General features: G+C 36.3%; 12 protein-coding genes across 24 annotated transcripts in view; 4 read left to right on the top strand and 8 right to left on the bottom strand.

The window, feature by feature from the left end:
• LOC108971678 overlaps positions 1-777 on the bottom strand; it is a 1,829-nt gene extending 1,052 nt beyond the window's left edge. Inside the window, exons 1-2 of one of the 2 annotated variants that reach the window (XM_018937924.1) lie at positions 681-777; positions 1-570 (exon numbers count right to left, since the gene is read on the bottom strand). The exon at positions 1-570 is cut by the window's left edge and continues 387 nt beyond it. The gene's annotated coding sequence lies outside the window, so the exon portion shown is untranslated. Of the gene's footprint in view, positions 660-680 lie in introns of those variants that run through there. The other variant, XM_018937925.1, reaches the window with a different exon arrangement.
• Positions 1-7,961, bottom strand: part of LOC108971677 (protein SCAI) — a 19,742-nt gene extending 11,781 nt beyond the window's left edge. For 2 of the 3 annotated variants that reach the window (XM_018937920.1, XM_018937923.1), the window contains exon 1: positions 6,593-7,961. The gene's annotated coding sequence lies outside the window, so the exon portion shown is untranslated. Of the gene's footprint in view, positions 1-5,982; positions 6,097-6,592 lie in introns of those variants that run through there. The other variant, XM_018937922.1, reaches the window with a different exon arrangement.
• A 3,210-nt stretch (positions 7,962-11,171) lies between these two features.
• LOC108971632 lies at positions 11,172-20,901 on the bottom strand. 2 transcript variants are annotated; one of them, XR_001993562.1, is made up of 4 exons: positions 20,077-20,901; positions 15,212-15,574; positions 13,010-15,146; positions 11,172-12,970 (listed from the first exon to the last, which is right to left on the bottom strand). XR_001993562.1 is itself a non-coding variant. In XM_018937835.1 (3 exons), exons 1-3 carry the CDS (start codon positions 20,302-20,304, stop codon positions 13,062-13,064), a joined length of 2,676 nt encoding a protein of 891 aa, XP_018793380.1. In that variant the 5' UTR covers positions 20,305-20,901; the 3' UTR covers positions 11,172-13,061. The 2 variants fall into 2 exon arrangements, 1 of the variants encoding a protein (XP_018793380.1); XM_018937835.1 differs by having other exon boundaries at positions 11,172-15,146.
• Positions 20,902-21,561: 660 nt separating this feature from the next.
• LOC108971637 (U6 snRNA-associated Sm-like protein LSm5) lies at positions 21,562-22,151 on the top strand. Its single transcript, XM_018937840.1, has 3 exons — positions 21,562-21,711; positions 21,777-21,973; positions 22,032-22,151. Exons 1-3 carry the CDS (start codon positions 21,663-21,665, stop codon positions 22,059-22,061), a joined length of 276 nt encoding a protein of 91 aa, XP_018793385.1. The 5' UTR covers positions 21,562-21,662; the 3' UTR covers positions 22,062-22,151.
• On the bottom strand, positions 22,068-23,031 carry LOC108971636. The gene is made up of 2 exons (XM_018937839.1): positions 22,540-23,031; positions 22,068-22,474 (listed from the first exon to the last, which is right to left on the bottom strand). Exons 1-2 carry the CDS (start codon positions 22,870-22,872, stop codon positions 22,166-22,168), a joined length of 642 nt encoding a protein of 213 aa, XP_018793384.1. The 5' UTR covers positions 22,873-23,031; the 3' UTR covers positions 22,068-22,165.
• Positions 23,032-23,229: 198 nt separating this feature from the next.
• LOC108971635 (uncharacterized protein C3orf38 homolog) lies at positions 23,230-24,646 on the top strand. Its single transcript, XM_018937838.1, has 2 exons — positions 23,230-23,426; positions 23,486-24,646. The coding sequence occupies exons 1-2, from the start codon at positions 23,297-23,299 to the stop codon at positions 24,277-24,279; spliced, it is 924 nt and encodes a 307-aa protein (XP_018793383.1). The 5' UTR covers positions 23,230-23,296; the 3' UTR covers positions 24,280-24,646.
• Positions 23,240-30,937, bottom strand: LOC108971631 (serine/threonine-protein kinase PRP4 homolog). 4 transcript variants are annotated; one of them, XR_001993560.1, is made up of 13 exons: positions 30,736-30,937; positions 30,232-30,645; positions 29,062-30,166; positions 28,747-29,004; positions 28,436-28,668; positions 28,277-28,385; positions 27,777-28,209; positions 27,541-27,644; positions 27,182-27,474; positions 26,053-26,151; positions 25,746-25,816; positions 25,562-25,676; positions 23,240-23,256 (listed from the first exon to the last, which is right to left on the bottom strand). XR_001993560.1 is itself a non-coding variant. In XM_018937833.1 (9 exons), exons 1-9 carry the CDS (start codon positions 30,753-30,755, stop codon positions 27,271-27,273), a joined length of 2,880 nt encoding a protein of 959 aa, XP_018793378.1. In that variant the 5' UTR covers positions 30,756-30,937; the 3' UTR covers positions 26,702-27,270. The 4 variants fall into 4 exon arrangements, 1 of the variants encoding a protein (XP_018793378.1); XR_001993561.1 differs by lacking the exon at positions 23,240-23,256 and having other exon boundaries at positions 25,503-25,676; positions 25,895-26,151; XR_001993559.1 differs by lacking the exon at positions 23,240-23,256 and having other exon boundaries at positions 25,504-25,676.
• A 545-nt stretch (positions 30,938-31,482) lies between these two features.
• LOC108971633 (glycerol kinase) lies at positions 31,483-35,833 on the top strand. The gene is made up of 5 exons (XM_018937836.1): positions 31,483-31,889; positions 31,947-32,048; positions 34,286-35,178; positions 35,245-35,482; positions 35,542-35,833. The coding sequence occupies exons 1-5, from the start codon at positions 31,761-31,763 to the stop codon at positions 35,749-35,751; spliced, it is 1,572 nt and encodes a 523-aa protein (XP_018793381.1). The 5' UTR covers positions 31,483-31,760; the 3' UTR covers positions 35,752-35,833.
• Positions 32,216-33,807, bottom strand: LOC108971634 (nitrilase and fragile histidine triad fusion protein NitFhit). The gene has a single exon (XM_018937837.1). It carries the CDS (start codon positions 33,659-33,661, stop codon positions 32,252-32,254), a length of 1,410 nt encoding a protein of 469 aa, XP_018793382.1. The 5' UTR covers positions 33,662-33,807; the 3' UTR covers positions 32,216-32,251.
• Positions 35,834-36,210: 377 nt separating the features above from the next.
• On the bottom strand, positions 36,211-38,709 carry LOC108971640 (BTB/POZ domain-containing protein 10). The gene is made up of 5 exons (XM_018937847.1): positions 37,988-38,709; positions 37,439-37,920; positions 37,001-37,198; positions 36,623-36,940; positions 36,211-36,558 (listed from the first exon to the last, which is right to left on the bottom strand). The coding sequence occupies exons 1-5, from the start codon at positions 38,158-38,160 to the stop codon at positions 36,362-36,364; spliced, it is 1,368 nt and encodes a 455-aa protein (XP_018793392.1). The 5' UTR covers positions 38,161-38,709; the 3' UTR covers positions 36,211-36,361.
• A 520-nt stretch (positions 38,710-39,229) lies between these two features.
• On the top strand, positions 39,230-55,188 carry LOC108971638 (PHD finger protein rhinoceros). 5 transcript variants are annotated; one of them, XM_018937845.1, is made up of 8 exons: positions 39,230-39,388; positions 40,814-41,156; positions 41,221-42,047; positions 42,175-42,369; positions 42,447-42,663; positions 42,764-42,953; positions 43,032-43,588; positions 43,800-55,188. In XM_018937845.1, exons 3-8 carry the CDS (start codon positions 41,572-41,574, stop codon positions 54,339-54,341), a joined length of 12,177 nt encoding a protein of 4,058 aa, XP_018793390.1. In that variant the 5' UTR covers positions 39,230-39,388; positions 40,814-41,156; positions 41,221-41,571; the 3' UTR covers positions 54,342-55,188. The 5 variants fall into 5 exon arrangements, with proteins under 5 accessions (XP_018793390.1, XP_018793389.1, XP_018793387.1 ...); XM_018937844.1 differs by having other exon boundaries at positions 40,599-41,156; XM_018937842.1 differs by having other exon boundaries at positions 40,323-41,156.
• Positions 55,189-63,608: 8,420 nt separating this feature from the next.
• Positions 63,609-68,171, bottom strand: LOC108971582 (JNK-interacting protein 1). Of its 2 annotated transcripts, none has more exons than XM_018937750.1 (5): positions 67,617-68,171; positions 66,812-67,221; positions 64,817-65,598; positions 64,558-64,739; positions 63,609-64,482 (listed from the first exon to the last, which is right to left on the bottom strand). In XM_018937750.1, exons 1-5 carry the CDS (start codon positions 67,724-67,726, stop codon positions 64,410-64,412), a joined length of 1,557 nt encoding a protein of 518 aa, XP_018793295.1. In that variant the 5' UTR covers positions 67,727-68,171; the 3' UTR covers positions 63,609-64,409. The 2 variants fall into 2 exon arrangements, with proteins under 2 accessions (XP_018793295.1, XP_018793296.1); XM_018937751.1 differs by having other exon boundaries at positions 64,817-65,577.
• Between the last annotated feature and the right edge of the window lie 945 nt (positions 68,172-69,116).

Genomic DNA, 69,116 nt, shown 5'->3' with positions numbered 1-69,116 from the left:
TCGAAAAATCGTGATTTACTTACGCTTTTCGCAATTGCATCTTTTTTATAAACCTCGTAAACTTCCTAAGCATAAAACGCTTAGCACCAATTTTCCCATCAACAATGAGTGTATCCCTTTTTCCTGTAGCCTGAGCGCTGATATCTTCACGCAAACAAATTTCTTTCGCCAATTTTAATTTTGTTTCCAATTCTAAGTCACTTTCAAATGTACGAGTATTTTTTCTTTACAATTTGTTGGTTCGATATACTTTTTATGCAGTGCAGCAATGACTTCCGCTTTCTTTGCCAAGTCTCTTGGCAATGCATTTTCAGCTTTCTTTAGGTCTTTSCCCAATGTTTGTTTGCAAGTATAAGTAATATGTTCTTCTCCTTGTCTACTGTAATTTTATTATTTTTTTTTTKTGACGGTATATTTTCAACCTCTCACGTTCTTTTAACAGCTTGTTGTTTTTTGGCAATTTCGATAGTTCTGAGCGGCGTTTTCTCATTCTTTCAACTGCTTTTTCACGATATTTTTTATCTTTTCGGGATCGCTTTTGATTTTGTCTAAGTACACCTGATGTTTGACCTTTTGCGATTTAGCACATTTTTTACCCATTTTTATAAATAAATATAAATATGTGCGTATTAAAATAATAATTAAAATATGTACTTGTTTAGAAACAAATCAATACTTACGGTCGCAAACTTACGAAATTTTGAAAATCGAAATAAAAAAATTTTTGATTACGGATGCTTAACTTGCTTTAATCGTGTTTTTTTAGGCACCTGTTTGCATTCAATGTGAGGTAATAGCAATAAATGACGTTTTTGGTCGCCAACGTACGATTAGATCATAGATAATAAGCAAAATAAAAATGTTACCGTTATTCGATTTTTGTTTGGCCTCTTTGCATTTTTCTCTTCTTATTTGGTATTAATAAAGAGATTTTGTGGAAAAGTACAACCATAACATAAGTTATTCATATAAAATAACTCAAGAGAAAAAATACTTGTAGAGTAGCTCAAAGTAAAAACAAATAAGTTTTCAGGTTTCAGGTCAAATTTTTCATGAAAATACCAGAGAGAGGTTATGAAAACATTATATTCAAAAAATTTCAACATCTTTGTAAAATCTTATTAAAAAAAAATTTTATCTTTATTAACATTTTAATTTTTGGTCCTGGTTGACGATTCTTTGGAAATGTATGTATTGCACACAAACTCAAAAAGTCCACCAACGTTGGTGCTCCATAAATCCGTGAAAAACATTTATTTTTAGATAACTACTCTTCCACACTTTGTTCCTCAAAAATATGGACTAATTTATATTTTATACTCTCGCAAAATGATTCATAGGGTATAATAGTTTTGTTCTCTTAACGGTTGTGTGTCCTTACACTTTATTAGATTTATTTTTGACAATCCGCAATCACTTCAAAGCAATGTTCACATCATTTCTTTCTGACATTTCTTAATACGGTATGAAAACGGCTGAAATAATGCAATTATAAACGTGATTTTTAAATTTCCGTTTGAGTTCGGTTAATGTCTAAAATTAAACTAATGAATTATCTTAGATATACTTGGCAAAGTCTTTCACTCCATTTCATTCCATGAATTAGTACAGCCCGCATATACTACATATATACTAAATAATATTTATCGATATTCCAGGTGATTTTATGCCAAATACGTTATTGTCAATTATCTTAATTACGATTGACACATTTTTGTGAACTGGTGTAAGGGAAGACCTTTCCCTAGCCACAATAGTATAGTGATTTTCGACCCAACAATTGACCTTGAGCGGAATATAATTTTGAATATCTGAGATATTTTATTAGCATAATGTGAGTATGTTATATAATATTCGGTTCCAACCGAACTTACTTGTTCCTTATTTGTTATTTGTATACTTTTTTTTAATTAAGAAACACGCTCTAATTGAGTTCATATTCATTATTCAGGTTATTAATTATATTATTTGTGGATAATGCACGTAGTTCGATAAGAAGCTTTCTATATCAGTTTATACATGCATACCGGTGTATATGTACATATGGGTATCTATATATTGCGCACATCGATCCAAAAATAGGTTAATTTTACGCGCTCAAATGAATTAAATCCTTAAATATACTCATATATATTAAAATCTCTACAGCAGAAAGAGTTGAAAGGACTTGTTACTGTTTATAGTGGTTGTGTCAGCCTTTTCATTATTGAAAAGTGAGAAATTTTTGTCACATGCAAGTTTACACTGACACAATACATATGCATAAAATGCATATAACGGTATAAAGAGAAATTAACCTACATTGAAATTTATTTGTGTGCTAATAAAGGAAAGTTTTTTTCAGTATTATGTTTATGTACATATTAGGGAGTTAGTTTAGAAGCCCTTTATATACATTAATAGTATATAATTTTATTACACAAACAATTTCCATGTTTATCGTGCGCATTTAATGGTTGTCTTAAAGGTAATTATTATAATTATTTGAGCGAATTACTCGGATGTATGTATATATGTATGTACCGCTATACAAAAATTTTTGACACGCAATAAATATATTACATTATTTATTTGCTAATGAAGTCATAACATTTGCAAAACAAAACAAGTAAAGAATGCTAATTTCGGGTGCAACCAACTATTTTATACTTTGGCAACTTTGAAGAACAATGCCAGGGAATGCCTTAAGGTGGAAAATGTCAACCAAAGGATCGGAATCCAAGCAATTTTATATACACATGTATGACTTACACACTGACCGACATATTCGGCATAAGATTTGTTATAAAAATGGAAATCACTATACGTAGTAAATGTTAATGGGGGGTAGTATCGACCCAATTTTATCCACATACTCAAAAAATGTTTCCTGCGTTTCATTAAGGTACCTTACGTATAATCACCAATCATATGGAACAAAGTCAAGTGGATGTTTGAAAACCTTGGTAATAGTTATATGGGACCTAGGTGAAGTTTTCGCCCAATTTTATCTCTTTTAAGTACAATGATATACTGTTATGATTAAAACATGTTATGAAATTTTCATTGGGATAACTAAAATATTGGTCGATATAACCAGCAAAAAGTCACCCGGAAGTGGGGTCTCAGGGAAGCGGTGACCCGATTCAACCCATTCTTTACTATTGTCGGGAAAGGATTCTGTCTGAATTTCAATTGTATGTCTCCCGCATTGATCGATATTTGCAGGCATGGTTGTAGTCCGATTTCTCACATTTTCGCACTGTGACGTAGGAATACAGGTATGAGAAAAATGCAAAGTACCTAATATGATATTATGAATGATGTGTGATATCAACAAAATATGGGCGGTGCCACGCTTATCATCCAATTTTCACAACAGCTCCCATAAAGCCCTCTCATACCATCTCGGAGGTAAAATTTAATGTCTCTGGTGCAATTAGTCATTAGATTTATTGCGTTTTAGTTGTTTTGAACAGGACCGTTATATGGGGGGTAACCGGGGTTATTTTAACACTGTTATTTGGTTCTTATAATATTTGGGCTGAGAAAATTTCGTTGTTCTAGCCTTAGTGGTTTAGGGGATATGTACATTAAACTTATTATCACAGGTGGTCCTTGCTACTGCGATCGCTAGTTTTGCTATATATCCATAGTCTGTGCTAAGCTAAAGCACTTTATATGCTTTCGTTAATGGCGTTTTGTGGGCGTGAACAGAACGGCCAGAAGATTTCCTTTTATGGTAACGGCTAGCGACTAGAGGATTTTATTACGGCTATGTATGCGGAGTAGAGAATTATAGGTTTTCAGGTTATTTTCTAAAATCTTAGTCGGAATTTCAATATCATATCGATTTGATATAAAGATCTACTTATATCATTCTTTCTTTTTTTCTGGTGTTTGCGAGAGTTTTGAGATAAAAAAATTAAACATAAACCTAACCTAATAATTTTGTTCTCGAAATAGTACGAATGATTGCTGACCGCTCAGATATTTCACGATACACTTATTCAGCCCTAGAGAGAGGATCATCGTTGTCCAACACTACTAAGATAGTCCTTTTGGTTTAGGCCATGAACTATCCACGCGTTTATGACGATACTTGATGTTGGAATGGGGTATTCATAAACGGTTTGGTAAACTTTAAGAAATTTTAATGATAAGCAATTTAATAAGAATTTGGATTTATTAAAAATCAATACACAAAATACCGAGCTTTAAGCATTAGTCAGACATTCAATAGACACATTCACGATGACTACATATGGATGGCGGTATAAAACTATAATATCCTAGTTCTTTAAGAAGCATGGGAAATATTAATCTATTGTGAAGCTCAAATTTCAATACTAATAATGAGGGTAATTAAATTAGATTAGATTTTAGACAGAATACAACTTCCACAGTTATTTATGGATTTCCGAACACCTGCTTGGTAATCATGGCTCTCAACAGAATTAATGTTGCATACAAGCGATCAGAAGTTATAAAAGTGCATTCACTTATTGTTACAATCGCTGTTGATGATTACCATATATTTCTAAAGCAAATAAATATTTCAACGTTGCTTTTTCAGAGTGTGTAAGTGGTGTAAGAAACTTTCATTCACTATTAATTCTTTTCCAAGAATACATTTTTTTAATTGCTCAGCATTCGAAAACTGCCAGCAATTAACACATTTCATACACACACACTTACCTTAGTAATGTAACAGGTTTTTAGCTTTCGATTTAATTATAGCTGGTATTTAATTCAATAATAGAAATTAAGTGACGCAATTCAGCGAATACGAAATGAAGAGTTTGCGGTTATACTACACTATAATAATATACCCGACCTTACTGGTAGTAGGACGAGGTATAAAAAAAATAATCTCTAAAAAATAAAATATTCCATAATGAAAAAATATCATTGTCTCATTAAAAAGGGAAAAGGCGATAACTTCGCCCAAACAGGTGTATTTCTTATAGTTAGCATAAGAGGCTATAAAAAGATCTTTATTTTGATTTTGATCGGTCTGTTTGTATAACAGATTTATGTTATAGCGATCTGAATAATATGTCCCGAGATTTTCCCTTTGCCCAGGATAATATCGATGTCAAATTTCGTGAAGATATCTGGTAAAAAAAAGTTTTCCTTGACTTGATTTTCATCGGTTATTTTGTATGGCATCCAGATGTATACATATGTATGTACTTTTCATTTTAATTTTGAAGATACGCTAGATGATTGCCGAATATGTGCATCGACGAATATTCGAGTATAAATAATATGTAAATAAGCTTTTACACTTTCACATACACGCACACAAACATATTTATATATAAATTATTTATAGAGTTGTGTACGTTTAAAGTTATGTATGCGGAAATACAAATGCAGTGGCCTACTTTTAAGGTGCCAAGGCGGTGATTCTGTTTTTTTGTGGTTGTGATGCTGAAAAGGACCTCAATGTGCTCATTTGCATACGTATGTACATACAACGTCATAAATAGTTGATTTTTAAACATTCTTTCTAAATATATAAAGTGTTTAAATTTTATATATTATCTCTTTTTATACATATAGAGATTATATTAGACTATATTTCTGATTTAATTTGTATTAATGTGGAATTAGATCACTCACTCTACACGCGTATTTTGCTTAATTTAATGATTTAGATTTTTTACTTGTGTTACTTTAGAACTTTTGTTTATTTGTCGTTAGTTCCGCCTTTCATTGTGATCTGCATCACTTGTTTAACCCTTTATTACTCGTATTTATTTTCTTTTACCTTTTTACGATTTTTTATATTGCATTAGCAATCAATTCAATTAACACTTTTATTCACTACTCATAAGTAGTTTTATGTACGTAAAGACACACACGCATTCTCATGAACTTACCATGCTTATTGACCTAGCCTAATTTATTAAACATTTATAAATATTTGCTTTTGACACGATTTGACAGCCAACATTTTCGTAAAGCCACTCAAGCAACTACTCTCCACATACGCACCTCGCTCACAACTCATTGGACAACTATACGAATTTCTTGTTTTACTTCCGCATCTGCATTTAGCATCGGCACACGTTCTACTGGCGATAACGGCATTGCTGCGATTCCGATTCGAGCTCGTGAAGGCATCGTAGTGGAAATATGCATATTTACCCCTGCAACACGAACTGATTTTCAGAGCTTCATTCAACGAATTTAACTAAACAGAAATCACACATGCACATATAGCCATATACGTATGTGAGTGGAAGTGACATATTGACCTTTGACAAAGTAATCGAATATGCTGCACGCACTAAACGAGGTAATTATCGCTATTTAATATTAATGGATGCGAAGATGGGTTGATTAAAAATAAAAAGCAGCTAAAACTCATGGAAAATTTACACAAATCTTTTTTTCGCTTCTAAACACAGGCAAACACAAAACTTGATCACTGCAACCACGCACAGAGTCACCGTGCCGTTGCTGGCGCCTACGAGTCCTGCGCGTGCACGCGACAAGCTCACAGACAAACACTCGCACTCCACAAACCACAAGCCGCGTATGTCCAAGCATGTGTGTGTATGTATTGTAGTTAATACGGAAGCATTTCCAAACACGTTTGTACCTTGTTGTGAAACCGCAGCTCATTGTGTTGTCGTTTTTTTGCTCTTCGCCATTATCCTTAGCGCCGCTGCCGCTGAGCAGTTGCCACTCCGCGGCGAGTTGTTGTTGTTGCTGTTTCTGCTGCTGTTGCTGCTGCTGTTTTCGTATTTATCTTTGAATTCAATTCGTCTTCTGCACTTGAATGCCTTTTCGTCGTCGTTGTCTTTTCGCATGAATTCTGCTATTTTCGGATTACTTTGACTTAACGTGACTTCGCTGTTTCACACTTTGCCGCGCTTGTCACTGCTTTGCTTGTGTTTAAGGTCCTTACATGTCCTGCACGCCAGACAGACTCACCTACACATGCTCGCATATCAAATCTGCAGTGTGCTTTTAGGCGTGATACATATATAATTAAAATTTTTTTGCAATGACCATTGTTCACACATACGTCACGATATCACAGCGACATTAAACACCCACATGTTTTACTTCGCTTTGCGGTAAAACAATTTCGGCCCGTTGTTCCATTCCGTTGATGAGAGCACACTTCGAGGCATCGCTTCAAACAATAAATTCATAGCATTTGCCCGATTAATTTGGATTTTTTCCAAACCTAATCGCAGAGTTTTATTCAAAACTGGAAGTAAATCGGCATTCGCGGCATTTTAGTGAGTCTACGAATAGCGTTTTGTCGCGCTTAACGATGGTCGATTTACGGCGACTCCCCTTGTGCCCTGCTGCCGTTCTACTCGCGTTCGCCTGACCAATTTCGCGTTACTGGCTCGGACCCGTCCTCGAACTCGGACTCGAAATGTGTGCCTTTTTAGTCGCAGCTTTTGCTTGTACTGCTGCCGTTCAAATTTTGACATATGTTCGTATGTGCGGATTTGCCGGTTCTGCGGTGCTCTTTCGTTCGGTGTTCGCTTTTTCTTCCTTGTGTAACTGTTGTTGTTGTTGTTGTTGTTGTTGTTGGTAACTCACTATTTCACACTGACTAGCTACTTGGCCTGTCAAATTTTTCATCATCAATATATCAACTTTTCATCGTTATTTTGAATGAAATTTCTATCGTTTTTATTGGCTACACGTTTACACTAAATGATGAATTGGTTTTCATTACTTTAAAACTAGTTTACTAGCAATTATTTGATGATTTTTTCCTATTTAAAATTGTGCTCACTTACGTCTACGTATTGTTTCGATATTGAACTTTTTCGGATTTACATTTTTAACGAAGGGTGGTTTATTGATTTTTTACACACCGTCCACACCACAACGACCTAACTATAAGTATGCGCATGCGCAGTGAGCACTGTGCGCAGGAAGTGCTGAGCATTTCGCCAACAATTTGGTTGCTGAGGGTAATTTCCTAGTTTTTGAGTGGGCGCTGCTTTATCGCTCGCAGTGAGTATTGTACTAAGCTTACGTTTCCCAAAGTAAATGCAGATATTTCAAAATCGTTTATTACTCACCCCATTACAATTACAACAGGGTTCACCAAATGTCATAGAAATATATTTTCAGAGTTCCACTTTTACAAAAATAAACGACGAATGTGTTTAAAGGAAAACTGCTTGTATTTACTTTTTCAACAGTTTATTTAATAGTTAAATAATAATATTAAAAAAAAATATAAAAATATAACTCATTTTGCAAATAAATTCAATATTATTTCTTTTACGAGGGCAAGTGTTGCAACGATTTAATAATTTTTTGCTAACAGCCCTCTAAGTTACTTATTCCTATTAATAATATCTTTTACGTTTTCGGTATCAATCGTGGTACTAAATACTGTAAATTGTATAAATGTACCTTAAACTAAGATCTGTGAACAGTGGCGTTTGCAGTTTACTACTGTGGGAAAAAATTAATAGGACTTTTTAATTTAAATTATGCGCGAAAACCCATTCTTGAAATATAATTTCTAGGTTGGTAAGACTGTCAGTGACATATATGTCAAATGTTTCATCCAAATAACCATTATTGCTAAATATATGCTTGTCTTTCTGAACGGCATGAATTGAATTCGGTGATTTTTACGATAAACGTTATTTTGTGTGCGGAAAGAATTTTCTCGTGCCTGAACATTCGGAATGTTGGAAGAAGCCTTTGGTGATAAGTACTTGTTGCGAGCAAATGTTTTTGATCGGTAAAGATTATTCAAAGAGGGCACGAGAACGCGTTGACAACGAACCACGTCCAGGACGGCCATCAGCATCAACTGACAACACTTCAATAAAATAAAAGAATTGGTGCTTGAAAATCGATGATTAATAGTCAGAGATCTTGCTGGCATTTTTGGAAAATCGGAAGATCAATGAAAACCATTTCGAAAAATCATTTGGGCCTAAGAAAAGTGAAAGCATACTTGGTTCTATAATCACTTAATTTTTTCGAAAAATAGCGTCGCGTTAACGTCTGTGAACGTCTGCTTTATTATTGAAGCTATGCTTACGACCCAATCAACCAATATCGTACTGCATCCACTGTATTCACCTGATTTAGCTCCGAGTGATCTCTAGAAAACTGAAACGACCGCTCCGGCGAAACCATTTTGAGTCAATTTAAGACATTAAACGTGAATCGTTTAATTAAGGGCTATTCCAAAAATTTACTGTAACAACTGTATCGAGAAATGAAAAAAACGTTGGCACAAGTATATTGAAACCAAGGGGTATTACTTTGAGGGGGACGACATATATTTTGAAAAATAAATTAAGAATTTTCAAATTATGAACAAAGTCTTACCATTTTTTCTTATAGTAAACAAGCGAACCTGAAGAGCGTCTTTAGCATTAGATGACAAGAGATTGACTTGTCTAAACCTTGATTTAGTACCAAATGGCTTGAAGAATACTTCCCGATCTGGATTAATTATCTTGCGCTGCTCCTTGGCGAATTCTTATGCTATATATTTATTGCGAAAAGGCACCTACCTTGGCGCAATTTTTCTATTTCATTAGTTAATTCTTAAACTTTGACATAAAAAAATTTCACTTTTTTTCATAATGCTTGAAGGATTCATGAGGGCAACGCTGCGGCCCGACATAGTCGACTGCTTGCTAAATTTTAGCCTCAGGCTCTTGAAGCCAAAAACATTTTTTTTACTTAATATTTATAACCCTAACTACATCCAAGCTTACTTAAAAAATTGAAAATCCAATCGGAAGGACAGCGATTTAAAAAGGGCATTTTTTGACAATGTTTTCAAGTTAAAACAAATAAGAAAGTGCTAAATTCAGGTATAACAGAACTTTTATACTCTTGCAACTCGTGAAAATCAAAGCAGGGAAAATACCTTTTGGTGCAGTAAAAGTAATATTAAATTATATTAAACTCTAAAGAACTTTTACCACAATTACATCGAAGCTCCAATACCTTTTACAGGGCCATTTCTTATAACATAAAGACTTTTAGACGATTTTTATCCTGACTTTGATCGATCAGTTTGTATGACAGATATACGCTAATTTGATTACTTTTCATGAGACCAATGGCGCCTTTGTTTACAGTTCACAACTTTCATTTACTTTTAGTAAAGTCGACAACCTTTGTTTACATTTGGGGTCGATGACCCATTTGTATACATATTATGAGCTGGCATACATATTATCAGTAACCTTTTTGTTTACATTTTTCAGAGGTCAATGAGCTATTTGCATACATTTTATGAGATTAGTGACCCTTTTGTTCACATGTAGGAAAGTTCACAACCTTTGGTATCAATGCGCCTTTTGATACGGTTTATGAAGTCGATGAGGCGTTTGTTTAATTTTTTGTTTAAATTTTATCAAGGTCAATAACTCATTTGTTTACATTTTATAAAGTCAATGACCTTTTTGTGTACATCAGTATCAAGGAAACCAAGTAAAAAGTTGACTTCGGTTGTACCGGAGCTATAATCTTCGCTATAACCTTCACAAAGACAAGATGACATGTAGATCATTTTATTTAAAGGGTGTTCCATATAAGCGTTCGACCGTCATTATTCGACGATATCGTCAATGGATTGCAACCAAATTAAGTTATAATATATCATAGATTACAGACTTATTTTGTTTTATTTCCACATTTTACTTCCAAAAAGGCTAAATTTAATATATTGAGTTGATGTCAAATCTGCATTTATTTTATTAGGGATATGAGGTTTAGAAAGAGGTCTATGGTAAGTCAACCCCACGGTTTGGGGCTCGATAGGTCGTGACCAAAATGTCGTTGATGAAATCCTTTATACGGCTTCTTCCTAGTTATTGCTACAAATGAAATATGAATTTTCCAAGAGTTTATTTATTTTGGGTTTATAACACTTTCCTTACCTCTTCAACTCGTAAATAAATGACTTGAAAAAATATATATTAGCGATATTAAGCTTCCGAACACAAATCAAACTTTTCCTATATTTAACACAGTTTAATTGCAATTTATTCATTTTAAACACATATGTAGGTATTAGTTAATGTGTATATATATGAATGTATGTACTTCATACCTACAGGCACACACCCTCTTAAAAAATACAAAGTATTATGTTGTATGCGCCACAATTATATAATATAACTTACACTTTGTATGTATGAACGTACATATGTATGTGTGTGTATATATTTTTTTTATTCCTCAATATTATTATATTCTTGTGCTTATATTGTTAGACTAAATGCAGAAATTGCTGCTTCACACATAAGATTAAGAAGATCTCGCCTCTATAGACACATAATCATAGAAAGTTTACAAGTATATAATATTTCAGTATGTGCTATGTAATATCACAATTCATTCAAATAAAAACATTTGCTTTTAATTATTCTGTTAAAATCTTGAGAAAGTTGTTGCAACAAAAAAATTTTAAACTTAGTAGTTTTAAGTAGACCTAAAGATGGGCATGCAATTCAGTCTTCAATAAAAAAGATAATAGCTATAATTTATGGGCAAAATATTAAATAAATTGTATATATTTTAAATTTTTGGTTAATACTACTGAAACGTATTCGCAGTTTAGTGCAGGCTTATAAAGTTACTCTTGAACTTCTATGTTAAAATTTTATTTATCTTTGGTTAAATATGAGCACTAGTTGTAACATTTCATACGTAATACATATGTATGTATATACAATAACTATAGTTAAGTTACCGTAATTAAAAAAAAACTATAAAAACTATTTTTTCCCTCACTGTATGAACGAAATCGTTTTGTTGCTGGCATACATTGTATCTTTAAATTGGCTGTTTGAACTTTAAAGTAATTGTTTCGGAACTCTATTATTATTATTATTACTTCGGTTGGCCTAAAAAACTGCCCACAGCTCTACTCTACACAAGCATACATAAACACAATATGCATATAAGTACATATAAACTTCTACAAATTTGTTATTGCATTGTTTACTATTCGAGTCTTTTTTTTTACGTTTTAAAATCTGTTCGAGAGTTTCGCTAAAAAATGCTTAAAACTTGACTCGTGTAACGGTTCGTTTTCTTGTAATATCGTTGTATGTAACGGATGAGTAAAATTTCAGTATATTGTGCAATATAATATTTATGTCAATATATTTGGCTGTACGTTTTATAGTTTCTTTGTCTCATTAATGTTTTATATCTAAGGTTATGCATACATATATATGAACATAGTCATAAGTACGGTTTACTTTTCTTTTAAACCCTTCTTCAATAAAAATTTCCTTCAGTACTTATGCAGAGAACTTTGTACGAAATGGAATTTGGCATTATCTTCATAGACACTCAAGTAAGGCAAAAAAAAATTTAAAAAAAGGACTATTTTCCATATATATATATTTTTTCAAAACTATGATTTGGGATTTCAACGTAACCTAACTAAGTATTAACTGAACTAATGTATTACTGCCTTGTTATAAAAAATTTTTAGCACTTTTTTCCTCTTCAAATTTGTATGGGTTCCTAGAAATGATTCTACACGTTTATTTCATATATTTATTTAGTTCCATTGTATTGCGCTCCTATCGTATATTCCTTAGAGCACACTTATGCCGCAGATTATCAACAGACTTGCAGCAGTTTGAAGTATAAAATTGTTTGGTTCCTTCTGTGTAACTTAGCTTTCATAAATTTTTAATCTATATTCCATATAAGCGCGATGTTAAGCAACAAATAGAAATAAAACGCCGATGATTTTTAAGTCCAGCTTTTACAGACCTATTATCGGAATTAAAAAACTCCAATTGAATAATGCCAGTCACACCAATATATTGTGCTTAAGATTATCTTATTTAAGCCACATAGCTTGTATCTACAAAATTGTGGCGATATTAAGTCCGTAGTCCTGAACTCAACTACAACACCAGAGTTTCATCTGAAAGTCTTCAATAAGCTTCTAAATTTGCCTTGGCCGACCTTAACTAAATTTTTGTTTGCCCTTTTCCACTTTCTACTATCTCATCCTTTGCATCGTAAAAAATTCTTATTTAGACCAACTTTCACTTTCCTATTTGATTGGTCTAAACGAGCGTGGCCTACAATCGTGTCACTTCGGATACTGTCGCCACATCTCCCGAAACACCAGTTGTTGTCGTCTGCACTGTGGAAGTGCCGGCGTCCAATGTCGGACGTGGTAAATGTGAATAGTAGCCCATTTGACAGTTGTTGTGATGCGAAACTTTTGCCGCCTGATTAATTTGATATTGTGCCGCCTTGAGGGCTTGTTGTTGTTGCTTCGTCATACAATCACACGTTGTTTGCGGCACCGGTGCTGCAATCAGTTCTTCCGTTGATTTAGCCATAATCTTCGTTGTAGTCGTTGTCGTAATAAGTTCTTCGACGAATTGGGATGGCGGTGGCGCATAGTTTTCTACATCGGTGTAAGTGGAGTAGCGACCGTAGGGATTTTTACGTGGTATGGAGTGACGTTGTTGTGCGATTTGTAGTTTCATAGCGGGTTTTACGGTCACCGTGTCCAAGTAGCCATAGCCAAAGCCGTAACCGCCCACCGCTTTAGTTGTCAGATTATCCCAAGACTTCGGCTTTTGCACGTATGTGGCTTGTGGATAGATTTGCGAAGGTTGCACTTGTGTGGCAGTAATGTGATAACGTTGTTGATAGACGCCGTGTACGTGCGCCGTTGGCTGTTGATGGTGTTGTGTATGCGGCTGTTGTTGCGACTGTTGTGCATGTTGTTGCGGGTATTGTTGGTAAGACTGGCGAGATTTGGTGGAGTGTTGTCGAGATGCTGAATGCTCACTCTTTGGATCCCAGTACAAGGTGTCCGTACTAAGCGATGTGGTATATGAAGTAGAGTCGGCTGGCGCGAATTCACTCGATGTACAAGAATGTAGACTGCAGTGGCTCATTAGACCGGTGGTCAAATCATAATAACGAGAGCGCATGCTGCCATTTTGAGAATCGCAATTACCGCGTGGCTGGGGCTGTGACTGTTGAAGATGTTGGTGTTGCTGTTGATGTTGTTGTGGTGAAAGATGATGGTGGTGATGATGTTGCTGCTGTTGTTGTTGCTGTGGCTGCTGTTGCAGGATTTCTTGTGGGGTATGATGATGATGATGATGCATGTGATGACGCGTGATACCCGGCGAGGTGTGTGAAGTCTGCGACTTAGGTCTAGATGGATGTTCCTTGGAATCACGCTCGCGATCACGATGTTTATGCTTGTGTGTATGTTCCTTATGACGTGTACGACGTCGCGTTGGCACACAATGTGCATCACAGCACGGGCTTGCCAGATCATAGGCATCTAAACTGATATTGTCGCCATTGCCATTACCATTGCCCCCTGCGATGGTTATTCCGCCAGCAGCACCCATTGTAGCCGCAGCAGTAGCCGCTGCTTTTTCTGCCGATTTCCACCGAAAGTGACCGATACAGGGATTACACGAATGGCCATAACAATGCTTTGAGGACTTGTGTGCCTTTTGTGACATAACTGGCGTTGTGGTTTGTTGATGTTGCTGCTGCTGCAGCTGTTGTTGTTGTTGTTGGTAATGCTGTTGTTCCACTGAGTGCTGTTTATTTGGCGGCTTATGCTTTTCACATGTTCGCGGTGGCGGTACTGGAGCTTGTGCGCTGGCTCCGCTCTGTGCTTGACTCAAGACGCTGCGATGGGAAAGACTCGCCAAGCCTGTGGCCGTGTCAACCGATTCTGTATGACGTAAAATAAAGTGCTGATCACTTGGACTACGCTGTATGCCTTCATTACCACAGCTGGAGGTAGCTAAATGCTCGCCGCTGCTATTGGATGTGACCGGTTTCATTACATAACGATAGGTCGGATCCAAGTAATGATAGGTGAGTGTAAATTGCGCTGGTGGCGGTATGATAGCCTGCTGTTGCGACTGAAATCTTGCCATGCTGGGAACATCTTCGGTGGAAAGTGCCGGTCGATAGTACGGCAAATTTTCACCATCTGTTGGCGATGTACGGCTTTCGGCGTCAGTCGGTGACGTGCTGGCTTTTTTGCGCGCTGGTAAGCTATGTGTCTTCCACTTGCCTTCGAGTAGTTCACGTTCTCGCAGGCAAATTCGCTCCAGTTCATTCATTTTGCTGTGCAATAAGTTTTGTAATTGTATATAGCGCATGTGGAGATCCACCTGTGAGAGACAAGAAAGCGATTACAACAAAATATTACCACAATAAATTATGAATTCATACATACCTTACGCACACAGTCTTCAAAAAGCACAACCATACGCATGCGCGTATCACAGCTCTTTATAAAATCGACAATTGTCTTATGATCAGCTTTCTCCATATCACTACCGTTTATCGAGAGTATAACATCACCTTCACGCATACCGGCCTTATAAGCCGGTCCATCATATTCCACATAATCGACATAAGTGATCATTTCTACTTCTTGATCCTTCTTATAATGAATGCCATAGCTCTGCAGTGTGAAGCCGTACGAGTCATTCTTCTTTTCAATGATAATGGTACGTCTACGACGATCTTCATCGGGTTTCGTTGCTAAAAAACGTTCCGATCTGACACGTCCAATGACATGCGTTGACTGTGACATCTAGAACGGAGCAAGAGAGAAGAGAGTTTAGGTTTTTAGGCGTAATAATTTACTATATTTAAATAAAAGAAATATAAATAAACCGTAACTTGAATAAAGTCAATCTTAACCTACTTTATAGCAAAATTTTACGTTATCAAACAAATATTTTTCATTAACAACTTATTAAATCTTCTAAACTTACGAATCTTGGCGGTAACGAACGTCCTCAAAGCCAGCTAATAGTTCGTGCAAGATAAAAGTCTACGATTTCGTATTAACTGAACGACGATTGAGGGTACGCGAAATTCCTGGGACAATAGGCATATCTAAAGATGGCGTGGATCATAGCTTTCACGAATTATCGAAATCGCTTCGACGCGATGGATGTCACGCAATTAGAAGGAGTTTGTGCGTGACAATCAACGAAATTCGGACCCACTGGTACACAACAGAGACTAGGGAACAAAATGGGGTTTTCATCCGGCGAACTTTCTCCAAAAAAAGCTGGGACAGCCCTGTCGTTCGAAAAGGCAAAAACCACAATTTTTTGGGAGTCAGAAGCTATGATATCCATTGGCTACCTGGAGAGGAACAAATCGGTCACTTGGAAAGAGTTTCAAGCGGAAAAGCCAATACCATTTGGGGAAAAAATGTTGCTCCCCCATAAAAATGCACTGACTCATATGCGGTCCCCAAGGGGAATCTGAAGAGTACCATAGTAATGGAGACTTCTTGCAATGAAATTAGGGATCAAAGATGAGAAATTTTTGTCTGGATTACAGAATCTATTAGTCAGTCAAAATAAGTGGTAATCACTGACCATTTTGATTAATTTTGCCAGTTTGAGAACGAATTATTCCGCTAAGATAGATGCAAAAAAACACAGAGTTCTTTTCTCAATAGTATGAATTGGTAGAACTCTCTTGTTGTAAATACAAAGAAATTATTTGAGAGCCAAACCATTCACGGATTGAGAAATATATAACGTTGTTTTACCATAAATAACTAGAAAACTGGCAAGACTTTTCATGTTACAAGTCCATCAAGAATTCTAATAAACAAAAAGCCGCAGTATAATATCATACTCGCACTCATTTACATTCAGCCTCATACCTTTATTTAGCATACTGGCTACATCATGTGAATGCGCATTGAAATAATTTTCTTTTTGGATGTTGTCACGCCCAGAGGCATTGCTCACCATTTCTAAGCGCATAAAATTCTCGTTAGTTAATGACAACTTTTCCTAAGCCGTCCCCTGGTAACTACATATGTACATAAATACATATTTATTTATATGTTTTGTATGTATAGTTGAGTATTTATAAATTATATGCAACTAGGGAGCATTTTTTCACAAACTGAATCTTTTAAATATGTTACTGTATAGCACTTAGCCACAGGTATATTCATAAGTATGTGCATACAAACTTTCATTAGTGATGCCATAAACCTTCAACTTTTAATGAGTTGAAGGCAAATAGATTTGAAAATTATAATTATATTTTATGTAACCACAGATAAATCTATATTTTTTCTGAAATTACCATCTTATCAAAATTTAAAAAAAGTATCTGATACACTATATACTTTTCTTTCTATTCCCAAAGAGTTCGTGTAGGACAGAGTTGAGGATAACTTTGAGTATCTGTATGAAAAAGCTTCTTGAACTGTTTAAAAGTTCGGCACCTTCTCTTTAACCGACAAATCATGGTACTATATCACGTGATAGTCCACCGACCTCTGTTAACACTAGATATATCAGCGATTGAAATATACGAAACCAGTCAAAATGACTGTTCTTAAAAAGGAAGTGTTTAATGGGGATTAAAGTCTTTATTTACTTTTAAATACATACAGTATACATATATAAAGTAAAACAAACTTTATAAAATTAATTCTTTAGTTATAACTAGAAAAGTCATGACATCATTACGAAAAAAAAAATTATTACTCCTAATAGGAATTTTAAATCGAAATACCGAAAACAGTCATTTTGACTGGTCTGGTGTATCTAGTGTTAATGACAATAACATCGAAAAATTTAAAGAAACAGTGCTTGGAAATCGTCGTGTTGGCATTACAGAGATAGCAGAGATTTTGGTTAATATTTTGGGTCATTACTAATCTCATATGAAAATATCTTAATTTAAAGGAGGTCGCAACAGAGTGGAATTTAAACTCATCAAAAGCATGGATTTATAAATATGACGTCGAAATTATCAAAAAGGTTTACAAAAAATGTGTGGGGAATTGCTTTAAAGGGCCCATACACGGACGCACATGAGCGCGCACCGATCGTAAAAAATCAAACATTTTCGCGAACATGGATCGGTACGCGCACAAGCCCATACACGAGTAAATCGCATGTGAACACATACCGATCGAACGCACTTGTGTGTCGTGTATGCTCATATTAGCCTTGACATGGTTGAGGAGTCTATTTTGATCAGAAGTGTGCAGCATCTGATTAGATGTGCAAATGGATGTTTTGGACATTTTTTGAACTTTTTTCATTTGATTCACTCATCAGTTCTTATTAAATAAGTAAAATATAAAAAGAGAATTTTATAACTGAAAGAGGAAGTCTTTAATATTATTTTCCAGCAGGGCTCTTTTCCAATACTAAACAACCCTAGTGAAAAGCCATTCAACTGAAAAATGTTTACTTGTGCATAGCTTTTCACTCTTGATGACAATACGATTTTTGCTTTATGACTTACATATATTCATCATCAGCAACACGGAAAGTAATACAAATTATTATATATATATATAATATTGCATAAAAAATACCTAAAAGTAACTACTAACCTCATAATGTAAGCATAATTTTCTCCAGTTATTCTTCGACTGGAATCAACTAATATTTTAATAAAACGGTCGATTAGAATGATCATTAGAATATTTGTGGCACAGTTGGCTACATAACTATTTTCAATTACATGCGCCTATACACCCATAATTAATTAAATAACTATGATTACTAATAGGCACTTTGCAAGACGGGTGTCGCCCCGCTACTTCAATCGTGAATATTCAAGCACTAGACCTGTATGGGTATATACATTTGTGCTCACATAATTAAGTCATTCTGTTTGAAACGGGTAAATTAAAATTTTTTCGCCACAATTTACATCAATATTGTTCTTTTTTACTAAATTAAGTTATTTTTAACAAAATTTGTAGTCATCGTCGTCATGGGCAAGAATAAAAGCACAACTTCAAGCGAAAGAAGGGTCATATGGGAATGTTTTCAAAAATATCAAAATATTGACGAAGTTGTAGATGTTTAAGGGTTTTCTCGAGGCAAAATTAATAACGCTATTCAATTTTATAAAAAAAATAGGACTTTTGAAAATTTGCCGCGTACAAAGCCAAGAAAGACCACCCGTTCTGACGACAGGGCCTTAGTAAGGCTAACTCTGATCGATTTTTAACCTCCACAGAAATTAGGGCTCAATTAGAGGAATACCACGGCGTACAAATATCTGCGCAAACTGTACGAAGACGACTACAAGAAAATTCATTGAATGGCCGTTTAGCAAGACGAAAACCTAACGTTYCAAAAAAAAATATTGAAAAGCGAAAAGCGTTTGCTAAGGACCATCTCTGTAAGGACTCTAAATTTTGGAATTTGGTAGTTTGGAGTGACGAATCCAAATTTAATGTATTTGGTAATGAAGGGAAACCACATGTAAGACGACCCCCTTTCCAAGAACTCAATCCCAAATACACTAAAAAAAACCGTGAAACATGGCGGTTCATCGGTGATGGTGTGGGGTTGCTTCACGTCATCAGGCGTTGGCCCGATTGTTAAAATAGACGGGAAAATGACAGGGAAATGTACAAAGGAATACTGGAGAACAATTTAGACGGTGATTATGTGGACAACTTACCGTTAGCTTGGATTTTCCAGCACGATAACCACCCAAAACACTGCTCGCGGGTCGTTAAAACTTGGATACGTAGTCTATCAAAGTCCGGACCTAAGCCCCCTAGAAAACCTATGGGGGATTATAAAAAGAGCCGTAGCTGCACGAAAACCTCGCAACAAAGATTCTTTATGGGAAATAATACAGGCAAAGTGGTACAAAATAAGTCCCGCTCAATGTACTACTTTAGTCTAAACAATGCCTAAGCGATGTACTGAGGTGCTACGTAATAAAGGTTAGGGTAAAGGTTAATTAAGTATTAGTCTTAGGTAAGGTAAAACTGCAAAAAAATGTAGTATACTTCGAATAACTACATTTTTCTTTAGGTGACTTAATTATATGAGCACAACAACATGGATGGGCTAAGCGAACGAACGCAATATTTTTATTATTTTAGAAGTTAAATAAAAAATAAGTATTCTGTTTTGAACTGAATTAAAATTTCTTCCTTTTTTTGTAAAATAGAAGTTGCTTTGCATAAACTTTCGTCCTGTTACTGTCGTGACTTAATTATGTGAGCACAAGTGTATGTAAATATGTGTATAATTGAAAAGAATGAACGTGATACGCTTTTAGCATACAAACCTGCGAATAATCGAGCTCCTCATCACTGGCATCCAGACTCTTGTGTTTATTGTGATACTTAAGACGACCCAAACTGCCAGTACCGTTGACATAGTGGCTTGTTGAACGTTGTTGGGCTGGTGTCGCGCTGCCAATAACAATCGTACCCAAACTGCCAGCACTCGGGCCGCCAGCCGAGGTGATACTTTGGCAACTGCTACTGATAGGATTTGCATTGATCGTGGCCATACTCCCATTCAATTAAGAATTCTTTACTTTATTCTAAATGGGTTAAAATTTGGCAAATGCACTTCAATCGGCTATATAACCGCTACATATGCATTTATTCCCATTTTGTGTACAAAAATTTCGCTTTGGCTAAGCTATGAACTGTACATCGCATATATTCCTGGATACACACTATATACATATGTATGGCTATATGCTATTGATTAGTACTTGCGCTTGTGGTAAAACACATTAGGATATATCCAATTAAATTTCGGGTATTTTTTGTATACTTTATTTAGGTCGCGTCACTAATATTATATAATTGGTATTGAAGTAATTTAATTGTATATAAATATGTATACATATTTTTGTTTGTATCCACCCGCACAACGTACAAAAATGTACAAGTCAGTAGCAATGAGAAACAAAAACTCTTCACGCTTTACTGGGTTTACTCATTCAACATGTAAATGTTAATATTTTCCGTTTTCCCCTTTTTACAATTTTTTCACTATAGTTAATTTAGCTTTTGATAAATATTTCCAATATTATTAAAAATGCTCATAGATTTTTTCTTATTTTAACACAGTTTTTATTGTGTATTCCGCTCGTTGTTCTGCGCAAGCCGAAGTCGTAGACTATACTGTGTTACTTTTAACCATAAAAAGGCGAAATTGGTAATGTCATGCCACCTACAGACATACAGGTTAAATCATATTTACATACTTATTTATGTTTGTCGTTGAATTCATATCACATTATGTTTGGTTTAAAGCAACCACCTCAATATTCAGTTATTAGTACATGTACATATATTTACATCATCAATAATGGAAATCAGTGAGCGGAAGTGCCCCCATCTATAACGGTAATATATGTATACAAACGCATATACATACATTATATGCATTTCAATTTTGTCTGTATGAATGTTTGTATTCTGATTACAATACATTTGAACAACTGATTTTATGGCGCACATGTTGCAATTGAAAAATCTTAGCCTATGTGCAGGCGATATGTATCGGTGTGAGAACAATAAACAAAGCAATCGATAAGCAGCTGTTTATGCTAAATCCATTTATTCAATAATAATTTAAAAAAAAAATAGTATTTGAATGAAATAAGCGCAACATTTTAAATATGCTAAAAAGTTTTAATACCAAAAATCTATTAAATTATCCCTTTACAATTTAATCGTTAACCGATTACTCTCATTCGGAAACAAAAAACTTTAAATGTCTGAATTTGAGTAGGCAAGCCTACGCTACCGGCATAAAATGTGACAACTGTTACAGCTGATAGGACACAAATTTTTCTTTCAGTTTTCGCCAGCAATTTGGTAGAATTTATTTAATAAATAAAATAAGTGAAATATGACTGCCGTACCACCACCTTCAAATGTATCAACTTTATTACCACTTGGTTAGTATCTCATATTACGTTTAACAAATCGTAGCAACCCCAACTAATTTTAACTGCTTATGCAGAACTTGTGGACAAATGTATTGGATCTCGGATTCACATTATAATGAAGAACGATAAAGAGATGGTGGGTACGTTATTGGGATTCGATGATTTCGTAAATATGTTATTGGATGATGTGACAGAATACGAAAACACGTCAGAAGGAAGGCGTATCACTAAACTAGACCAAATTCTGCTCAATGGCAACAACATAACAATGGTAAATACTTTAGCTTTCTCTGCTTTTATTTCTATATATTACATATTTTCTTTTATAGTTAGTGCCCGGCGGCGATATACCGGAATGAATCAACGAGTGATAGAAAATTAACATATATATTTTAGAGATTTAACCTTAGTATTAAGGACTATTGAATACAACTCAAGGTTATACAAGTTTTCTCATTCTTATTCATGGCGGGTAAATTTGTACACAATCTCGGTATAGGTTTCCAAGCTGGCCTTCATAAATTATGTCATTAATTGCTTTCTTAGCGTAAATCTGTTGTTCGGGCGTCATCTTTTGCAGTTCCATAGCCCAAGTTTCGGCCAACTTAAGTTCATACTCCCCTAATGATCGAGTATGAGAAATGTTCCCAGCGCTCGACGGCATTCCATATTCACTTTTATTGAGTTTAATACTTTTGTCGGGAAGTGTAGAAGATTCATCAATGATTTCTATATTTAACGGTTCGCCGTCCTCGTACATAATATGAAAATTCTATTACAATATACATACATATTTATATGTAGTTTTGTTTCATACAGATATTGTTGGTAGCTTACCTCTTCTTTCGTTTCTATATGGTCTATTAGAAATTTCATGTCGTCAAAGTACCATAATTTTGACACATCACGTCTTTCTTGTGAAAGACGTTTTACTTCTTTGCGAAAATTGGTTCGGAGCGTATTAATTTTTTTGGTCACATCTTTCCGATTTATGTTTGCATACTTCTCTCGAAATTTACGAACTAAAATGTCATAAGCTTCATTCTTTTTATCTTTCTTGCGGTATTCTGGAGATTTGGCGTCCCATAACGCTGGAAGAGACTTGTATACTTTAAGACAATCGATGATAAAAGCTCGTTCTTCATTTTTCTCGACTAAACGCATTTTCATTTATTCAAATTTATTGCACAATGATAATCTGAATAAAAAATTATATTCTCAACCAAAAGTTGCACAAACTAAATTGAAGATTGCTTCAATTAAATTGACAGTAACAACTGTCAAACAATAAAATGTTACCGATAGTGATATAAAATATTGCTACGTTTATGTGGTTAATTATAGCAGTTGTTAAAATAAAAGTTTGTTATATATTAACTGTTAACATTTTTAGTTTGTAATATTTAAGTTTTATTTTTCAATTTTAACAGTTATTAGAATTTACGAAAAAATTCATTCGTCTGACATTACGGCGCAAAATATTTTTCTATATTTCATGCAGCCCTGGTTAGTTAGTAAACAGCTGATTCATTTGTTTACATTTTTGCCATAATGCTGTGGATAAAATAAAAATAAATATCAATATTAGAAAGTCATGCCAATCACCGAGCGGGAAAAATTAGGTATTGTGGACTTTTTAGTAAACGAGGAGCAGAATGTACCTGCATTGTTACAAGTGGCGAGATCAGTCACAAAAAATATATGCGACGTTGCAACAGTGCAAGGTATAGTACATAAACAAATTAGTCATAATTTAGTAAATCCCATCACTTTTCATCTACAGAAGCACTTGACTATGTATATATACAAATTGGCGATACTCTAACCTTGCTTAACAAACGAGCCATAACTCGAGAAATGCTATTTAAATATCTACATCACAGAAAAATTCAAGTTAATGCAGACTTCACCAAGGGCGCACTAATTACAAAAATTATAAAATATTGGAATACTTTCCAAACCAAAAATGAACACATAACTAATTATAATGATAGTGTTGATAATCAAACGACTTCATCAGAAGAAAAATATTTTTACAGTCAGGTCGATTCTACAGTTCACGATTGTAATAACAAAGAGGCTCCCTACCCCATTCACTTGCTGGCTCGCAAATTTACAGAATGGTTTTTTAACAATCTTAATATGAGAGAATTGAAAGTCGAAGATTTTTGGACAGATGCAACGCTCAAACTGCGTATAGCAGCTACGGATCAAATTAATGATTACGAATGTGCTGGTGATAGTGAAGTTATCTCAAATCTTCAAAAATCAAAAGAACAATTCGGTTTCTTCTTCAATCCGAATCTTACACATGCTGGCGTTCAAGGACGAATGAATGTGCATGGCTTAGTGTTGGTACTGGCATGTGGTACGCTTCACATTGAACCAAATTGCGTTGGGGTATTTGAGTGTACATTTGGACTGCTCCGTGATCCATTTGCTGAGAACAATTGGAAAGTGAAAACAATGCAATGCATTTTACGCAGTCAGATAGCCGCATCAATGCCTAGATTATGCGAAAGTGAAACACTCAAAGAAGCACTTTGCTTGCCGACACCGGAAGGTGAAATTACGTAGGATATATACATATAACATCACTATTATAATTATTTTTTGGAATTATTAGAAATATTTATTAAAATAGTCTAATTTCATTTGTATTTATTTGTTTATAAAAAAAGTTTTTAAATATTTCGAAAGTTATAGTGTCGGCGGCAAGAAAAGCGAAGACTATATAAAAGTATTGATTGATAAAAAAGAAATAAATGTGTGACAGGAATTATGTGTATAATATAAAAACACTTTTTATCTAAATATTTGCTGATTTCTGGATGCACAACTCAATTATACACGTTTTATACCCTGAGCTGTGTACATTAAGTTTGTCACTAAGGCAAACTCAAAAAGAAGAAACGTTGAAGACCTTATAAAAAAAAAAAAAGAGCGCTGAGAGCACGTAGTTCTAGTTTTATTCGTTGTTGTTGTTGTTGTTGTAACGGCAGAATTCTAGTTTTATTCGTCGCATCGGGTCATGCTATACCTTTTTGGAAAGCTCATTTCACGCGCTAACAGGTGTTTGATTGACTGTTTCTTTTAAGTCGTTCGTGAGTTATAGCGTCGCCAACATGGATATGGAAAAATAAAAAAAAAATACGGCATATTTTACAGTACTACTACGACAAAGGCATGGTTTCAACGTTTTCGTTCTGGGGGGTTCAGAGGTCGAAGAAGCGCCACGCTCCGGAAGACCTGTCGTCGAAAATTGCGATAAAATCGCTGAATTAGTCGAAAGAGACCGGCATAGTAGCAGCCGTAGCATCGGTCAAGAGCTGGGCATGAGTCATCCAAAAAAATTTTATGAACAATTGAAAATCCAATAAAAAATACCGTAAGACTTTTTTGACAACCTAGTATAAATATATATATAAATGATCCTAAGGGATTTAGCCATACCCTTACTTCTGAGATATCTATTTGAAATTTTGCACACATATTTTATTGCCAAGAAGTTACTCATTTTCTGGAACCGGGAATATCGGACACTATAGCATATAGCTGTAATATAAACTGAACCCTCAATATCATGTAAGAAAAACTTTTTTACTTGAAAATCTGGCTTCATGAATTTTTTTTTGGAATATTTTTTAAAGCAATGGTACAGTCTCCGAGAAAATTATTCAAATCGGACCATTTAGCTGTCATACAAACTGATCGATCAAAATTTAGTATATAATCTTATATGGATTTTTTTTATATGTGAAGTTATCTCTTGCTTCAGTGCAGCCGAAGTAAAAGTTTTTTCTTGTTTACATTAAAAATAATAAAATATTTGCATCGCTTTTCTTGTCCAACAAATTACCTTAATTTCTGTACTTTTATCTTGCAGTTTTCATTCAATCCAATTCCTCAGCTCCTCCAAACGTACGAGCTCAGCAGTTAGGTTTTTTGAAAACGGCAATGTATCCTTTCCTTTCCTTAAAAAAATGTAAATAATTTCTTAAAACAATTTGGTTTCGTTTGACCTTACAAAATGCTGAACTTACTGCCGATGAAATAAATTTAATTTTTACACAGACTTTAGTTAAAGCATTTAACATCGCTGTATAACAGCCGTCTGAAAAATTAAGAGAAACAAAATTTGCTTTAGGTAAAAATGCAGTGTACATTTTTTAAAGTTCATAATTTCGTTTACATCTCCATTGCAATCACATGGCGTCGAAAATGATTTGGGATGTGATCCGTGCAAGCAAATCTATTCTCACGCTGCTCCGAAATGGAGATTTTTACGAAATTTAAATTTAGTTTCATCTTATCAAAATAAGTATTGCTTCAATCCCAAATTATTATTACCAGCGCAATTAACACAAAACATGCAGTACTCTCGTTCGTCGCAAAATGTGGTGATAGGCATCAGCACGCCTACGCTTATGCGTTGCACAGCGACCAATTCTGAAATTAAATTAAATACTATAGCATTGTTTGGACATAAATAAATTATAGTACTGGTATTAATACATGCGGGAGAACCTCTATTTATACATGTTTTTAAGTACGATTTTGTTATTTTTGAGAACACTTTCATCCTTTTTTAAGTTAAAATTGAGTATTGCTTTCGAAAGGAAAACAAAATTTAATTTATATACAAATGTATATATTTAGATATCTCTAATAGTACGACAAAGAAAAAAAAAACTAATTTTTTAAAACTCCTCCACTTATGAACATGTTTCAAACTGGAATAGAGTCATTTTACTTTCACGTACATTGTGCACCATCTTTGCACATATGTATTTCGATTATATTTAATTCCATAGATAGTTACCATATGTAAAAATAAACATTTCTTATTACAACTTTCAATTTGCGATTTTTAAAAGAAATGAAGAAATTTGCTGGATTCATAGAAAAGTAAATTAATTGTAATGCATGGTAAATCAAAATATTATAGAAAATTATATGCATAAGTTGATTTTAACAAAAATTAAAACATCTTGCAATATTTGAAATATTAACTAAGACCGTTTAATATGATACTAAAACTCCTGGATTTGCATATTATCATGATGTTTAGACATATTAATCAAATTAAATTATTGATTTCAATTCGATTTACATTCCAATTTATATAACAGTGCAGGTTATTTTATGTAGGTCAAACTTAGAACTCTACTAGTTGACATGAGCTGACAGAATCCATTGGTTTTGTACTTTGGCAAAAAATAATTCTTAATTACTTCTCAAACTAGCAGATATTTCTAAATGAAACTTAATTAATATTAAACCGCAATTCAGTGTGTTCAGTTCTGTCATCCTTCTCTAATACCTGCTTGTACACTACATTTGTGAACATAAAACATTTGTAGAAGATATATTATATAAATTATGTATAAATAATTGTATAATACTTAATTTATAAACACTAAAACTGCCAGCATGTATCATAAAATACATTACTAGCAGCATAGGAGGAAAGAATTACATTGTGTGTATGCCTGGTGTAATGGCGTCCCTTATTATTTCGCATATCGGTTCAAATAGCATCAAAACCATTACTATTTAAAACGCCGCCTACATCTTTTCTTGAATGAAAGGATGCGTGAGTGCTTGATTCAAGGAAATCCGTTTTGATGGATCAAGCGCAAACATATTATCTAATAGATCTTTTAGTTGCGTTACTTTACGTTGTTGCTCATCTGGTAAATTCTGGTCAGCAATAAGTTCTTGTTGCAAATTTCGGGTGGCTTTTATTACAGGCATTACAACGATTTTTTCCTACAAAAAATAATATTTTTAGTAAAGTAAAAAAAATGCATTTACGTTTACGAATAAAATAATTACCCGTTCTGTGATTTTGTCAATTTCATGGTAAAGGAAGTTGCAGCTCTGATCAAAATGTTGTTCTTTGAATTGACCCTTTCGAATAATTCGATTTGGTATTTTTCCTGGAATCAATAATTTTGAAAACATTTATAGTTTTTTTTGACAATTATTTATGGAACGTGTCGCTTGATTTAGAAATTAAATTAATGCATTATTTGCAAACCTGATGGAAACAAATTTCTTAATAGTATTACCTTTTAAGTCCATGAAAAATTTCAGCATTTGGTTGTTACTCTTTCCACTAAAGAGTATTTTACCCGTGTATAACTCATATATTGTACAACCCGCAGACCACATGTCAATGCCATAATCATATGTGATGCCCAATATTATTTCGGGTGCTCGATAAAAGCGCGATATCAAATATGGTGTAATTTCGTTGTCGTTAATAGTTGATGCTGAACCAAAATCACAAAGCTTCAAACACAAATTATTCTCATTCACTAAAATGTTGTCGGGCTTAATATCTGCATGGAGTATGCCCGTCTTTTTGAGCAGCTTAAGAGCCAAAAACAATTGTTGAGTATAGCTCCGCACCGCTTTGATGTGTAAACCTACATTTTTGCCATATTTTTTAAGCACTTCTCGCAGGTTCATAGATAGTGGTTCAAATACCATACATAGATGCTAAATTGAAGGACAAAAATATTAATTCATTTATTTATTTTTTTCAATGTACGCGATTGATTCTAACCTGTTTGTGAAAAAAATGTCGGAAAAGTCGTAAGCAATGGAATCTATCTTCGGGATCAGCATCATTTAACTTCTTCAGAATCTCCAATTCACGCAGACCAGTTTTGTGCCTAAAATAATTGGTTCCATAAAAGAAATTTAAAATTATATATTTTCTTACATTATTTCGTTGTTACGTATAATTTTTACAGCTACGTTGGCATTTCCACGCGCTTGATCACGAGCTCTTACTACGTTACTGAATACACCTTGTCCAGTGTACCCACTAACAACATAACGGTTGTCCAGAATTTCTCCAATGCGCACACGATAGTATCCTTCGGCATCGTCCCAATTGTCAGTCAATGCAGGATTTTCAATTTGCGTTTTATTCAACACTATTGTATTAGGAGACTGAATAAGAAATTTTTTTAAATAAAAATTCCAATTGATTTAAGCTGAAATGAAGACAGTTACAAGCAATCGACTCACATCGAAATTAGAGTCCACATCTTGATCTGCAAACATATCCCACTCGGGTCGTTTTTCTTTTGTAGAATTTTTTATTTTTTTATCTTCGTCCATGTCCTTAACCTCCGCATGGCTGGGCTCTTCAACTGAAATCTTTGTTGGAGTGTTTTGTATCAACGGCGCAGGGTCTTCTAAATCATATTTGATAGGTGGACTGCGATTCCTTTGAGAATGTGTGAAATTTTTTGGTGGTGATGCCTCCTTTTTACCACCAAGTTTCTAATAATACAAAGAAAAATTATCTTTATATGCTTTAATACATTTAATTTATATTACCTTTAACAACTCTTCGCGCTGCTTTCTTCTCATCTCTATAATTTTCTCCTCTTCTTCTTCATCTTCGTTAATGTCAATATCTAAGTTGTCGCCATCATCACTACTTGTGTCTTTGATTTCAGCTTTTTGACCTTCACTGAGCGATCCACGGTAGCGATCCTTGTCACGCTCTCGACCACGATCTTCACCTCTCCAGCTGTCTCGTTCGGATTTTCCATCGCGTTGACGCTCTCGTTCCACCCGTCGCCGATCCGATTCTAATTTACTGCGGCTATGGGAACGCATTCTACGGTCTCGATCACGTTCACGCTCTCGGCCACGAGAGTTACCGTAACAGTCTCCACCACTACGCTCTTGCTGCCTAATTCGATCATCTCGCCCACGGCGATCACGATCACGGCTATTTTCACGTTCGCGTTGTTTATCGCGATTTATTTCAAGTCGAAGATCTTCTTTGTTTCTGTTTTGATCATGTATATCACGCCGAAGCCGGCCACGATTGTGGCTTTCGTCACGACGTCGATGAATATTTGTCTCCGATTCTCTACGCAGCGATCGACTGCGGCTCCGTTTGCCAATATGTGGATGTCGATCTCGTGAACTAGGTACACGCGTTTCCTGCAACTCCTGGTGAGCATGACGATGGTGTTGGTAATGGTCACCTAACGACTTTCTGCGAGGTGATGGTATACGCTCATCCTTACTAGTAACATAAGGACGGGATGACTTGCGCTTAGATTCAGGAGTACGATGTCCTCCGCTAGAATCATCCAATAATATAACATCAGGTTCATTTGAAATATATTTTTTACTGTGTTTACTAATAACATTTTTACTGATTGACGATGAAGCTGACAATGAACGCGTTTTGACTGGCTGTTTGCTGTTAATACTAATTTTTTCATCGCATGTAGTTCCCTCTGCCGTTTCTTTATAAATACCGCGGTTTATGATTGGAACTTCATTGGAGAGACTATCTTCGCTATCGGACTCTGATAAATATGCACCTAAACGAGCTTGAAGTAAAGCCTTCTGTTTCATTAATTCTTCGAGATTGAGTTCGTCTTCTATGATAGCAACATCTGGACTAGCTACATCATTTTGACTGTATTCAGCGAAATAAGAAAGTCAATAACACATATATTTTGACATTAAAGACACATAACTTACATTTCACTTTCACTGCCGGATGATGCTACTTCCATAGTAGGATAAATATTATTTTGAATGGTCTTGGTAATCTCTTCTACCAGACTTCCGGGGTCAGTTGGAAGATTTGTCTTTGTTATGCTGAACCCACCTCCATTTGCTTGCTGATCACCTCGTGGATTGACATCTTTGTTGACTTTGTGCATTATTTCTGTGAACTTTTCATTAAGAGCGCCGCTACGGTGTTTGTCACCGGTATCTTCAGAAACTGATGACTCGCTGTGCTTGTGGTGTCTTTTCTTTGACTTCTTGTGCTTCCTATGGGACTTTTCACTTTTACTTGTTTTCCTATGTTTCTTTTCCTTTTTAGATTTTTTGTGCGAGCCCGAAGCATATTTGAAACGTTTTCCCGTAGTTGAATCACTAGAGTCATAACTGTGAAGACAAAACTTTTATTATACACACTTTTGTTATATTAAACACGGAGGAGTCATAACCTCAAATGTATTTTTCATAGCTATTTACCTTTGATCTTCGCTAGACATGGATATATTTTTATGGGAATCACTCAAGAATTTAGCTAGCCAATTGGCTTTTGTCAATATAAATAATGTCCTTGCACGCTATGTAAATAAATCCTACAATTTCTTGTAAAATATTTTTCCATACCAATATTTGCTAATAAAATATTGCAATGCTTTAAACGAACTTAGCTGCGATTGATACCAGAAATACAGTGTACCATTTTAACAAGAATAAAACTTTTCACAGCAAGCACATTCGCTGCAGTTGCATTATTCAGGAACTTGCTTTCAAGTTTTTCACATGAACTATTTGTAAAAATTTATGGAAATCGAAAGCCGTGATGTGACCTACAAGCAACTTGCTAATCAATAATAGTTTCAAGACGCCGTCATCATGGAAAAAACTTAAAATTCTTGATTTGAATTAATAATATAATTTGAATGAAGAAATTGACATCATCTTGACTTTGTAAGGTACGGGTCTAAAAAATGCAGAATATTGAAGAGTTCATACAAAAGTAAACAAATAAAACTCAATCATATAATTTTTTTTTTTTTATTTATAAAAGCTTATAGAATGTTAATGTTAATAACATATGTACAACCTAAACCATGCAGCGCTAGCTTCAGAGGCTATCATATAATATTATAATACACATATATGTACGTTGAGTAATTTTGCAGTACAATGCTTATAAATGCGACCGTGTTCAATTCTTATCAGTTTCTTGTGTCATAAATTTATATGCAAAACCGGAAAAAGATAAACAACGATAACAGTGATAAATAGCAAATAAATAAATAATAACTTTTTGGTAAAAAGCTTGTTTATACATATGTTTACGCAGATTATACAAATTCTCTTATAGTGGGATATTTGTTGTCAAGAACTTTTCAATAAAAGTAATATTAATCTGCTATTATCGGCGTAAATATCAAAGTTCAAGGGTGGAAACATTAAAAACCACACAGCACGAAAATAAAGAAGTCGCCTTTTTTGTCAACAGAAAAATAAATTTGAATAATATGTCTCTTGGAAAATTAGTGGGATCCATTGATGAAGGAACAACATCAGCCCGTTTCATGATTTTTCGAGCCGGTACCAACAAGGTTGTTTGCTATCACCAAATTCCCGTACCATCTATTTATCCGCAGGTTTGGATTAAAAAACGCTTATTTGCAATATTGGTAAATTATTATTAATTGTTGTAGGAAGGATGGGTGGAACAAGATCCTATTGTTATATATAATGTGGTAATTGAGTGCATTGAGGAGGCCGTAAAGAAACTCCAGAAACTGGGAGGTTCGGTAGAGGTAAATTGTGGAATTTGTAATATACTTACTATATATTTACTATGTACTAAATTCTTTAACACGATATTATTTTTATTATTTAAGGAAAAAAAAAATATTTTTTATTTATTTAGTTATATATATTTACATACATAAATACAAATAAATAACAATTTTTACATTTAACATTTCATAACCCATCCCTATTTTACAAAAATATAAATTTATTGTCTATTCATGAAGCTGCGGTACTTTTGAGCTTCAATTATACGATCCTCGAGTGAGCGATCAGGTTGGTCCAAACATCGGTCGTCCATTCTAGTATAAATATGGTCGTTTTCCTTAAAGTCGCGTGGACGGCGAGGCAGAATGTGGAAATGTACATGCGGTACTGTTTGACCGGCATCGGGACCATCCTGAACGGTGACTGTTGCAGAAGTTGTTTTATAAAAATTCTCAAGCATTCTTTGCACCTTACAAACTGTTGAGAAGAGATCACAAATTTCGTGACACAACAAACTATCCAGACGCTGAGTCACTCGCTTTGTTGAAACCAATACATGGCCCTCTACAACGCAGCGTAGATTAGTAAATGCAAAACAATGCTCGGTTTCGTAAAATATAGTTTCCTTCTTAATAATATTATTGGCAAAATAATGATCTTGAGTAATATCTATTGTTCCCATTCCAAAGGAATTTAGCGAGTAAACATCATTACGCTTATGTTGCATTACTGGCATGCTCTTTTGCACAAAATGATTTTTGGTTAAATCAATTTCTGCTGTTGCGATCGATAAATCGTTTTCCTCACAATTCGCCAACACTTTTCCCCAGGGGTCAACAATTAGAGCATGACCCCAACTGGTACGCTTACTGTTGTGTGCACCAATTTGAGCTGCGGCAATAACATAGCATTGATTTTCAATGGCACGCGCTCGTAATAATACCTCCCAATGAGCTTTACCCGTCGAGTAAGCAAATGCCGATGGATACGTGAGTATTTGGGCTCCAAATTTGCGTAAAATAGAACTAGCTTCACTAAATCGTAGATCATAACATATTTGCATGCCCAATAAACCTATAGGGGTGTTGGCTGGGAATACCAGATGGGAACCTGGTGTCACTACATCTGATTCACGAAAACGCATTTCCTCTGTTTCCACATCGAATAGATGTAACTTTCGATAGACGCTCACAACTTCACCAAAATCATTAACAATTACATGTGTATTATATATTTTATCGGTTTTATCATTGTTTGTGTCGAGTATAGACTCATGAATACCACCCAGTGATACCCACATTTTATTTGTTTTAGCCAATTCTTTATACTGAGCCATAATTGCACCTTCCAAAGGTTCTGACAACTCCAATGTTTGTTTTCGGTGTTCCCCAACGAAGTCACAGCATTCTGGCAGAAATAAAAATGTCGCATTTTGTGTTTTCGCTTTGCAAAATAATTCTTCAACTTGTTTCATATTGTTAGCTTTATTGCTTGTGGCACACATCTGCCCGATAGCAATAACCTTGGATGCTTGGTTGGAGGACATTTTTGATGAAATATTGGCAAAGCCAAAATAGTTTGAAGGAACAGTTCCACCTACAAATCGCGTTAGTCTTTGAAAGAAAAGCATTGATAAGGCCACTTTTCAAAACTTGGTCACAGTATATACTGTGGTTTCTGCTTTTATTGTCTCATTTCGTCTATTTCTATTTGTGCAAAAAAAATCAATTTAATTGAGTGAAAAGTAAGTTACTCACCATCTGTGTTGTTATTTCACCATTGGGCCAGGGTTGATATTTTTATTTCCATAGTCAAAAATAAATTTATTCTGATGAGAATCAGTTTAATTAAAAATAAATATTCGAATTTAATTGTATTTTACTTTAATTGTAATAAGAAAATGTATATTATGCACAAATATTTTAAAGGCAATGATATATGCATGTTTGCCTTTAATAAGATGGATAAGATGATAATGTTTTAATGATGGTAATGTTTTAAAAATGTTTTTCTATAAGAAGTATGTATGTATGTATGTATGCCGCCTCCAAATATACTCTACTAATTTTCTGTCTGCGAACAGTTGTATACACATGTACATATGTATGTATGTATGCATACACATATTTTTTGCAAAACAAATTTTCTTTAAACTCTTTATTACAATTATATGAATTTGTCTTATGTTATAATTTCAAAATGTACATTTAATGCATTAATTTAATAAAAATACTTCCATGCTATATATTTCAAGGACATCGTTGCTATAGGTATTACTAACCAAAGAGAATCAACAATTGTTTGGGATCGGGAGACGGGTAGACCATTACATAATGCCATTATTTGGCTGGATAATCGCACATCTAGTACGGTTGATGAACTAGTTGAGACAATACCAAACAAATCACGTAATATAAATTATTTAAAACCGCTATGTGGTCTCCCCCTTTCCCCGTATTTCTCTGCGTTGAAAATGCGTTGGATGCGCGACCATGTTGGAGAAGTTCAAAGGGCGATGGAAGCCAATACCTGTCAAGTTGGGACAGTTGATACTTGGTTGATTTATAAATTGACAGGAGGTCCTAATGGAGGGGTTCACCTGACTGATGTGACAAATGCTTCTCGTACCATGCTAATGAACATAGAGACGTTAAGATGGGACCCACATCTGTTGCGGTTTTTTGGCTTACCACTTTCTATGTTACCACAGATACGTTCAAGTGCAGAGCATTATGGTGATGTAACGGTTAGCATTTTAAAAGGTGTCCCCATTACGTCATGTTTAGGAGATCAACAGGCGGCACTTGTAGGCCAACAATGTTTGAGCCATGGGCTTGCAAAATCCACGTATGGAACGGGATGTTTTCTTCTCTATAATACGGGAACATCAATAGTGCAATCTAAGCATGGTTTATTAACAACAGTCGGTTATCAATTGGGACCACGAGCACCGCTAATGTATGCATTAGAAGGTAGTGTTGCAATTGCTGGCGCCGCCATAAATTGGATGAAAAATAATTTGGAATTATTCGATTCGGTTAGTCAAGTTGAAGAGATGGCCAGCAAAGTCGATAACTCTTTAGATGTTTATTTTGTTCCGGCATTCAGTGGACTATATGCACCATATTGGAATCAAGAGGCTCGCGGGTAAGTCCTTTACACTCATTCTTGGATGTAATATACTATAAATGCATTGGATACACTTTATTTCAGTGCCATTTGTGGTTTGAGTGAAGAAACAACCAGTGAACATATTGTACGTGCTACTCTTGAAGCTATCTGCTTTCAAGTACGAGACATTTTAGAATCAATGCGTAAAGACTGCGGCATACCAATGACGAAATTAATGGTTGATGGTGGTATGACCGCGAATAATTTATTTTTACAATTGCAAGCCGATCTGGTAGGCATTAGTGTGGTTCGCGCTAAAATGCAAGAAACAACTGCTTTGGTGTGTTTAAGAAAGAAATGTGTTTTATATAGATTTTAAAATGTATTTACTATATTTAGGGTGCGGCTTTGGCATCTTATATGGTTGTAGAACCTAGCTTTGACATCACTGCACCGCTTGCTGGCAGCTCAGGCCAAATGACCACTTTTAAACCAACTATTGGAAGTCACGAAAGAAATATGCGTTACAAAAAGTGGAAAATGGCTGTGGAACGTTGTATGAATTGGGATACTTCAACATTGACCGAAGCTTCGAAACTCGACTTCTAAGTTTCGGATAGTGAATAATTTTTATAACCTGAATAGGGCATATTAACTTTGTCACGAAGTTTGTAACACCCAGAAGAAAGGGTCGGAGACCCTATGAAGTATACTATATATAAATGATCAGTATGTCGAGCTGTCTGTCTGTCCGTCTGTCAGTATATATACGAACTAGTCCGTTAGTTTTTAAAATATTGTTTTGAAACTTTGCAAACGTCATTTTCTCTTCAAGAAGCTGCTCATTTATCGGAACTACCGATATCGAACTACTATAACATATAGCTGCCGTACAAACTGAACGGTCTTCGAAAAATTTGTTCATATCGGATAATTATATAATAGTATATAGCTTCCATACAAACTGAACACATAAATGCACCTGTGAAGGGTATTTAGCTTCGTTAACGTTTTTTCTTGTTTTAGTTTTAAATTGACATGTTTATGAAATGAAAAATAAAAAATAAATCGATTTTTAGTAAATAGAAAACGTATATTAATATCATAGTTGCATTGGTTATACATATGAAGAATCAGTGAGTAAATACAGACGTCTATATAGTATATCATAAATGAGTTCTCACAAATGCTAAGTTTTATGTGTTTAGGACAAGTGAATTTAGATGGACTCTTCGATAGTTCCACCAGAGGCCTGTTCAAGTTCGTTAAGCATTATTACTCCACCTGCCGCTTCGTCAACGGCTACTGCGACAGGTGCACCAATGCATCCACCGCCGGCCACTTCAACTTCAGGAACGAAAGGTACACGTGCCTCAGCATTAATATTCACTTCTGGAGGCCTTATTGGATTGCCACCTAAGTTATATATGAATTGTTTTCTTTTAAATGAGTACATTTTATTAATAATTGTGTATATTACTTGCGTCGAGTTCTAAAGGAGGATCTGCATTAGCCTCGGCCAAATTTGTTACTGATTTTGATTTAACGCATTGAAAGTCAACGTGACGACTTTTGGCTTCCTCCTTCTCCCAAGACATGTGTATAAAAGGACGTTGTACGTAGCTGTAAATTACTTCTGCTCTACCACCTGGTCTTCGACGAATTTTTTCTTTGTGCGTTGGATATCCTTCGATTCCGCAACGTATTTTCTTTAATCCACGATCTTTCATTACTTGCTTGGCAACGTCACGATTCTCAATGTATTTAAAAAATCGATGCATAGCGGTGCTGTGCACAGCTGAAATTATACATATTCTAAGCTGGTAATAGAAATATTAAATATTTCTTAATTACGTACTTTGGCAGTATTCTTCACCCATTTGAGGAGGAAATTCTTCATCCCAGTCTACAACGTCGTCGTCTAATAAAACTACAACATGACACTCTCGGTCACCACGTTGAGCTGACGCAACCATTAAGGGCAGTATTAGATCTTCAAGAAAAACTTCGAATTGTTGGCGGGCACCTTCGTTGCTGAGTTCATGTAGTAAACCTCCTTTTAGACGACAATACATACGTGCGAACATATAAACGTATATGGGGGAAGGGGAAATAAGTACGTATTAAAAAGTCGAAAGAACAACGAGAAAGAGGGAGAGAGAAGAATGCTACTAAAAAACACTAATTTGGTACAGATTTTTATGAGTAATGGTGTTCTAAATCTTATAATAAAATAATATCGTTTCCTTAATCTTTAACTGTTTTGTATATATAGATAGACTTTGAAAAAACTCACGTAAATTCTGGCATCGAACTGTGGTCGCATCAAATGGTATCAGTAAATAATCACACGCCTCTTTTAGTTCTGGTACAGATACAGTTGGAGGACAGCGAATTATTCCAGTTTTATAGTACTCCAAAATAGCACGGAAAACTGTGTGTGAAATCCCTTCAGCTACTTCGTATTCGCCGCGTTCATTAGGATGGACAAATTGAAAGCCTGAACTGAACATTGTTCCTAACATGGTGTTTGGATGTGCAGTTACCAAAGCTTGTTCAATGACGAAACGGACATTGTCCACTAATAATGCGATACGATCCCCGGGACGCATTATAGCTCCACTTCCAGGATTATTAGATAAAACAGCGCCTGTTGTGGCCGTCTTGTCATGTTTCGGAATAGCACCACTTGCCGCATTCATAATGATTCTCTGTTGTGTCAGCTGATGATGGGGCTGTGATTTACTACAAATGTTGCGTTGTAAATACCCGCTGCTCCTACAGGAACCAATAAATAATTCAAGAAATATGTAGAAAAAATATAATTTTTTTTACTATATCTTACCTATTTCTATTTTTCAAAATTCTACGACGTCGTTCCTCAGCTTCAAGATTTTCTTCAATACTACTGCTGTCACTGTATGAGTCGCCGACGTCAAGTTGACTTTGTTTTGTCGCTTTTGTAGAGTTGTTGTTGCTACTACTACTATTTCCAGAATTTGGAGAAGTTGTTGACATCGTTTCCGTTGGACTGATGAAGCTACAATTGCTTCTTAAACTCCAACCCTCTTTTTAATTGTCGATGGTCGCCCTACGTTTGTTGTTTCCACCGCTCTCCTCGCGTCTATCTTCGCCAATTTCTCCAATGTCCCAAGAACACTTTCTTAATATTCCTTTGTTTTTGAGAAATTGGAAAATTACATGAGCCATTCAACCCCACACCCCTTCTACGTTTAATGATATTGGTGACTTTTCTCGCTTGCTTTCTTATCTTGTTGTTTTTATAGTGACTAAGAAACTTTTAATTTTGTTATGTTTTTCTCCAAAATGGTTATTGTTAGAAAGTACTTGATAATTTGGCAGATTATTTTAAGGCTGTAAAAATTTGAGCAGTTTTACCAGAGCGTAATCGAGTATAGTATAAATGTCTAGCAAGCGCTAAAAATTTTAGAAATTTTCACATTACTATTCACCATGGTTTTCATTCTATTCTATTTAACTAATTGTCAAAATCACAATACACCCCACAATATACCTAGAGATGCAATTGGTACTGATGTTTCCAAAATTATAAATTGCTTTACTTAGCTAATAAATTTTCACTACACCATAAGTAGTCAATATAATCAGTTGAATTTATTATTTTAAATGTATTTAAAGACCCAGTCATTCTTTATTTAAATTTTTTTTGTAGTTAATATATAATACTGTGGATATTAATTATTTCTTCATTATCAGAACTTTATCAAATTTTAGGCGAAACTTATCTTCTAATATGTTTTTACCAAATTTAGTATTTTCATCAATTTATTTTAAATTAAGGTTTTTGTGGCAAACATACTTCATAATGTTCATTAAGGGAATATATGTATCGAATCGAAATACCAATATTCTATTTGCGGTTTTAATCTGATAAAAAATTGTTTTCTTGTATATTTCTACTTGCTGTTACGAGAGATGATTGAGACGATAATAACCACATCACTGATTGCTTTCATTCACAATAATGCAATCAGTTTAAGAGTGTCGGATTAGCCATCTGGCGGCTTATTGAAGGAATGACAAGTGCAGCGAAGAAGTGGCTAAGGCGAAGTAAAAATGGAGTGTCGAAAAATTAATAATGGCGACGACGTCTTGTAAATATAAAAGAAATTGAAGAAAAGCAATTTCTACGGTGTGAATTTATCGGATTTCTCGTAAAAAAATATAAACTATAACAAAGATGCGCTTTGCGCATTAAAAAATGGTAAAAGTTGTGTGTGTAGTGAATGAAAATGTGTACGACGAGAAATTGCGGCGGCAAAAGTTAATTTTCTTAGCTTTCGATTGTAGCTATTCGCAAAAAGGGAACAAGTAGGAAGCAGCACCAGCGTAGAAAAAGTATTGTGCTCTTCGCAATATATATTCACAAATAGATGTTGAAGAAAGAATGATTTAATATAAAAATGGTGTTTTTAATCGGTGGCATAATTTAGTGGTGAATATAAGATTTTGTATAAAATAATTTTCATGTCGTGGATATATTGCATGTACTCTATACGAGCAAAAATTTATCATTTAATTTTACCAAAAGACCTTACCGCATATGTGACCATCCCGTTCACTCACACGTGTATATAAATGGGTTCGTGGGCGACAGCTAGTGAGCTTAATGTGGTTTTGCAGTGTATTTAGTTTTGCAATTGCGCGGAATTCGCCGCATATTATTAGTGTCATCTGTTGGTGAAATAATGCAATTTTTAGAATTTCCCGGCGAATTTGAGGAAGGCACAGGCCAACGAATATGTGGAGAAAAAACAAAAACAGTGTAAACTATAAATTTATTCGCATGTAATTAGTTGAATGATATTATGTAAAAAACGATGAACGATGAAAGGGAGGATCAATTTGGTGAGCGTTCTGCTCCACCTTATTGTGATTCTTTTTTGAGGTCTTAGTGTTATTACTTATGTGCAGCGCTTTGAAATCATAGTATATAAAGTGGAAATCGAACGGTGCACCAAGTAATTTGTTTCTGTATGTAAGAGTGAGAAAGTGAATAGGTGAGAGTGAGCAAGAAGTAGTTATCAATCGAAAAGACGAATAGCGAAGAGCATAAACGCAGTGCAAGGCATCAAAGTAAAACGCCGAGATTTCTTAAAAACTTATTTTTAATTTATATTTAACCTTTTCAAAGTCAGGTATATAATGTAAATTTGAAAGGCCAACAAAAAAACTAACATTTTTGAATTATACTATTTGATGGATACAACGTGCTTGAGACTTAGGAAATATGTAAACCCATTAGATATTTCCAAAGTGCAAGGAGATCTTGAAAAACAAAAGAAAATATACACAAAATACACACTGCGAAAACTGATGAACAATAAAGACGGAAACTCATTCTAAAAGAAGGCGATAAATCGGTAAAAAGAACAATTTAGCCAATAACAATAATATATACTTTACCCGATTAGCTGCAATATCCAGTTCAACTGACATCAAATTATTTTAAAGTGTTTATCTCTATAACTTACCGAAAACATAAACGTGATTGTTAATAATATACGCGCAAAAAATAATCATCAAATACTATAATATCTTACATTCACCGTACCAATTCTATGGTCATTAGTCAGCGACATAATTTCCTTGCTGCCAATTGGTAAACACTAACGCTCTTCTTGAATAGTTCAAGTGGGCGGGACGTGTTAAAAACAAAACTGTAGCTTTGTTGGAGCAGTTTTCAAAATTCATCAAAGTGGCGCGTTACGGGCACGGACAAGAAGCAGCGTCTCGCTCCATGTTTTCCCGACGCTTGCGACGACGTGTACGAGACTTAACGCCCCGCCACTATCGTACGTGCATACGTAAAGTGGCTAAAATTCCGAATCCCAACGCAAAAATATTAACACATACATTTTCAATAAAAGTGGGGACCAGTGTACAACCTGTACCACATGCTCATTTCCAACAAAAACTGAAGCAACAACAAAGACAGCATTTGGTTGGCCACTTAAGGATCTAAGCATGTAGTAAGTCTTTTTGCTGATATTAAAAATGATCTCAACAAAATTATAATAATAAATCTAATTTCAGGTCTAATAATACAAATTATTCAAAAGTGCAAAAGAGAACACTTTCAATGTTATAGTAGTGTTTATCCAATCACAATAAAAATCCAGCAACTACACGTTAGTGCATAAAGCAATCAAAAATTAAAAAAAAAAAAAATAAATAAAAACTGCACCATTTACTAAGAGTCACCAAACCAAATAGAAAATCACAACATAATTATTTAATGTTGTGCCTACACACATCAATTAAAGCGGTGTAAAAAGTGACAATTTAACTACTAGATTTATTTTCATAAAATACGTAAACCGTTGAGTAATTTGTTTTTTCTTGAGTTCACTTGAGCGAATAGAAATCAACTGTTACCAATGAAAGATGTCACAAAGAGGTAAACGCGGTAATCATCAACATCATCAAAGACTCGACGTCGAGCCACAACCTCCGCCAACAAAGCGACGCAAAGGTCGGCCGCCCAATGGTGGTGGGGGTAGCAATGGCAGTGGAAGTGGTGGAGGCGGCGGTGGAGGTGTAGTAAGAAGTGGTCTCAATGGCAGCATTGGTGGCGGAAATGGTGGCAGTCATAGTGGTAGCGTTGTAGGTAGTGCACCTCTAAGTTTACCATATACCGCTTCCTCTTCAATAAGCAATAGTAATGCTGAAAATGAGCAAAACAGCGTAGTCGCTTTAATACCAGAAGAAATGGCAGCATTAGCTTCCACAAGTGCTAAAGTAGCAGCCAGCCAAGGTTCTTCATCCTCGGCGGCAGCGTGGCAACCGCGTTCAGTGGCAGATATTAAAATTTCAAGTATTTACAATCGAAGCTCAACGGAGGCACCAGCCGAGCTCTATCGGTATGTATTAAGGATAAATAAATTAACTTTCAAAGTCATATGTTATATTATTTCCAATTAGTAAATAAATTATATGAAATCGCGTTTATGTTGTGTATATGAAACAACTTCATAATTTTACTTACAGCAAGGATCTCATAAGTGCAATGAAATTGCCGGATTCAGAGCCTTTGGCTAATTACGAGTATCTCGTAGTAAACGATCAGTGGAAGCAAGAGTGGGAAAAGGGTGTGCAGGTGCCTGTAAATCCCGATTCTTTACCAGAGCCCACCGTTTACGTGCTGCCAGAACCAATAGTGCCGCCTGCGCATGACTTTAAACTGTAAGTACCTTCAACTTATTAAACATAAACACATGATCAAGTATTGTAATAATAATTTATATACATCTGCTTCTTAGTCCCAAAAATCGCTTCCTGCGCATTACGAAAGACGATACTTACTCCAGTGAGTTACATTGTCTTACAAATGTGGTCACCCAAGCAGAGAATACATGTGCCTACGATATTGATCCGGTCGATGAAGCTTGGCTGCTATTACTTAATTCCGATCGAGCGCAGTACGGTGCTTATTCCATAACGGAAACACAATTTGAACGCGTTATCGAAGAATTAGAGGTGTGTATTAAATAGTTTAGTTGATATTCCAAAAAATATATTTAGATGAATAAAGTTAGAAATAATAATAATATTATAATTCATTCGTTCGTGCGTGCAGATACGATGTTGGGAGCAAATACAAGTAATCCTGAAAAACGAGGAAGGTCTTGGTATCGAATATGATGAAAACGTTATATGTGACGTATGCAGATCTCCCGACTCTGAGGAAGCGAATGAAATGGTATTCTGTGATAATTGCAATATTTGCGTACATCAGGCATGTTATGGTATTACAGCGATTCCATCAGGTTCGTAAACCACCAAAGTTAGAGGAATAGAGAATAATATCGCACTTTCTAATTACATTTTTACATATTTCTGATTAGGACAATGGCTTTGTCGGACGTGTTCGATGGGTATTAAACCGGATTGTGTACTATGTCCGAACAAAGGAGGCGCAATGAAATCTACTAAATCTGGCAAACATTGGGCGCATGTTTCCTGTGCCCTATGGATACCTGAAGTAAGCATTGGTTGTGTAGATCTCGGTGGTCCACGTATCATTAAAAAAAAAATTCCTTCGAGTCGTTGGGCACTTGTTTGCATTTTGTGTCGGGCACGTGTTGGAGCTTGTATACAATGTTCGGTAAAAACCTGTAAAACCGCTTATCACGTGACATGCGCTTTTCAACATGGCCTTGAGATGCGAGCAATTATTGAAGAGGGTAACGCAGAGGATGGTGTTAAATTGCGTTCATATTGCCAAAAGCATAGTGTTAGTAAAGGAAAAAAGGATGGTAGTGGTGCACATAGCAGTAGCACAAATAAACATAACAGTACTCATGGTGCAGCTAATGAAGAGGACGATTGCCGGCGACGCAAAAGTCGAAAATCTGATATGACATCAGAAGAACGCAATCAAGCGCGGGCTCAACGTTTACAGGTGAGTGCAGAGCATTCGCTTTGAAATTAAATGTCTTTTCGAGTAAACATTTGATATGCGATCCAAATTTCCTTAGCAGTTGTTTTTTGTATAAGCTCTCTCAATCAATATTTTTTAGCCAGAAACGGTTATTTTTGTAACTTTGAATATTAATCTATATATTTATTTTCATGTTTTATTCATAATTTTCTTTATAATGTTCTTTTAACAGGAAGTCGAGGCTGAATTCGATAAACATGTCAACATTAAGGACATCAGTTGCCATTTGTTCGATGTGGATGACGATGCCATTGAATCGATTTATAATTACTGGAAGTTGAAACGAAAATCACGGCATAATCGTGCTCTGATTCCACCCAAGTCCGAGGACGTAGAAATGATAGCGCGTAAACAGGAACAACAGGATCTCGAAAATCACAAGTTGGTCGTACATTTACGTCAGGATTTGGAGCGTGTAAGAAATCTTTGTTATATGGTTAGTAGGCGGGAAAAGCTCTCGCGATCGCTTTTCAAGCTGCGCGAACAGGTATTTTACAAGCAAATTTCAGTGCTTAGCGATGATAGTTTGCGGGAAGTTGGTAGTGGTGTTTCCAATGTGCCCAATGCGGCGATTGATGCTAACTTAGATGATAGCTTCAAAAATGCCGTTATTTACGCGAATGACGGCCCAACGCTGTACGATAGGTTTTATTCATCGAATAGCGGTGAAAGTATTCCTGCACAATATCAAAATATTAACTTCATTTTAGAGAAGCTTTTAGGTAATGTGAAGGGAAATAAGGGAACAGGCAGAGGTACAGCTGCGCGCACATCAACATCACCCACAAAACGAAAGAATACGCATAATTCAACGGCAAATACAACTGCAAACACGAGTGCAAACTCGGGCATTTCTAGTGCGAGTGTTCCGGGTGCTGGCAACAATAATAGCAATAGTAATAAAATCTCGCCAAAAAAGAAAGTAAACAATGGTGCAATAACAGTAGCACAAGCGAGTGGTGCGTTAGTTGCGCCGTCGTCTACGTCATCGGCTGCAGGCACAGGAACGGGTAGTGAAAAACAGATTAATTCTAGTCGCCGCAGTTCAACTGGTGCAATTGGTGGTTGTGCCGCAAACTCAATAGTTCCGGAGAAAAATCGACTTTCGGCTTCGAAAAGTAACACAGTTAATAGCAATGTTTCGAATAATCGTACGATGTCAACAGAATCGCGTTCTCGTGGTACGAAAAGCGGAAATGTCGCTGAGAAGAGGTCCACAATTAAAGGCTCGACAAAGCGTAAGCATGACAGCAGCCAGTCGTCTAATAATAATTCGTCAGGGAGTTCATCCTCCGGTGATGATGACTCGTCATCGGAGGAAGAAGGAACGTCAACCGATTCGGGCAGTTCTGGTTCCGATGATGAATCAGACTCAGGTTCATGCACAACTGCATCGACTTCAAGTGCCGGCAGTGGTGCGCAATCCGCTAGAGCAACCGCAAGAAAACTATCACCCGCAAGAACAGGTAGCACAACACATGCCATTGCGACGGCTTCAAATCAAAATAAAAAGAAGCAGAGTTATGTGCGATCCGCGGAATTGCGACAGAAGCAAAGACGAAAAAGTGCCAGCAATAACATCGCCGCCACAGGAACTGGACGAGGGGATACTTCTGCGCCAACAGTGCTGTCCAGTTCTAGTGATGACGAACCAGATAACCGATCAGTACCTGCCAAACATCAACACCAACAACAGCAACAACAATCTAAGTCAACAAAACAAAACCATATTAGTCCGAAGAAATCTACTAGCCTCAGCACAACAACAACGTCGTCATCTACTGCGCCAACAACAGGAGCACCGCCAGTCACTGCGAATCGTGGACGAGATTTCCTATCACAGATGGCCAAACAGTTGCAACAAGAGAAGGGCTCTGAGAGTACATCCAGCGACGAAAGTGAGGAGTTGTTGCCACTAAAAGGGGCTGATAGAAATACAAACGGCACGAGTGGAGCGATATCCACAAATGCTGGCCCAATTTCGTCCCTGATGGGTCGTACGGCGTCTATTGTTCAACAAATATACTCGGATTCCGAGAGCCTCTCTGGCGGCGAACTCGATAAGGACGAACGCGCCATGGAGAGTAATGTAAGCGATTCGCAAAACCAACAAACTATACGTACCAAGGCAGCACTTAAGGAATTCACGTTGCAACAACAACAACAGTCATCCACAGCCTTAAGTAGTCGTGGGAAGAAGGAGTCGGCGTCAAAGACTATAAATACACAAAGAACACTTGAGCGGAAGTCGGATCAAAAACAGTCGTCAGGCGGCTTAAATAAATCCACAGTTGATGCTCAGAGTCGCGGTAAAAAGACTAGCGTGGCGGCAATCGAACGACAAAATAAGATAACGGCGGACTTATTGGTTGTACCACAGCGACAGGCGGCGAAAAAGGCGTCGGAAAATATGCGTTCGACAGGTATTTACACGACTTCTACTGGGGCAGCGGTTGGTACGGTAAATACCTTAAATATATCCGACCGTGAAACAACCGAAAAGGCCAAAGAACAGCGCTCAGACAAAGAAATTGAGAGGGTGAAGGCAAAGGAATCTGGCACGAAGAGCGAGGCTGATAAGGCTGACAAAACGCGTGCCAAAGATAAAACTCTCAGCAGTAGTGTGGGTAAGGCTGCTGAAATCGACTCCAAAGAAAAAGAAAAGGAGAAGGAAAAAAGTAAAGATAAAGAAAGGGAACGAGTAACAGGGAAGCGCGGACGGCCACCGAAGATAAACCGCGAAACTGAATCCGTTATAGTTCCAATATCAGCGCAAAGAGACAATGAACAACCTTCCAAAAACGAGTTCAATTCGCCGAGTCGAGGTCGTAAGGATGAAAAGAATGCCAGTAAAACGGCCGATGTTCACCATGCAAAATCCGCTCCAATAGCAACCGAGAGGATAACACGCCATTCTATCGATCAAACGACGGTTGATGCTGGTAAATCTAGTACTCCAACGACTATTAAAACAAATGAATTGAAGGCGAACAATATTCTCGTAGCTTATGTGCCACAAAGACAAGCTGCTAAAAAGGCTGCTGAGCAACTTAAAAGCAGTGGTAAACTTCCTGCCGTAAATGAAGCTATGCCTGAAGAGAAGGAGCGACAAGAACGTATTGAGAAGGAAAGCAAATTGAGAACACCCGACGGTCGAAGTACCCGCATGCCGCCTATGCGACGAATGTCTATGCGGGATAACACATCTCTCACTTCGAAAGAAGCCGTAGCAACAGTAGCTAAGACTCCTACAAGTAGCAGACGTCGCTCTAAGGATACATCGGTGGAAACATCGTCACAACAACCGCAACAACAAACTCCTATCAAGAAGTCTACTGCGGCTGCAGCACTGTCAGAGTCCTCAAGTTCTGGTTCAGATGGCACCACTAGTTCATCCTCATCGGATGGCAGTAGTGACAGCGGTAGTAGCAGCGACTCCAGCGATGCAGAAAGTGAAGTGGCTGAGGAGGACGAACGGCTTACTCGCGCAACCGCCGCCAATAAACGATCACCTCGTAAATCAATTGACAAGCCGCCTGCCGCGGCACGACATAACTCATCCTCTAATAACACCACCAGTGCGACGACAACTACCAAGTCACCGAAGAGCTCTCCACTAAAGCAGCTGCGACGCAATATTAGCAACACAAGCAGTAGCAGTGGTAATGCCGGCACTGTTGAAGAGTCTGCACCAGAAAATAAACAACCGAAATCGACCAAACGTAAATTATCCTTGGATGATAAGGCAAAGAAGCCGGCGGCCAAACAAGCTTCAACAGACGCGTCTATTGTTGTGGACGATGAGGAGGAAGGTACTGCACCGGCTCAACTGAATTCAATTTGTACTCGTGCAATGCGTCGATCAAAGTCCGGACCGTCGTCGCCACCTCATCCATCGCAGTTAACGACTGAAACAGATAAAAAGCTAGAACAAAAGCTGCTATCAAAGTCACCGAAGTTAATACCGTTAGCACACTCAATTTCTTCAACTTCCGATCGCATATCCGAAAGTGATAGTGAAAAAAGTAAAACTGTTCTAACGCTAACCGAGGAAATAACGCAGCGAAAGGCTTCGAATAGCAATTCAAATAGCTCAATTGCTACAAGTCAGCAGGGTAACAGCAAAAATCAGAATAAAAATCAAGGTTCGTTGGATAAACTGTTAAATAAATTAGAGCAAGAAGCAAGCAGAAGTTCCATGATTGGTGCAACGGATACTGGAACACCGCTACCGGCCTCACTGTTACCAACAAATATTTTGAACGAAAAATCAGATGCCAAAGAAATAGCGTCAACGACGACACCAACATCAACGCAAACACCAATCGTTGATGCAACACCCACAGTTCCACCTGAACCTCCGAAAATTATTATTGATACGAAAAATGAAAGCGGTGAGGTACCAATGGATATTGATGAGGAGTTAACTACGGCACCGACACATACGACGCTACCATCGAGTAAGATTTGTGACTTGGAGGATATCGACGAACGGCCACCAGCAGCACCCATGCCAGCTTCCCCACCATCCCCAGCCACATCAGTGTCGGATGACGAACTCTCAAATGCATCGGATGAACGAAGCTCCGTTACTGGCTGTAGAAGACGACGACGTCTGCATAGAAGACATCGACGTAAACGACCTGGAAGCCCGCCATTATCACCCGAAGAGGAGCATACACATCACACTCAACACTTACTAAATGAGATGGAGCTATTGCGGGAGCTTGAAGAGGAACGAAAAATGGCGGCTAATGCCAGCAAATACTCAGCATCATCCTCATCGCCGGCAGTGGCCGTTATACCGCCCGAACCGCCAGAAATTATTGAGTTGGATTCGAATTCGAATTCTACGGGTAGTGATCGACTCAAACAACAACAACAACAGCAACCACATCAAATTCTTCACCAACAAAAACAACAAACGCAGCAACAACATTCTCAGCGACAGGAGGAACAGCAACAACAACAAGAGATTACTGGACAAATTGCACAAACAACATCGTTACCACAAACACCTGCCTCGCCTTCGTCCTCACCTGCTTTGGTGGTTGACATATCTGGCGGAACGCCTATACAAAAATCTAATATCGAAGGCAACATTAGCATACCGCCAACACCTCTTAACATTACATTACAAGAATCTCAGAACAATTTAGATGACAACTCTCAAGGCACTACGAACATAGCTGAAATGAATAGCAGTAATAGTCGACACCAACCGATTGTAGACACGATACTCGATATGGAAGATAATGTACATCAAAAGCAGCGACAACAACAACAAAACGCATTTGCAAATGCTTTAATGAGTGCAGCTTCCTCATTTTCGGCAAGCGCGAATGCTGATTCGGTACTGGATGAGCCGGCTGATAGTCTGGGCCTTTTGGGCACTTCAACTAAAGAATTATCGGAGGAAGATAGTTTTCTTGCTACTCGTAACTTGGTTGAAAAGCTGCGTAAAAAGCGCATACGCACTGATGAGCCTAAGGAAGCCGACCTCTTGAAGCCTCCTCCCACACCTGCCATACCCTCAGTATTTCCATTCCACAATGCTGCCGATCCTGAAGACATTATACATGTACAAAAGGAGAATGCAGAAGCAGCAGCTGAAGTCGCTGATGTAAGTAGTTGCCTCTTCTCTCGTCACGGCAACAAAACCAACAGTGGAACGTTGTTGCCGTTAGAGCAGTCAAATATTAATGAAGTGAAAGGCGGTAATGTCTTGGCTACATCACCTGTCACATTGACACCCACTTCCAATGCATACAACCGTACGCCGCATTCTGCAGTCACAACACCAAATGCAACACCGAACTCGAATGCTTCAATGAACACAATGAATGTGGTTGCCAGCGCTAATTTGACGAGCACGAACAACAGCAATAATAATCTCGGTGCATTGACATTCCCCGAGCCGGTAGTGGGTTTCATGGATAAAAATGTCGCATCTGATATATGCAATGTATCGATTTCACCGTTACAACAACAACAAACGCAACAGCATGCGGGCAACTATGGACAGACACAGCCACAACCACCACCACCGGATGTGGCAGAGATAACTTCGTTCCTCGAAAAGGAACTCGCCAACAAAGCCAACATAAAGGGTGGAGCAGTAAGTTGTTTCAACAAAATGCCAAATACCGCGGGAGGAAATGTTAATGCGGTGCCTGGAGCGCCAGATTTTGTGGATTTGCATGCTGCCGCAACTGCAAAGGATAATATTGACTTTACCGGTGCTAATAGAGGTGTAGGTACTAACAACAAGTTAGTGGTTGATTGTGATTATGATGAGAATACACGGATGCAATCGCCATATGCGTTGCGCGCCACGCGGCTCTGGAATGAGAATGAAATGATCGCGGCACGACGCTCGTCATCGCCAAGCTCAGTTTCGGAATCTAACGATCAAACAAGCGCAATGGAAATGCAACAGCAACAACAACAACAACAACAGCAACAACAACAGCAGCAGCAGTTGCAGCATCAGCAAAAACAAAACCTACAGCATTTGCAACAAGTGAGTCACTCCATGCAACAACAACAACCACCCCCACATTTACAGTCTAAAGATTTGGTGAGCAACAATGCACTTAACACTCAGGGAGCGACACTGCAACAGGCAGCGGTAGCGCAAAATTGTAATAAGGGCTACTTCAACCGGGTTGACAGCTACGATATACCGTTTACTCATACCCAACAGCAATCAGCGCAACAGCAATCGCCTTTGGTCAATGGCATCGATTCGATAATGCGCTACAATCAAGGATATAACCAACAGCAAACAACGCCCACGCACACGCCACAACAGCAACAACGCCAGACCACACCAAATCAAGGTAATAATCAGTATAACGGCGGTTCTGTCGGCCTTTTTCACAATACTCCTGCGGCTATGCCAGTGATGAGTCAAATGCCTTTTGTGCCCAATTCTTCCGTCGGTGCTATGTATCCAACATCGACAAGTATGAGTGGCAATGTTGTGATGACAACAACTACTGCTCAGCAGCAGCAGCAACAACAACAACAGCAACCGTCTAATGACGTGGGAATGTACGGTATGCGCAGTAATGATCCCAACACAACAGTTTCAAACACCGCTATGGCTGGTACAGCGCCGCAAACTCAATACGGTGGCGCTGCATTTACATCATCAACGCACAACTTGGCATTAACAGCGGCCATAGTTGGTACACCGGGTGGCCCATCACTGTTGGATCATCATTCACCGCACCACCATCAGCATGCCATGCATGCGCAACAATCGGCGGTATCGCAACAGCAACCGCAAACTGCACAGTATGGCATGGGTGTCCCGTCGGATAACGCTGCCGCGCCTGGCTTGTACAATCAAATGATGAGTACCTGCGCCGAAGCCATAATGCCCGTGCCGTCTTCAAATCAACACCAACAACAACAGCAGGCGCAAACACCGCAAAACAAATCACCCACAAAGGAGTCGCCGTCGAAGCGTTCATCTTCACGATACAATCARCAACAACAACAAACTCCACGCAACTCGCACAAGTCGCCACAAATTCAGCACAAATCCCCTGGCAAATCGCCGCGCCAAATGGAGTTGCTTAGTAAGCAGTTACAAATGCAACAACAGCAGACACAACAACAGCAACAAGCGCTGACTGAATACACAAACATTCCACAGAAGCCGCCACCGCCGCCACCTAAATACGATCCATTGACGCATACGTTAGCGGGTAAACCACGGCAGCGTGCACCACGTGGTACCGGCGCTGGTTCGCGCGGCCGTGGGCGGGGTCGTGGTCGAGGACGTGGTAGTAGCGCCACCAACGCGGTCATACCACTGCCGCCGCAGATACAGCATGATGGTAATACTCATTATGTGAATAATTTGGTCGGGACGCCATTCGAATTCAATTACGATGAGGATCTGACAGCACCGGGCGTCGAGAACTTGCAATCGCTGCGCGATCGTCGACGTTCATTTGATGCTCGTTGCAATCAACAGGCGGCATTGTCCCATCCGCATCAACAGACCACGCCCGATGCGCAAAAGTACACCAGTCCATCGGCGTATGGCAGTTGCAAAGTTCGCGGTGCTGGCGCCAGCGTAACAAATTCTGCCACCGCTAGTGGTTTGGTGAACTGTAACAACAGCGGCAGTGGCAGTGGCAGTCGTAGCACATCGCATTTAGCGGACGCGCTTAAAGCGAACAATGCGAGCAGTTGTGATCACTCCAGTACACAGCAATCACTTTTACATTCCATTGTACAGCCTGTTCTGCCGGGTCCGGTGGACATGCGTACTTACAATGTGTACGAAGCATCAGCATCACAAGAAGCATACAACAATAATTTGTTGAGTGACTTCGATTCTGGTGCTGCAGAGCAAACACTTCCCGAGTTTGATGAGGAGGATGAAAAGGAATTCCAATCGGCGTTACGTGCAACTGGTTCTACCATCTCCACAAAGCAATTAACACCAGCTGCAAGCGGCAATAATACAACTGCAGGCAATATCGGTGGAAATGTTGGTGCGACAGCGTCAAGTCTAATAGGAAATACGAGCAATGTGTCGGCGTTGAATAACGTAAACACTGCTGGCAGTGGTCTCTCGAACACCTGTGCATCCTCCATTATTTCGGACCTTATAATGCCAGCTGATTTGCAGACTTCAATGGAGACCACCTCCGAAGAGGTCTCTATCGATTCGGATACAACGCTCACAACAAAGGCATCACTCTCCGATTCGCGTAATCAGCTTAAATTGAAAATCAAAGGGCCACTTGCATGTCCTGACGGCAGTTACAGTTACAATTCGTCGAGTACCTCGATAAGTGTACATACGACCAATATGACACAAGCAGCTTCCGGCATTGTGCAAACCTCTGTTTCAATTCATAGCCAAATTTCGGCCGGTGTGGTTAGTGGTGCGTCTGTAAGTGGCGGTGGCAATAGTAGCAGCGGTGGCATGAATTCTCGACGCATGCGTAAAAAGGAGTTGCTCAGCCTGTATGTGGTGCAAAAAGACACCAATATGGATGATTCATCTGGAGGACTGCCACCTACTGATATAAGTTTGACAAATACCGTTGATAGTTTACGCAAGGGTGATGGCTTGGGTGGTACGCTTGATGAATACGGTAGCGAGTTGGGTCTGCAAGGAAGTTCGAAACGTTCTAAGAAAAATTCAGGCCGCGAACTACGTTCAATGGATGGAGTTAATGATTTGAATGATAGCAGCACGGTTTTGGGTAACGATGGACGTCGGCGTAGCGCTTGTTCATCAGGCAGCACTGATGAGCGTGGTGGAAAAACTGGGGCAGCATCAAGTGCTGGAAAGCGACGAGGACGCAGCAAAACGCTTGAGGGTTCTGAAGATGAGCCCACACCGAAACTGAAGATCAAGATTCGTGGCTTAGCCGATGGAAGTGCGAGTGCAACGGCAATTAGTGGTAATTCTACCTACGATAACACCTATCAATATGATATGTCACGCCGAATGGTTAGCTGTCCGCCTAAGAAACGTTTGACATCAAATTACACACCGCCCACTTTAGAGGATTATCGCCGAGAGTCGATGAACTATCGTAAAATGGTTATGCAAGACTTTGGCGAAGACGATGAAGAACGCACACGACGTGGTGCTAGTAGTAGCCTATTAAATACCTCTATATTACCACCTGCTAAAAAACCAAAGTCTTCCAAGCCGAAGAAAGACAAAAAAGAGAAGAGACGTAATAAGGAGAAACAAACTTCTCCAGCGTCTGGAGTGGGTGATATGGGTATGGCAGCGACTGTTGTTGAGAATATGGCAAGTGCCTCACCAGGTGAACCACCAAAGTTGATTATACGCATAGGTAAACGGAAAGCAGATGTGCCCGAGAACCCAGAACGTTCCACCTCCGCTGAAGCTGCAGCCACACCACCAATGAACGCTGCGCCGATACGCTTGAAATTGGCGAGAGCCTCTGATGGTGGTGGTTATGTTATAGGAAACAAAAAGAAAAAAGAAAAGCGTACACCAATAACAACCTCCACAATCACACCCGCTTCAACACCAGGGGGCAACACAAACATCAACCCATTGGCACCAACGACATTTTCTTCAGCACACACTACACCAACAACCAAAACCATTAGCGATTTCACCGGCGACGACTCAGCAAATTACAACTGCAATACAAGCGGCGATCGCACAACACCGAATGTAGTCGATGTGCTAAATAATTTTGGCGCCGTCAACGTCGCAGGCGGCATTAGTAATCGCGAAGAAACTGATCCGCTTTCGTCGACGCCAAAGGAAGCGAGCACACCGTCCCCGCGTCTGGTCATCGATACGTGCAAAGGTGTTGATGTGCATGATTCCAACACCGCGAGCTCCCTGGCCGAAGCTATGTCCATAAGCACGGGTTTAGGAGGCGAAATTGGAACTATGAGTAGCGCTTTTGCCCCCATAGCACCACTTACCGTTAATTGTAATGAGCACAGCAGTGGCAACAGCAATAGTCATAGCCATAGTGCCAGTAGTAGCAGTAGCGGTGCTAGCGCCAGTGGTAGTAGTATAAGCGGTGGCAGTCTAAACAGCAGCCACAATACAGGCAATAATGCCAACAACAACAGTAACAACAATAGCAGCAGTAATAGTCACAATAACAATAATAATAACAACAACAATAACAACAGTAATAGTGGTTTACTTCCATTAAACAAAGACTGCGAAGTCAGATGATAATCACGAAATTGGTCCCCGCTAAAACATCAGCGGTTTTAGTGGGCGCCATTAGTTATATATGCATACATATATATAGTTAGTTAGTAAACGAACAGAAAGTGGGCGCATGTGCAAAAGAATTAATAAGGCTAAGCATTGAGAGCAGAAAAATCGCTCGGCGCGTAGCGAAACGTACAGGTTGAGTGTTGGAGCTTAATTCTTTTAATATAATTAAAAAATTTTATTTAGGATGTCTTAAAGGAAAAAGTGTATAATACGTCAGAGTTTTATTAAAAGAACAATAAGAATCACAACTAAACATCATTTTACTTATTTTATAAATTTTATTTGAAAAAAAAACGCATTTTAATATGTATAACTTTTTAACTACTTGATTGGGACACACACAACCCACCCCCCGAGCCATGTTGTTTTTCATTAAATGTGCACAGCAAGTCAAAGCCCTTGGTTACACAGCATACATATATGCATTCAAATGCTTTAAAAGAAATTTGTCGTAAAAATAGATACTATATTAAAACTATGTATATTTTTAGGTGGAATTATTTTATTAGAAAAATTATTTTTATATTTATTGAATCAATTATTACATAAAGAAAGCGCATGTCAGCTCGATTATGTGATGGGCGAATTTTTTTTTTTTGTATTGAAATGTTCCGTAACATGTTATTCCGCAAGAAAAACATTGTACATTAAAACTTGTATATTATGTTCATATTTTGTTATAAATAATTTTATTTAAAGTCCAACATTTAGTTATATGATCATTTTACACGCCGATAGCTAAGTGGTTTAACCCAAAAACAATTAAGTCTAATAAAGATTTCTGGTTTTTTTTTACATATTTGAAAAGTTTCTATGAACTAAAATTGCCTTTCTCAATTTGTACATTTCGATGCTTAAATACCATTTAATAAAAATGCGTTTTAGTAAACTGATTTCGAGAAATGTTTGTATGTATGTTCGTAAGTCGCATTGCAAACTTAGATTTGACTGAAAGATTTACTTGTTTGACTGAGGCGGCATAAAACAATGATCCTACCGTGTCCAATGCAGGTTCTACATAGTTTTAGTTTATTCTAATTTCCTTTGTGATAAACGGCATACTGAGCGCTAGCTGTCAACGGTTTGGTTTTTTGCGTGTTTAGTATTGGCGTTGGCGTTGTCACAACCATTATCACGTTTCACCAACGATTTTTTAGAATAACAAATTTTAAATACCACTTGTATATTTTGGATCCTAATGAAAGCTCCAATTTTAAATTAAATGACATTTAAATGCGCAGTTGTAATATACATACATACATACACACCACACAAATAAAATATTTGTAAAATATTATAAATATATTATTAGAGAAAAAAGCATTGTTAAACAAAAGTCGCCGTCGTATTAGTTTAGAACAAAAGGAAGGATCCCTTAGCAGTTAGTAAATAAAATAATTATGAAATAAAAAAAAAAAACAACTTAGTCCTTACAGTGAGTATGTTTTTATGATGTGTACACACCACCCAATTTGTAGATATGTAAGGCATGAGTTTAGCGTGGCAACAATAAAATGTTTTTATTTGTATTTGTATTTTCAATTACTACATTTTTAATTTGTTTTAGATGCATAAGTGAAAATAAAAACAATTATTATATAACGAGTATATATAAAATACTTATAACTGGCAAAATAAAAAATAAAAAACGTAAACACATACATACATTACATGAAAAGTTAGTATAATTAAAAAAAAATTAATAAAAACAAAATCAAATAAGTGGAAAGTTAATGTTAATACAGTTGAGAATTAAATAATAAAATGCCAAAAATCCGCAGTAAACTGAAATAAGTATATGATATACATATAAATACGATTGATATATATACATATAGATGATATATATATATATATTAAACCTGTCTCTTATACACATCTAGATGTGTATAAGAGACAGGTATATACCAACAACGTATATACCGTGCTTTAGTTTTGTCGCACACTGTATGTATGTAGGTATTTATTATTGTATTAAATTTAATTAATTGATTAACTGAAACTAATTAATGTTTAAGTAAAACAAGCAATTAAGAATAAACATATTCCAAAATTAATAAAAACTTTCAATTGAACGTAGTTATGTATATCCTATATACTATAATACGTTTGTGGGTAACGGGAAAGGTGTCTTAGTCAATTTTCACACATGCGTGTAGGTCTGTCTATATCCACATGTAATTGACTGGTCGCTAATTTGCTATATCGGCTTAGAAGTAATTTTGAAATACAATTTAGGAGGACACAGAGCGGTTGCATTATGCCAGTATATTCCTCTTCACTTCTTCATGCGTTGTTTATAACATTGGGTAAGTCAACATAAGTATTTTCAAACTGAAATTTATTTTAAGATACATTCTTTTTTTGCTAAAAGTCACGATCTCTTCTGCTTTGCAGTAACCAGTTAAATTGTGATATCGTTTTCTTGGAGCTGTTTCGCTTCAGCCAAAATTCAACTTTTCTTTGCCGTATTCGATGCGCTCCTACTCGTTTGCTAAATTTGAGCTTTCTTCTTTTGTGGAGAATTGTATCAAATCGAACGCAAGACAGTTTTACATGTTCCATTCTGCTGATATATTTTCCTTCTACTATGTATTTTAGTTTTTGTTCGATATGCCACTCTCCCACTCTCCAAATTTTGCCAAATCAAGCACATTTTTCGTTGCTATTTAAAATGCGTTTCAAATAAATCCAGTGGGAAATGCAGTTATGAAAGGAATTAAAATTGCAGTTATATTCGTGAGTGCAACGTTAGATGTGTGTAAATATTTAGTCGATGCCTGTAAATTAGTACAATCGTCAATTATCTTTATAGTGTTAACAATAAATAATAAGGAAATAGAGAATTAGTTGTGCAGAGTAAGACTGACGGCGGTGTTATCTCATGATCGTTCTGAGGCTCCTTAATACTCACAAATGTATATTTGTACAGAAAAGTGTAGTTGTTGTAATATATATATCTTTAAAGTATTAATGTATTATAGTATAATATAATCTGTACTATACAAGCGTATGATGGCATCGTTGCACCCTTGAGATAACAGTTATAGTCGAGTAGTAGGAAATTAAAAAAAAAAAAAAAAAAAACAATAACGTGGGAAATAATAGTATACAGTTGTCTATCACTTAAGAACTTCGAAATACTCGTACTATAATTTGAAAATAATTTAAAAATAAATGCAGCAAATAATAATACATAATTTACTAATAGATAAGCCCAGATTAGCTGTTGGTAGCATATTTTCCAATTACTTTTTTTTGATATTGGCAACTCTGCTTAACAAAAAAATATATTTATGAAGATCAAATACTGTTTGATATTACATAAAGTAAATTATTGTATAAACATTAAAAATTTAGCAGTAACATATTATAATATAATTGTAACAACAACAATAAAAAAATTAAATTATGTAATTGTTGAAACGCTCTTTAAAAAACAATAATTCATTGAGCGCATTATACAAAAGTAACTAATTTCGAGTAATATTTGGAATATTATTAACAGAAATTAAAATACATAACAATTTGATAAATAAATATTAGGTTGATTGAAAGGGTTTTTAATATATATGCTCAAAAATGCCCATAAAATTAATTAAGACATTTTTTGTTAAAAAAATATTTCTTTTAAACTATTTTTATTTCTTATAAAAGAAAAAAATTAAATATAAAGAACTTTAACAATCAAATGCTTTATGTTTTAATATATCACTATGTATATAAATATATGCATATACATATAAACTTATGGAAATGCTCGAGAGTATGGTATGATATTAACTGTATACATAAGAATTAGTGAAATAAAAAGCAAAATGTGAAATAATAACAATACAATTTCTGAATATTGCAATTTCTACATTTTTACATGCTATTTGTGTAAAGTTTTCAGCAAAACAAATAATAATACAATAAAATGCCAAAAAATAATAAACAAATTTTAAAGAATAAAAACTAAATAAAAGTTGAAACAAATTAAACTATAATTAAAATATGGCAAGGAAAAGGCAAACATAAAAATAACCTTACCAAATCTATATATTAAACTCAATAAATATGCATATACACTAATTATATGCATGTATAGTATATATATATATTATCTATCACATGCATATAATATTTACACATAACACGCTGTTAGCAAAAGTGCGACAACTGTACATATGTATGTATTTTTATTAAAAGTATATAAGTATGTTAATTAATATAGGTTAAACTGAAAACTCATTTAAAAATATGTTTAATATAGATCAATATGCTATTGACAAAAAATAGTATGAAAACAATGGTAATCAGAAGAAAAGCGTGTACAGATATTTAGTGCGTAATATAAATAGAAAATAGAATAATTTGTGCATAAATATTAAAGAAAAGTGGTTTAAGTTGAAACGAGAATATATTGCATAGCATCCATCACGAAATATTTACTGCTATAAATTCTATGGTTTTTGGGTTAGGTAACGCTTACCGCTTTAAATCCTTCTTCTGTTCCTGTTCTGTCAGCAGATATTGTATTTTTCTTAACTACCATTAAACACTCAAAAGCTTATTTGAGACGGACTAGTTCATTTAAACTGCACGCGCAAACCGAATAGATAAAATGTAAAAAAAAATGTAATTTTGTGTTTCCAATCACTGCTCTGGAATCGTTGAAAATGTTGCAGAGGTCTTTGAGGAATCTAATTTATCACGGATACAAATATTTGAGTTGCACAAAACATTCAGTGAAGGTAGTGAAGTCACCAAACTCTTGTGTCTTGAGAGTCCTCTATCCGTCTCTGTTAATGACGATAACATCGAAGATAGCAGAGCACCTCAACATCTACTATAAATCGACTCACCTCATATTATGGTTTGTTTATGTTTTAGGTACGAACATGTCAATGGTAACCTAGAAAATTTACTTGACACAGTAGCTGATGAACGACATTCATTAAACGCATCATTACCCATTTCGAAAGTGGGTTTTTTATTTTGTATAGATGGTAATGCTTCTTTTTGTTAGTCCGGATCATTTTTGATCAGATGTATACTTTCTGACATACATAACTCATTTATGCTCAGATTGGAGCCGACAATTGGGAAGATGTGTTAGGCATTTACATAATAGAAAATTTTAGTTTTGTTACAAGTTTTATTGTACATTTGAGACTTTCTATTAGCGATGTTCTGCTCTACATAACCGGTACCCTGAATTTATGCCGCGTTTGCCAAAAGGGATGACGTAGATTTTACAGCTGGTGACGACCGGGTTTGCTAACGGATTTATATCAATTTTGTCAGTGTGTTCAGCAATGTTTGATATTTTATCATATCAAAATTCTAAAATATCAAATTAAAAAAAAAACAGAACCCGAACAAATTTGAGCGTTTTATTTCATTTTAACATTATGTCCTTCTTGTTGGTAGACCCAACCCACAAGGAGGATATTGTTCGCCGCAGCAACAATTCATAATTACATAACTAATTAAATGCAAAATTTGTTAAGAGTATGATCACTATTTTGTTAAATATATGAATACTGTCATGAACATATCGGTCGAGTATTATGTATGGGTATTACTCGATAAATAGATAGATTGATCGATTTACAAGTATTACCGTTAATTATGAATGATTATCATAAAGAGCGTAACATCTCATAATGAAAATGCAAAAAGTCTATAAACCTTATGACTGCAATAATTCGAAGGCGGGAGAGTTCCTTACCTTGATTCCTTCAGTAGTCTTATTATAATCCAAAATTGCTGAACACTCCAAACTATTAAAAACGCTCTACCAAGTTCATAATTGTATATGTACGTAGTATATACATTTATTTAAATATTATTCTCATTTTTCTTCTTCTTAATGTTTTACAATATAAGTATATTTGTATATTGTATATATGTATGTATGTGTATATTTATTAGTAGTTTATGTAATAATACTTATGCATGTAACTGATTTCTATTTACTGAAATTGTGAGTGTAACTTACGCATAAGTACTGTATGTATTTATGTATGTTAGTAAATATGTATGCATACAGGGTGGCTGATGAAAGCCGCTACCAAAAAAAAAAATTAAATAACTTTTTTTCTGTTTAATGAATCTGGTTATTTTTTATTTTTTTTATTTTGCAGATTGACTTTTACATTTATAAAAATGGATAACTGGGACACTGAAACAAGATTGGATTGTCCGCCGCTATCACGCACTGGAGTCCGTATTTTCGGTTCAAAGGGAGTATAGGCGCACGTTTGGCGGCAATCCTCCGAGCAGATGGACCATAATGAGACTTGTAAACAATTTTACCGAGCATGGGACAGTCAACAGAAGACCTTACCATCGAAACCCTTCAGTTCGAACGGAGGAAACAATCGCTGCTGCAGCTGCTGCCATACAAAACAATCCACGTGTTTCGACAAGAAGTTTATCTGCTCAAATGGGTGTAAGCAGACAATCATTACAGTCAATTATGCGCAAAGATTTGGACTTATTCCCATATAAAATTCAAATGGTCAACAAACTGAACGCTGCAGACTTGCCGATTCGCTTGGAATTTTTTCAGAAGATGCTTCAAATGGTGGAAGAGGATGGAAACATRTTGAACTGTCTTTTCATGTCTGACGAGGCCCATTTCGATTTAAACGGCAACATAAACAAACCAAATTGTCGGATATGGAGTGCTTAAAACCCACAGATATTCCCTGAGGCGGAATTGCATCCACTTCGTGTCACAGTGTGGTGTGCAGTTTCATCTCGCTGCATTGTCGGGCCCTACTTCTTCGAAGAATACGGTCACATCGTTACGGTTACTGGAGACCGTAAAACCAACAAATTTGAATGAACTAAGGCAATCCATTCGAGAAACAATTGCGGCTATTCCTATCTCAACTCTCCAAGCAGTAATTTTAACTTTTTGGTAAGATGCCGCACATGCATCAACGAGCAGGGGGGACATTTAAATTCCATTATTTTTAAAACTAATTAAGCTATATTTAATAAAATTGAATGAGCTTTAACATGAATAAAAGAAAAATGAATTCCATAACTGAAAAAAAAAAAAAAATATTTGAGTTTCTTAACGTAGCAAAATTCATCAGCCACCCTGTATATGTATGTGAGTGTGTTTTTGTTCTTTATTGTTTTTCCCAGAAGAAATTTTCGTTTATTGACTTAATTAAAAATATGTATTTATGGATGTATGTAATTGCATATAATTTTTTGTTTGTTTTATTTAGTTGATTTAATTAAGTCGTTTTTTTTCTTCAAATATCAACAAATTTGTTTTACAATCTTCGAAAGCTATTCTTTGCTTGTTTTGTAGTCACCAAGAATTCTGGTGAGCTTTAGATACATATGCTTTTATGCGTACGTGCTTGTGCATTTGATAGCAAGGAAATCAAGTTGAGCATACATACATACATATTTGCTAAAATAAATGCGTAGATGGAAAGAATTTTTATTTAGAAAAATGAATTTAGAAATCTAGTAGCTTAAAGATTCAAAACATTATTCCTTGGAGTATGTGTAAAGTATATTTAAAGACACTTAAACATAAATGGTGTGGAACGAAAGAAAAAGAACCTTGAAAAATGGTTTTGAAAATTCACAAAAAAATTTAAAAAAAGAAATGTAACTAAGTTTTTGCATTTCATATTGTTTTTCTTGTAATGAATATGTTTTTTTTGAATTATTTCAAATTAATTGTATATATTTTTTTTTTAATCTGTTATAGCTGTAATTATTTTATTTGCTTATACATATAAACAAATGTTTTTGTAGTTTTTGAATTTTTCTTTTCTTACGTATTAACATGTATGCTGTGTTTGGGTTTTAACAGTACTAGCTCTTCGAAAACTTTTGATTGCTATTGTTTGGTGTTAATTGAGTTTTTGAAAATGCGTGTATTTTATTTTAGAATAATGTACTTTTCGAAAAAATCAACAATTCATTATGTGTTTTGAGTTTGCTTAAAAAAATAGTTTTAGACATGATTTTCTCACAATGTCGCCCCACTGTTCCTTTCTTAAACATTAAATATATTTAAATGATTTTTCGACACCTTTTACATATCACTCATTTCTAAAGCGCGCATTCCAACACATTCCTGCAACTTATTTCTCTCACATTTTCTAAACTATTTACACTCTTATTAGTTATTGAAATTTATAAAAAAAATTTGAATTTATTTTTATAATTTTTATTTCCAGAAATAAGAGAGAAATGTTTTTAAAAAACTATATTTGTTATAAAAAACGATTTTGATTTTCATATGTGCATGTATTTATATTGCAAAAATATTTATTAACCGAAATTAAACTATCATCTTAAGCAGAAATTGAAAGCTTAGAACTAATCATAGTCAATAAGAATTTATAAACACACATTATTTATTATAAATTAGTTTAAAGTTTAAGAAATGTACAATTATTAATCTAAAACATAATATTTCCTTAATGATCAATGAAATGAGGTAATGAGTATTTAACATAACCACGGACGGTAATGATTGCGAGGGGGATAAATTAGAACATACTATTTTTTTCCATCTTCATTACAATGGTAAATTCTGAAAGTTTATTTTTGAGTTGTAGATATAGTTTTCTGCTTTCCTTTCACTGCTGACTCAAACGTTGACAATGAATCCATTTTTTATAAATAAAATGAGGACATTGGACAATTTATATTTTTCAAATATTCTTCAGGATTATAATTTCAGTTTCTAAAAGCTTTAAAATTCTTATAAATTTTTTAAAATGAAGCCTTATTAAAAATTGTTCGAATTTTTGTTGTATTCAGACGAAAACCTTACTCTTTACTTTCCGGAGAAAAGAGAAAAAAATGCGAAAAAGTAATGAATTATAGGAAATAGTATAATTTATTGGGGGAGTACAGTAAATTTGTGTAAAACAAGACTCATTTTAAGGTTTTTTTTTTTATAAAGTAGTTAAAAATTGTATTTCAATAACATTTTGTTAAATCTTCATGGAGAAATTATCAAAATACGAAAATGGAAGCAATTACTCTGGAGCGCCGTTGGAAAAGGTACATAAGTTTGCGGTGTTCCTTAAAACTTGGTTGAATTGTATGATAGATCATTAGAAATTATCATTCGTTAATAAATTGTTTTCTTAGGTAACTCCGAAACGGGTTTTCCAAATGTAATTTATTGAAGGAAAAAGCTTGGTTTTTATTTATTCGTTATTATAAAATATTTTTTTTTAATTGAAAATAACTCTCCAGAACAATTTATGAAGAGTACCATTTTGATCACGTGAGTTGGGGAGAAAACGCTCCAAAGTTTTGAAATCAGATGACAAACGTTCGAAGGTCAGGTATGAAAATACTCATGACTTCGTCAATTTTGCTCCAATCGATTTGCCATTTTGACACAAATTTCACAAAAATTAGAAGATTAGAAAAATTAAAAACCCTGCTCCTTCTTATCTGCAGGCCCATTAAAATATGAATAATAATCTCATAAAAAATAATTAAATTACCTGATGTAAATATTTCGTCTATATGCCTTATTATATTCTTGTACTGGAAATTTCGAAAGCCAAGTTAATCATCAATGCTTCCACTTGAAATTTTCGAATAGGCCTACTTCTGCCACTGCAAATCTTAAAAACTATTTGGATCAATAGAACGGGCGAATAGTGTATTCACGAATACTTCTGACTATGACAACTAAACGACTATTACTAATTATTTTCTTAAGTAGTTGTTGTTGCTCAATTAATTTGGAATAATTTGAAACTTGATATATGTATTTTTTGTTTCACTTAATTTTTTATATAGTAATTTAATTATTTTCTTTAAATAAACACGAGCGTGAGAGTACATATCACCCGTTAAGAGTACTCACTTCACACTTGTTGAAGACAACATTTTTAATTTTTTTATTTGTGTTAACGTGTGTATGTGAAAATAAGCGTAAACCACAAACCAGCACTAAGCAATCTCTATGCAATAGAAGCACAGCGCATCCATTTTATGAACCAGTCGATACGAATAGCTTACAGCTTACTCTATGTATATATCTTCAATCGGATATGCTGTTTCTATGAATTTCTGATAGAAACGTTGAAATGCTCGACTGCAAAGGTAAGCAAAAAATAAAATTAAAAACGTTTTCTTAAGCAATTAAAAGTAATAAATTATATTAACTCACCCCACGGCTTCGGCTACGGGTCGTGTCGATTCTGAGCCCTTGAAGACATGACATGCGAAACGTTGCACCGTTGGATGCTTCGTTATGAAGCCAATAAAGCGGTGATCACGTGGATGAAATGCACAGAATGAGACATTCTTTAGTGAGTAGAAGTAATCGATGCAGGGTTTCTTGTCCTTTTTCTGTAAGAAAATAAAAAATCACAACGGTCATTAATTCGTTTTTAATTTTTATGGATTTTCAATACCCAATAACTCACATTTGGTCCCGAACGGTCTACCATGCGCAAACCCTGATCCGACACCTCCAGTATGCACACTTGACCGGCTGGTGAATTGCCATATTCACCAACAATCTTACGCACTGCTTGGCACACAACTCCGGTTCCCTTGTGAGCTAATGTCTCTACCGAACCCAAATAACCGAGTAAATAACGCTCCTTCTTCACCTGTTGCACCGTCGGATCGAACTCATTGTAATCCAAATCAACCGCATAGGCTGAAGGGAAAATACCCTGTCGCCCAGTGCGCAGATTTACACCCTCACACCAGAGATCGTCAGCCTCTTTTTGTACGTAAATAGCATCGCCAATTTCAATTTCGATTTCATCATGATGACGAGGTATAAACTTGTGTAAGCCACGATGTGTAGCTTCAAGCATTTCGAGTTGGGAGAAGGGCACACCACCGAATGGCTGAGGAAATGGTGATTGTGAAACGGGGGAAGTGATTTGTGGTGACATACTTTTGAAATCATTTGGGGAATGTGCTGTACTGTGGCCACTATCCACATCGCCCAAACTCTGTAAACGTTCAGAATCTGGACTGGAGTCCTCATCTAGTAGATAGCCACATTTCAGTGTCAAAAATGAGCGTTGATTACTTCGTACTGCGGTGCTACTATTTAAACCATTCAAATTGCCGTTAATTGTATTTCCTGTGATGGCGTTATTGTTGTCGTTCAATTGATTGCGCCCATTGTTCATTTCGTCAGCCAATGTAGTCTGCCCATATCCACCACCTAAAAGATGTAGAATGGAAGCTGCAACGAATGCGTTCGAGGAGCACATTAAAAACTCACTACAAATAACAAACGTCTCCAATTGGTGCAAATGATAGTCGACGCAAATTTTGTTGAAAGGAAATGAAAAATGTCTACGGAAGAGATGACTACAGTATGTGGTGGGTATAAATAGACTTTAATTCAATTTGTAGGGGAATTATTCAAACTTTAATCTTGTCTCGTCTAATATACTTGTATATATACTACACTCCTCTCGAGTATGAATGATATGTTTGGCGCAAGTTTTAAAATACTAGGTTAGAAAGATTTGTATCATCCATCTTTTTACCATGAGGTAGGGATAAACGATATTGAATTGACATCCCTTGATGGATCCTATATGTTCCCATTATGGGAATAACGAATCGTTGAATCATAAAATTGGCGAAGGTAATTTTTCGTATTAAATGAAATGTGAATGAATGAATGATATGCATAAGTGCGAAGTCGTTCCATAGAGATCATCAGATTATGAACTTCATATGTGCAGGTAAGGAAGAAAGTAGAATATCCAAAAATTCTGAAAGTAAAACTTTATAAATCTCTTTTTGGGTTTTAGAAGTTGAACACAGAAATATCTATCAACAGATATTTAAAATTATGAAAAACGGCTGTCTCTTGGCTAGATTATTTTAAAATTGGTTGAAATCTATACTTAGATTTTGTAGAAGACTCAACAACATCATGGAATTTGAAGCAAGAGTAAATATCTAGAAAAAAATATTGTAAGTGTTAGTGTAATGAGAGAAACAAATTCCGTCACTAGTAGCATTCTACATAGAGCATTAGATTCTCAAGAAGCAACTGTCCATAATGGGCATAGCCTCTTTTGCAAACTGCCGATTATGCGATCTGGAGTCGGAAACTGATAAACACCTGATTCTAGATTGCATAGCAATCTATGGATACAGGTTTACGGTTCAAGTTCCTGAAATTCATCAGAGTGCTGCGCCTTGAGGAGTACGTGTATAGAGGGGAGGGCACAATGGTTCTTGGGTCGCAGTTTAAATTCTGTTATATTAAGGTGTCAGAGTATTTGTGTTGTGGTAATGGCATGTCAACTACAACTTAAACTACAAATTTCAAATACGCAAACAGATCACAAGCACTAAAATAGTAAAACACGAATAATTATTATATACAACTGGATGTATGTATGTATGTACAACTGGAACCACTACTCGGAACTTACATTTCTTATTTTTTGGTATTTCTGGTAATTTTCGTCGACGTCGTTGTTGCTGCTGGGTTGCACCAATTGTTGCAGCTGTATTGGGAGAAAGTAATAATTGCGAACCGACTACGCAATCAGTGCCGGTTGTACTGCCCGTGCCAGCACCTGTACCAATGCCAACCAGACCACCAATTGCATCCTGATGATTCAACGGATGATGACGATGTGAATTGAAGGAGTCATTTGTGTCCAACGAGCCATCCGAAGAGAGCGATACCACCTTAAGACCGTCACCGATTTCATCATCCTCTACTTGACGCTGCAGTTTTGTTGTTTCACAGCAAAAATCTCCACCGCCGGCATCTTCCTGATCAGAGGTATCACTCTTCGAAGATGGAGAATCCTCGAGGTCGTCATTCGGTATTAAGCTGCAGAGGTAAAGTCATATAAGTGTACTCGTATACATATTTAAATGAAAATCGCTAAGGTGATTCATGTAGTATACAGTTAGGAATCCATACAATGCGAAGGCCGGTGAATGGAGTACGATTTTTGGAGTTACTTTTTAGAAATTATTTAGTACAATTGATTTTTCATTCACGGAAGACACGTACTGAGACAGGCACTTACGCACACACACAAAAGAAGTGGACGACACAAAATATGTCAAAACACTGCACACACGCATGTCAACCGATGAAGAGTCGTGCTATTTAAGCTATGCTTGAGGGGAGCTCTCAAGTGCCACGTTATGTCTTTATCCACACATCCGCTAGCACTTTATAATAATATATTTTTGTTTGTTTGGTGTAGAACTACTTACGAATAGAATGTATGGGCGTTATTTTTCTTTTGGCCAGGGCTGATATATGTTTGTATCTGATGTGGCTCAAAGATGGGCCTGTGGAACTCCTCGAATTCGCTATCTGCCATGATGCTATAAACTTGTTCCTCTGCTTCTCTACGCTGTATGTGTCTATTACTATTATGGGCTTCCCCTTGCTGGTGTGTGTGTGTGCGGGTAGATTTTTTTGCTGGATACCAGATGCCGTAATTCAATAAATTTTTTTACACTTTCAACACTCCCGAATACAGCACAACAGCTATGTTAGTACACACTTGTATTGTCGTATTTTCGATAATTCAAATTTTGCGCAGCGATTTTGTGGAATAATTGAAGTATTTAAATAAATTTTTGCGAAAAACTGATTTGTGTGCCCTCTTTGCCAAAGCAAATCAGGCGTCGAATGACTTTTTCACTCTTCGATCGATAATTTCCTTTTCGTTTTTGTTGGCTTGTCGCTCGGCTGATTTGGTTTCAACTTCGTTTGGGTCGCAGCAAATGTCCATGGCAGAGACGGTGAGCGCCTTGGAAGTGACTTTGATGACTAAAGTGTAGCGGGGGTGTCGCAACAACAGCGACGGGTGGCCGTATTCACTTCTGTACTGAGAGCAGTAAAGGGAAATTTAACTGTCAAACCGTTAAATTGGGTTTGAATAAAGACTCATGCGTCCTTTTGTGTGTTCGGGGTTTTGCGTTGCTGCTTTTGTTTACAACGGTAGTGCCACCACATCCCCCGATCTCGGTACGACATGTGTTCAGCTCTGTCAGACGGTTGTTTGGGGATGATTTGGGATATTTAAATGTCACTCTGGCGGAAGCTCGACAGTACGTTAGTCAGTAGCTGAGCCACATTAGGGCTCTGTTTACAGCAACGAAGAGACGAACTTACGAAAGAATTTAGCGAAAAATGTCAGATTGTACTGGCAAGCAAGCATGCGCAGTGTAGAGTATAGTATAGCAGCTATTCGTGCATAAAATTGACAGTTGTATAAATTTAATGTTATTCGAATTATAACAGTTAATAGGACTGTTTAGCTTATTATTAGATAGATTGAGCTCTTTCGTTTGCGACTTAAATGAGTCGAAATTTAGGTCATCTATAAAGTGTAACTTTTTATTTATTGCATCAAATGAATCATAAAAAAAATTATTATTTATAGTTTGTACATTTTTATACCCTGAACAGAGTATAGTAAGTTTGTTATGAAGTTGTAACACCCAGAACGAAACGGGGACGCGATTCAGCAATGTACGTCAATATGAAAGCGAATTAGTCCCTCCCTTTTTGAGACATTTCCCTGAAAACTTACACACGAACTTTCTTTCTCAAGAAATTGTTCATTCGTTGGAATCGTCGATATCGTGCTATCATACAAAAGCTATTTTATTTGTCGCCTTCCAATCTTTGAAACATACCTCGTTTGCTCAAAAGGACTTCGGTATCTTATAACTGATTATGATTTTAAGAAACCACAATCC

The sequence above is a fragment of the Bactrocera latifrons genome, unplaced genomic scaffold (assembly GCF_001853355.1).
Source record: "Bactrocera latifrons isolate USDA-ARS-PBARC rearing strain unplaced genomic scaffold, ASM185335v1 scaffold_35, whole genome shotgun sequence".
NCBI lineage: Eukaryota > Metazoa > Arthropoda > Insecta > Diptera > Tephritidae > Bactrocera > Bactrocera latifrons.
This window is presented reverse-complemented; position numbering and strand designations above follow the sequence as displayed.

Excerpts from the sequence above, each read along its gene's own strand:
- LOC108971633 (XM_018937836.1), top strand. The coding sequence starts at position 31,761 with ATGTCTCTTGGAAAATTAGTGGGATCCATTGATGAAGGAACAACATCA. Across the intron at positions 31,890-31,946 it reads TACCATCTATTTATCCGCAG|GAAGGATGGGTGGAACAAGA; the intron begins GTTTGGATTAAA and ends TAATTGTTGTAG. Across the intron at positions 35,483-35,541 it reads TGCAAGAAACAACTGCTTTG|GGTGCGGCTTTGGCATCTTA; the intron begins GTGTGTTTAAGA and ends TACTATATTTAG.
- LOC108971640 (XM_018937847.1), bottom strand. The coding sequence starts at position 38,160 with ATGTCAACAACTTCTCCAAATTCTGGAAATAGTAGTAGTAGCAACAAC. Across the intron at positions 37,921-37,987 it reads ATTTTGAAAAATAGAAATAG|GAGCAGCGGGTATTTACAAC; the intron begins GTAAGATATAGT and ends TGGTTCCTGTAG. Across the intron at positions 37,199-37,438 it reads AGTTCGATGCCAGAATTTAC|GAGGTTTACTACATGAACTC; the intron begins GTGAGTTTTTTC and ends GTCGTCTAAAAG.
- LOC108971634 (XM_018937837.1), bottom strand. The coding sequence starts at position 33,661 with ATGCTTTTCTTTCAAAGACTAACGCGATTTGTAGGTGGAACTGTTCCT.
- LOC108971631 (XM_018937833.1), bottom strand. The coding sequence starts at position 30,755 with ATGTCTAGCGAAGATCAAAG. Across the intron at positions 28,669-28,746 it reads ATGTGGACTCTAATTTCGAT|TCTCCTAATACAATAGTGTT; the intron begins GTGAGTCGATTG and ends TTTCTTATTCAG. Across the intron at positions 28,386-28,435 it reads ATACGTAACAACGAAATAAT|GCACAAAACTGGTCTGCGTG; the intron begins GTAAGAAAATAT and ends CAATTATTTTAG.
- LOC108971635 (XM_018937838.1), top strand. The coding sequence starts at position 23,297 with ATGCCAATCACCGAGCGGGAAAAATTAGGTATTGTGGACTTTTTAGTA. Across the intron at positions 23,427-23,485 it reads CGACGTTGCAACAGTGCAAG|AAGCACTTGACTATGTATAT; the intron begins GTATAGTACATA and ends TTTCATCTACAG.
- LOC108971637 (XM_018937840.1), top strand. The coding sequence starts at position 21,663 with ATGACTGCCGTACCACCACCTTCAAATGTATCAACTTTATTACCACTT. Across the intron at positions 21,712-21,776 it reads ATCAACTTTATTACCACTTG|AACTTGTGGACAAATGTATT; the intron begins GTTAGTATCTCA and ends CTGCTTATGCAG. Across the intron at positions 21,974-22,031 it reads ATGGCAACAACATAACAATG|TTAGTGCCCGGCGGCGATAT; the intron begins GTAAATACTTTA and ends TTTCTTTTATAG.
- LOC108971582 (XM_018937750.1), bottom strand. The coding sequence starts at position 67,726 with ATGGCAGATAGCGAATTCGAGGAGTTCCACAGGCCCATCTTTGAGCCA. Across the intron at positions 65,599-66,811 it reads AATACCAAAAAATAAGAAAT|CTTCCATTCTACATCTTTTA; the intron begins GTAAGTTCCGAG and ends CATTCGTTGCAG. Across the intron at positions 64,483-64,557 it reads CCCGTAGCCGAAGCCGTGGG|TCGAGCATTTCAACGTTTCT; the intron begins GTGAGTTAATAT and ends TTACCTTTGCAG.
- LOC108971636 (XM_018937839.1), bottom strand. The coding sequence starts at position 22,872 with ATGAAAATGCGTTTAGTCGAGAAAAATGAAGAACGAGCTTTTATCATC. Across the intron at positions 22,475-22,539 it reads ATATAGAAACGAAAGAAGAG|AATTTTCATATTATGTACGA; the intron begins GTAAGCTACCAA and ends ATATTGTAATAG.
- LOC108971632 (XM_018937835.1), bottom strand. The coding sequence starts at position 20,304 with ATGGCCACGATCAATGCAAATCCTATCAGTAGCAGTTGCCAAAGTATC. Across the intron at positions 15,575-20,076 it reads AGGAGCTCGATTATTCGCAG|ATGTCACAGTCAACGCATGT; the intron begins GTTTGTATGCTA and ends GCTCCGTTCTAG. Across the intron at positions 15,147-15,211 it reads TTGAAGACTGTGTGCGTAAG|GTGGATCTCCACATGCGCTA; the intron begins GTATGTATGAAT and ends TGTCTCTCACAG.